Source organism: Acomys russatus, chromosome 30 (genome assembly GCF_903995435.1).
Source record: "Acomys russatus chromosome 30, mAcoRus1.1, whole genome shotgun sequence".
Taxonomy (NCBI): Eukaryota; Metazoa; Chordata; class Mammalia; order Rodentia; family Muridae; genus Acomys; species Acomys russatus.
In genome coordinates, this window is record NC_067166.1 from 19957836 (window position 1) to 20029725 (window position 71890).

A 71890-nucleotide genomic window follows, 5' to 3' on the forward strand; every position below is an offset into this window, starting at 1 on the left:
CAGAGTTTCTGTGTGTAGTCCTGCCTGTCCTGGACTCACTTTGTAGACCAGGCTGGCCTTGAACTCACAGCGATCCACCTGCCTCTGCCTCCTGAGTGCTTCATACTTGGGGGCCTGTTGCCTGGGCCTACAGATGTATACTTTGTTCTCCTTGAACTTGAGAATTAAAAAAGAAAAAAATTCTTACAAATATGTTGAAGCCATGGTAACAAGTAGCCACCACAACCGGTTTGAGTCCTGTTCAACCAATGAACACAGTTTCATGAGGCGACCTCACTGAGGAACAGACACACTCCACTAAGCATGCCTGTGGATGTCACCCAGTCAACAGCGGTTTCATCCGAGCAAGCATACTTCAATGGATGATGCCAACCTACTTAAAATTACGAGAGGCAACCAGTTCCCAAACCCTACACTTCCTCGGAATGCAAATACGACCAGCCATTTGTTCTCCTTGGAAGGACTATGCCCAACTCCCATCTCTCACTTTAATAAGCAGTAGTTGCCTTTTAAAAATTATTTTAGGACGGGCGGTGGTGGCACATGCCTTTAATCCCAGCACTTGGAAGGCAGAGGCTGATGGATTGCTGTAAGTTTGAGTCCAGCCTGGTCTACAAGGTGAGTCCAGGACAACCAAAGCTACACAGAGAAACCCTGTCTCAAAAAACCAACCAAGCAACCAAATAAATAAATAAATAAATAATTTTAGGACGGGTGGTGGTGGTGCATGCCTTTAATCCCAGCACTCAGGAGGCAGAAGCAGGTAGATCACTGTGAGTTCAAGGCCAGCCTGCTCTACAAAGCGAGTCCAAGACAGCTAAACAACAACAACAACAAAATTTTTTTATATTGAAACTGGTCTCTTTACCTTTTGGCAGTTATGGAGAATTTTTTCGAGATTGTTTTTGATACTCTACACCTGCTAGCATGGCCGGTGACCGTCAGGTCTGCAGCTGCACTTCCTGGGCAGGCACCTTGTGCCCAAATTCTGCTTACTTTCAGGTGTGCTGCCAAGGGATGTAGGCTCAGTTACAATCCGATCTCTGCTGACTGCTTGCTGCCAAACTCATTTTGTTATCGTAAGATTTGTAGACAAATAGGCCTTTGTTTAGATTCAGGTTTTGTTTAAAGCTATCAGATTGGGGGGGGGGCGGTGGGAGTTAATAATGTACCATATGGTAAATAATTAGACCAAGGTCCTTTGTGTAAGGTCAGCAGACCTTTGCTTTAGGAGGTGAGCCATTTGGTGGGTTTTGGATGATTAACTTACTTACCCCAGCTTGTGCCTCACTTGTGCTCCTGTCTGTCTCTGCACACACTCTCTCACGAGTCGTCTTTTCTATTGTTTGTGTCTGTGGAGTGTATAAGGGAGTGAGTGCTCTGTGAGGGGTATGCGGGAGGGTAGGCCTGATAACTTTCCAAGCCAAATAATCAGGCCTTGGGGGTTAATGATGAACGTTATTAGGCCTGTCATCAGTTGCTAAGAAAGGGGAGGGGGGGAGGGGACTTGGTCAGTGAAGGCCTCTTTTTATCTGGTAATTTTAGGAAGGAAGCTACCTTTGCTTTATACAATCCAGAAGTCAAGCATCATCAGGTTGAGGGAAGGGGACTTGGTCAGTGAAGGCCTCTTTTTAATCTGGTAATCTAGGAAGGAAGCTACCTTTCCTTTATACAACCCAGAAGTCAAGCATCATCGGATTGACACGTGTATGTGGTACCTTCACGGCCCTAGCTCAGTAGTTCTCAATCCGTGGGTCGCGACCCGGTCAAATAACCCTTTCGCAGGTGTCACCCATCAGAAATCTACATTATATCTCATAACAGAAGCAAAATTACAGGCATGAAGTAGCAATGAAAGTAATTTTATGGTTGGAGGGGGGTCACCACCACAACTTGAGGAGCTGTATTAAAGGGTCTCAGCATAAGGAAGGGGGGGGGGAGAGCCGCTGTTCTGGCTGGTGGGGGCTCCTTCTCATCCATCTAACCCTCATGCTGTAAAGTAACCATGGCATTCTCTTTTCCTTATGGGTCATAGGTTTGTTCATGTCAGCGTGTCTCCTTTCTCCCGGTCTCAAAAAACCAAAATAAATAAATAAAATAAAATAGGCATCTTCTTTCTTTTTGTTTTTTGGTTTGGAGTTTTTTCTTTTGTTGTTATTGTTTTGTTTTGTTTCTCTGTGTAGCCTTAGCTGCCCTGGACTCACAGAGAGATCCGTCTGCCTCTGCCTCCCTGAGTGCTGGCATTACAGGCCTGCACCACCACGCCTGCCTTTTCTTATCTGTTTAGTTTCTTTTCTTTTTTTTTAAAGTTTATTTATGTGCACAATAGGAGATGGGATTTCTATTCTTTAGAAACTGGGAAACTGTTAACATAGATATTTGTACATGTTGCAGACACCAGGGTAATAGAAAGAGCGTGGGCTGGAGGGATGGCTCAGAGGTTAAGAGCACTGCCTGCTCTTCCAAAGGTCCTGAGTTCAATTCCCAGCACCCACATGGTGGCTCACAACCAGATCCGGTGCTCTCTTCTGGTGTGCAGGTGTACATGCAAGCAAAACACTGTGTACTTAATAAATAAATAAATCTTAGAAAGAAAGAGAGAAAGAAAGAGAGAAAGAAAGAAAGAAAGAAAGCGAGTGTTCTCTGTGGGAGAAGCACCAGAAGGACAATTATGTAAAGCTGTGTCTGCTGAAGCTGCTTGGGCTCGTTAGATCCTTGGAGGTCCCTTTCTTCCTCTGAACTCGCAGGGGGACCAAGGCAGCTTTGCTTTTGCTAGAACAGCAGTTGTATCTACCACTAATCTCTTTGCTATGGAACATCATATTCCACAGGGTAGAAGTTTAAAGTTCTCTGAAGAACAATTAATACTTTCAGTAAAAACAAAAAAGAAAAAAAAAATGATTATCTCAAAGTGAAAGGGACTGGCTGCGCCAGATGCACAAAAAGAGAAAAAGAGGGGAAAAAGAAAGAAAGAAAGAATGAATGAAAGACACAGTTGAGACTACACAATGAACTACAGAAGACTTGAGGAAAAATAAGGCTCATTTACTTCTGTGTACTGGAAGCGCTCAAATAATAAAATTTTGCAAAACTTCCACGTCCTTCTTCAGTTAAAGAACAGCTGCTTCTCTGCAATATGGCTTCTGTGAATTTAATATGTAAGGGTTACTTTATACACAGGCAGATAAAATATCCGGCCGAAGGATTACTTCAAATCCCAGAGAGCTGAGCATGGCGATGTACCCTGTAACTCAAGCATTTGGGAAACTGGGTGAGGGGCATCACAAATTTGAGACCAACCTCATCTCAAAACAAAAATCCTTAAAAAAAAATCAATTTATCTACAATGATACAGTTTTTTTTTCTTTTTCTTTTTTTTTTTTTTTGGCTTTTGTTTGTTTGTGTTTTGTTTTTTTGAGACAGGGTTTCTCTGTGTAGCCTTGGCTGTCCTGGACTCACTTTGTAGACCAGGCTGGCCTCAAACTCACAGTGATTTGCTTGCCTCTGACTCCCGAGTACTGGGATTAAAGGCGTGTGCCATTGTACCTGGCTGACTGTATCTTTTTAAAGACAGCTAAAATATAAACCTTGTAATGAGGAAAGAATCTTGAAAAGAACGGTTGGAGGGACTGGCCAGCTTGACTGTGCTCATGGCTCTGGCAGGCCTGGCCTTTCTTCCTCTTTCCCTCTGCCTTGCTAAAAGCCATTAGATTACATTTCTAAAGCTAGCCCCCAAGGTCTATTTGGACACTTCCTTCTCCTGAGGCAGACACCAACATCAAAGTATTGAAGTCCAGCAATTAAAAGCTGCCTTGGGTTCACCTAATCAACATGTCCAATTAAAATTAAACATGCCATCCAAACATGGGGTGTCCCCCTTTTATAATCACCTTTTTCCTATGTGCCATGGCTATCTCTTCTTTATCCTTCATCCTCCTGGACAAACACCCTCTTTCCCTCTTTTTTGCTCCCTTCTCCTTCTCCCTCATCTCCTATCTTCTGTCTTTGTCCGTCTCTTATTCCCTGCCCTTTGTCCCTCTGGGCCAAATAAACATCCTTTGTGCTGAGAACTTGTTCTTGGCATGTCCCCGGGCCGATACTTTTTCTTTCAATGATCACAGTGTACCGAAATGAAACTTCAGAGGCATTCATCATAAGGCCAGTCCATCGGTTTAGCTGACATAGTAAATAATACATACAGCCCAACCCCGCAAGGTTAAATGCCTTAACCAGCTATGTAGTTATAGGTAATACAACAGCCTCGAAATTGTCTGATCCAAATGAAGGGATTTTTTTTTAAACCATTGCTAGCTCTGGATAGCTAACTCCAGCTCTACAGGGGAGCTGGAATAATCTATAGCCAAGGCAGGGTGACTACCTGAAGTTGACTAAGAACACATGTACGCCGACAGACACACACACACACACACACACACACACACACACACACACACACACACACACACACACACCCCTGAGCTTCCTGAGTGCCGGGACTGAAATCACCATCACGCCCAGTGACTTGGAATATCTTTGAGATTGTTTCCTTGATCAGGTCTGGGACTTTGGGGTCATGGATCTGAAACGTGTTCCCCACCCTCCAGCTCTCTCCCTGGCTGTTCTGACAGAGGTCTGAGAAAGAAAGTGATTCAAGACAAAAAGCCAGAATAAACCCAACCGATAGACAAGTAAACTGGGCGCCCTCCATCCACTACTTATCGTAGTGACACTCACTATTGCTGTGATACAACACTGTGACTAGAAACAACTTGAAACAGGGCAGGAACCTGGGGGCAGGAGCTGGTGCAGAGGCCATGGAAAGGGTGCTGCTTACTGGCTTGGTCCCCATGGCTTGCTCAGCCTGCTTTCTTATAGCACCCAGGACCACCAGCCCTGGAATAGCACCAGCCACAATGGGCGGGGCCCTTCCATATCAATCACTAATTAGAAAAATGCCTTACATGCTTGCCTATACACAGCTCTTACAGAGGCATTTTTTTAATTGGGGCTCCCTCCTCTCAGATGACTTTAGCTTGTGTCAAGTTGATAATAAAATTAGCTAGAACACTAATTAAATCTTACCTCTAATCAAAGTCAGCAATAGTTGTAAAGATCATTACAGCTCTTGCTTTGACCAAAGCCCAGAAGGAGGGTCTGAAATGAGGAACGTTTCCACATCCTTGGAAAAAGATTAGTAGTTATTCACACACTCTAGTGGGGGGAAACAAGTAGCCACAAGAACCAGTTTTAAAGACATGCAGTTGTTAGAGGATACTTTAATTCAGTAAGCTCCATGCTCTTGACATCCCATGGGACAGTCTGACTCCAACAAGCATACATCTGAGTGCAAAGTTACCAGTGACCCTTGTCACTGTGTAGCCATGCTCTTCTGATGACACTGGCTTTTTTGTGTTTTGGTTTTGGTTTTTTTTCGAGACAGGGTTTCTCTGTGTAGCCTTGGCTGTCCCAGACTCACTTTGTAGACCAGGCTGGCCTTAAACTCACAGCAATCCACCTGCCTCTGCCTGCTGAGTGCTGGGATTAAAGGCTCACGCCACCACGCCTGGCTATTAACATGGCTGAAAATGTAAAGCCCTTGGTTTAAAAAAACAAGAAAAAACTACCAATAAAGACTTTTCTTTGAAATATTTGATTGTGTACAAAGTACAAGCAAGGAAACAACGGTAAATCACTAACAGCATAACTTCCCAAAAGTAAAAACATGGTGTTATAATTTTGCATACTATAATAAATAAATAAATAAATAAATAGAACTATATTTTCAATGTAGCATCTTGGATAATTGTGAGACTTTTCAGGCTTGTCTCTCCACAGGTCATTTAATGAGTCACTAGTTGATCGTGGAAAATGACATCTTGCAAAGATCTTTTGAATGTTTTAGTTTTTGACAAGAACTTTCTGCTAATGCAGTTGTTACTGGGTGATTGTCACAGTATTTTATAACCTGTGACAAAATTTAGGGAAATTTTCTGATAAATTATTTTGAAACAAATTTTGGCTCATGTAGAGCTGATGGTTCTTATGTGACATTTTTTCTAAAAACATTTAGTCTTTTATATAAATAAGTTTCATATAAACCTAAATTTAATTTTAAGTAAATGTATACAATAGAATTTTAATGTTTCCTTATACATTGCTGAAACTTGTGGAGATTGTACCAGAAACTAGATATGGCTTCCTGATTTGTGCAAAACTCAAAAACATGGCATATGCGTTCTTCCAATGTGTTTTTGTTTTTTGTTTTTTGAGACAAGGTTCTCTGTGTAGCCTTGGCTGTCCTGGACTCACTTTGTAGACCAGACTGGCCTCAAACTCACAGATATCCACCTGCCTCTGTCTCTCTGAGTGCTGGGATTACAGGCGTGCACCACTGGGCTCAGCTACTAACATGTCTTTAACTACATGGAAATATTAATGTTTAAATCATGGTTCTCGCTAATTCGTCCACTTGAAGCTCGCTGTGGCAGTGGTATGCTTTACCACCCAATGCCCATACATTGCTGGTTACTGTCTCAGGCCTCTGGCTATGTGCTTTGCAATGTTGAAGTGGAGAAAGTTAGCTCTTTCAATGACTCATTGGTTTTCTCACAGCGTCCGTGTGGGCACTTGGATTTCACATTCGTGTACTTACAGTCCTGGCAGAGACCAGAGTTAGTGTTTGTGTGGCTGCCACAGGGTCAGGCTCTGGGGACTCACGGGCTGGCCAGCTTCTCACCATGAGTCACAGAGCTGTCTGCACACAGGATCTCCCTCTCCAGAGGCCATGTTTGCCTTGACAATGATTCTGTTTCGGTATTACCATCTCTGGTTCCTGGCTGCAAATCTGGGCCCAGGTCCAAGCCCTGCAGTCTTGGTCAGTAAATACAATCTTCCTATGTTCCTAATGGAAGGAACCTTGACAGCAGAGACTTGCTGACTCTTGGGAAGTCAACAAGTCAGGGGCCTCAGCAAACCCCCTTAGCAGTACCGGGGGAGCCATAGCAATGGGTACAGGTTATTTTGCTGGATGTCCAAGGATGCAGTTAACATTGTAGCTCACCAAGAATCTCTGAGAAATGGTGTGATGGGCAGATTTGTTTGATAAGGACAAGTATCCAAAAAAAAAAAGCATCTTTTTCAGGATGGCCCTAAACTTGCAACTCTCCTGCCTCAGCTTCCTGGGTACTGCGACGCACAGGCATGCCCCATCACACTAGACTCCAAGATGTACTTTTGCGTGAGCTTGTGCCGACCTGAATGAATAACTCCTTCAAGCCACAGTGTCTGCTTTCTTGAACTTTCTAACCACACCGAGGACACTCAAGGCACCCACCCTCTCTTCAGTGTGTTTTCAGGATTCTAAGTGTGGGTGTGGAATGTATTGGGTTATTTTCCAGGGGTACATTTTGAGTATTCTTTGTTATGGAAATTCCAAACGTATACAAAAGTAGAAAAGATAGACAAGCAAACTATGGGGACAAAAGAGGGAAAGGAAGCCCTCCCTCTGGCCGAAGCCTCTCACCAGATAAGTGGTGGCGCGCGCCTTTAATTCCAGCACTCGGGAGGCAGAGGCAGGTGTATCACTGTGAGTTCAAGGCCAGCCTTGGCTACAAAGTGAGTCCAGAACAGCCAAGTCTACACAGAGAAACCCTGTCTCAAAAGAGAGAGAGAGAGAGAGAGAGAGAAGCAAGACTCCAACACAGTTGCCAATATTTGCTGGAGAGGTTGCCAGGGTAGAAATAATGTGTTAAGTTTCAAACCCAGGAAAAGCGGGTGGCAGAGGTGCCCATTTTACATATCAAAGCTGACCTGCTCCCAAGTTTTTCCTCCCAGCGTCCCTCAGTCCCTACCTGTTTCAGGGAATGGCTAGCTTACCTGCCCTCTACAGGCTCACCGCTTTTACAATAGGATTTTGATGATAGGATTTCAATTCAGGATTGTGGTGGGGTTTGAAGTTACTATCTCTTTTTTTTTTTTTTTTTTTTTCTTTTTTTCTTTCAAGGCAGGCTTTCTCTGTGTAGCCTTGGCTGCCCTGGACTCACTTTGTAGACCAGGCTGGCCTCGAACTCACATCGGTCTGCCTGCCTCTGCCTCCCTGAGTGTTGGATCTCATGTACGCACCACCACGCCCGGCTTCAGTCTTTATAGTAAAGATATCCCCACCGTCCCTGTCCCAGTGAGCTAGAGTTTTACACCAATGACTTTAATCCCCTCTGTGTCTCTTGGGAACCACCTAATGTTAAGATAGTAACTTCAAACCCCACCACAATCCTGTATTGAAATCCGATTATCAAAATCCTATTGTAAAGGCGGCGAGATGCCCTGACTTTAGTAACACCATTGTTCAGGTCTTGTGTAAGCAACTATTCCTGGGAGACATGTTTTTTGCAGCAGACTTCCTGGTCTTCTAGCTCTTATAGTCTTTCTGCCCCCCCCTCCCCGCCCCTCACCATGGTCACTGAGACTTAGGCACAGGAGTTATGTGTAACTAACTCTTTTAAGATCGATAGCCTCACTTCTAGGGACTAGAGAGATGGCTCAGCAGTTAAGAAGACCAGCTGCTCTGCTAGAGGACCCGGGTTTGATTATCAGCACCCACATCGTAGCTCACAACCTCTGTAAAAGCAGCTCCAGGGGACCTGGCAACCTTTTCTGCCCGCCCCCCCGCAGGTATCAGGCACATGTGTAGAGCGCAGATGTAATGCATTCAAAACACCATACACATACAATTAAAATAAATAATTTTGTGAGCTGGGAGTAGTGACACACACCAATAATCCCAGTACCCTGGGAGGCAGAGGCAGGTAGATGGCTATCAGTTCCAGGCCAGCCTGGCCTACAAAGCAAGTCTAGGACAGCCAAGGCTACACAGAGAAACTCTGTCTCGAACCCCCCCCCCCCCCCCCTGCCCCCCCCCCCCCCCCCTGCCCCCCCCCCCCCCCCCCCGCCAAAGTGAGAGAATTAAAAAAAATCTTTAATATAGTCTCTAACTCTGCCTTAAAGACTGGGCAGTTCTCAAATTCTTTTTAGTGTTGAAGTAATAAATCCTGATTTGGCCTTTATGGAGATTCCTAAAACTCTAGGGGAACTCCTTGGGGTGCTGAGGGTAATACTGGGGAGCTCTGCCTTCTTTAGCTGTACTCCAAAATGCTGACAGAGTGAATCTGCTTGTGTGTTTTAACTCATCTTCAACCATTGCATGAATAAAAATTTGTTTCCCTCCTTCCCTCTCCCTCCCTCCCTCCCTCCCTCTTTTATTTTCTCCATCTCTCCTTCACCAAAACCAAGAACAACAAATTAGATAGTATTATTTCACCTCAAATTCAAACAGTTCTTATTACTTCTTATAACTATAAGTATCTGTATTTGGGTTTATGTGTTTTTGTGCATGTACAAGAATGTGCACACACAGAGATCAGAGGTCAGCCTTGGTGTCACACTCAGGGGTACTGTCCACCTTGTGTTCAGACCTGGAACTCACCAATTAGGTGCTCCCCACCTAGCCAGGGAGCACCCAGGATCGGGCTGTTTCCCCATTGCGGAGATCTTAAACCTGTGCCATCACACATAGTTACATTTTTTAAAAATGTGGGTTCTGGGGATCAAATGCAGATCTTGTGCTTGCATAGACAAGCACTTTACAGACTGGACTATCTCTCTATCCTCCCCCGACCCCATGTTTTATAATTTTTATTTCTCTAAATAGCACTTAAAAAAAAAAGTCTTACTCTATGGACCAGGCTTGCCTTGAACTCTGTAGGTAGTGGAGGCTTGCCACGAATATGCTCCAGGAACCACCACACCCAGTCTTTTCTGTTGTTGTCTGTTTGATTTGGTTTTTCAAGACAGGGTTTCCCTGTGTAGCCTTGGCTGTCCTAGACTGGCTTTGTAGACCAGGCAGGCTGGCCTCGAACTCACAGCAATCCACCTGCCTCTGCCTCCCAAGTGCTGGGATTAAAGACGTGCGCCACCACATCAGAGGCTGTTTGCTTGTTTTTGAGAGAGTTTTCCCTGTAGTCCTGGCTGTCCTGGACACACTTTGTAGACCAGGTTGGCCTGGAACTCACAGAGATCCACCTGCCTCTGCCTCTGGAGTGCTGAGATTAAAGGCGTGTGCCACCACGCCCGGCCACACCCAGCCTTATCACAGTTTACATTTGATTCACAATCCTATCAAGGCTTACATACTGCAATTAGTCGGAGTGACTCTTTCAACACATAATTGCTCCACACTCATTTCTTTCTTCGCAGTTTATTTGTTGAAGAATCAGGACCATTTGTCCTATACGATTATTGATGGTCTAAATGTTCACTTCTTGAGTCCAGTTATGTCTGAGTGTTGTACCCTACCCCAAGTTCATGTGTTGAAATGTTGTGGTTTGTTTGTTTTTTGACACACTGGGGACCCAACTCAGAGCCTGTGCTTTCTGGACAAGCTCTTTACCACTGAGTTGCACACACTCCCAGCCTCTTAAGTGGATACTCTCACCACTTAAATGACAGAATTGGGAAATGGGGCCTTGAAACATGCTTAGATCATATAGGTAGAGTCCTCATGAGTAGACTGGTCCCTTATAAAAGGGACTCATGAGAGACACTCCCATCTCCTTCCCCAAGGGAGGACACAGTGTAGATAGCTGTACACGAACCAGCCAGCAGATCTTTTCCAGACAGCCTATGTGTGCTAATGTCTTGACCTTGGACTTCTTTTTTTTGGGGGGGGGGGTTCAACACAGGGTTTCTCTGTGTGTCCTTCGCTGTCCTAGAACTCACTCTGTAGACCAGGCTGGCCTCAAACTCACAGTGGTCCGCTTGCCTCTGCCTCCTGAGTGCTGGGATTAAAGGCATGCGTCATCTCGCCCGGCCTTGTCCTTGGACTTCTACGCCTCTAAAACTGAGAAATATTTTCCTCTGTACTTTACTATAAGCTGCACTTTTTACTGGATTTTGCTTAAGAAGTCTGCATGGCTAAGCTAGACCCCTTGTGACAGTGTTATCAGCATGTGCTTGCTCCTTGTGTTTTGTAACGTTTTCCTTTGTTTCTGGAGGATTGGGAGGTTTGTCTTTGATTATTTGCCAGGTGGTGACTTCTAATGTAATCTTGTGATCCTCCAATCTGGACACAATAATGTTGCCTGGGTTTATAAGATGGTTATATTTAGGTTTTACAGAATTATTTATAGCTGGATGATTCCTGAAAAGATAAACTTTCCCTGCACAAAATACAGCGGTCTGAGAAATAGTTTGGATAAAAATGTTAAAACTTGTATGATTCTTTTTCTTTACTTAGCAGTTTTTTAAATAATGAATTATTTTACCAGAACCTTGTGGGTATGAGTGGTAAGAAATTTTTATTTAGTTAGGGTTTAAAAACTTAAGTTTTGGCTGGGTGGCGGTGGCACATGCCTTTAATCCTAGCACTTGGGAGGCAGAGGCTGGTGGATCGCTGTGAGTTCAAGGCCAGCCTGGACTACAAAGTGAGTCTAGGCCAGCTAAGGCTACATAGAGAAACCCAGTCTTGAAAAACCAAAACCAACCAACCAAACAAACAAAAAAACCAAAAAAAAAAAAAAAAAACCCTTAAGTTTTTAGAGCCTGGCATGGTGGCACACACCTTTAATCCCAGCACTAAGGAGGCAGAGGCAGGTGGGTCACTGTGAGTTCGAGGCCGGCCTGGTCTACAAAGCAAGTCCAGGACAGCCAAGGCTACACAGAGAAACCCTGTCTTGAAAAACAAAAACACAACCAAAAATCCAAAACCAACCAAGAAACAAAATACCAACCCACAAAAAAACCTTATTTGGTATATTTTGATGCTTATTAACACTCAAACTGCCCATCTCCAGCAAATTGAAACATCATCAAATTGGTTCCTGGGTCATTTTGATAGGACTTAGCCAGTCATTTATAATTTCTTGCTTTTCGGTATAATGTGACTTTCCAGCCTTAACTGGCACATTTTCTGTTCCAGATATGGAATCAGATGATTCTCCAAGGTGGTGGTAGTGGTAGTGGTGGTGGTGTGTGTGTGTGTGTGTGCTGTGTGGTGTGTGTGTATATGTCTCTGTGTGGTGTGTATGTCTGTGTGTCTGCTGTGTCTGGTGTGTGCTGTGTGGTATGTGTGTGTGTGTGTGTATGTGTGTGTAGTGTTGTATGTGTGTGTGTGTGTGTGTGTGTGTGTGTGTTTGTGTGTATGATGTCTTGAAACTGTAATCAGGTCTCCAGGCTTTTTCAATGAAGAAAGAGAAAACAAATGGCGAATTCAGACTAGTTCTTTTAATTAAGACTCGAGATGACCCAGTTTCTATTTAATAACTGCCGTCTTCCATCATCTGTACCTCTTTTCTCCATGCCAAAAGTGGTTTGTTTCCAAGGATACCAACAGAATAATCAGTCACTTTATCCTACAAAATTACAGCATAAAGTCTATCCCAACAGCACTTTTATTAGAAATAAGGTATTATTTATGCATTTCTCCTTTGTCTTTAGGAGATTTTCTACAAGGATTGTATCATCAAATGATTGGGTTTCAAACTCACTTGAAATAATTTGTGGGTCATTTTTTTTTAAAACTGTGGCTGTGGTTTTTATGAGAATTAACTCTTTAAAGTTTCCTTTTGTTGCATAGACACTTAAAAATACATATGTATCTGCATCCTAGTCAAAAACACAAAATAAGATATGTTTGGAGCAGTGTAACTCTTGCCCGTGTTTCTGCTCTATTCTCTCCCTCGACCATAAGTTTACATTTACTTTTGAGCTAGGTATGGCAGTACACGTTTACACACAGAACTTGTAAAGCTGAGGTGGAAGAATCATGACTGGAGGCTAGCCTGAGCTACATAGGAAAACCATCTCAACTTACTTTTTAATTTTTAATTTTTTGGAGACAAAGTTTCTTTGGGCAGCTCTGGCTGTCCTGGACGCGAATTGTGAACCAGGCTGGCCTCCAACTCACAGAGAGCCACCTGCCTCTGCCTCCGGAGTGCGTGGGTTAAAGACATGGACTATCACACCTGGGCTTTCCATCTCAATTTTGTTAAATTGAGTGTTCCATTGTTTTCTTTCTTTCTTTCTTTCTTTCTTTCTTTCTTTCTTTCTTTCTTTCTTTCTCCCTTCCTCCTCCTCCTCCATCTTCTTCTTCTTCTTTTTTTTTTTTTGGTTTTTCGAGACAGGGTTTCTCTGTGTAGCTTTGGCTGTCCTACACTCACTTTGTAGACCAGGCTGGCCTCGAACTCACAGTGATCTGCCTGCCTCTGCCCCCCAAGTGCTGGGATTAAAGGTGTGCGCCACCACACCCGGCCCTTCTTCTTCTTTTTGTTTGTTTTTAAGAGATAGGGTTTCTCTGTGTAGCCCTGGCTGTCCTGGACTAGCTTTGTAGACCAGGCTGGCTTCAAACGCGTAGAGATCCACCTGCCTCTGCTACCACGCCCGGCCATTGTTTTGTTCCTTTGTTTGTTTTTGTTGATGTTGTTGTTCTTGCATTTATGAAATGTTAAAAGATACACTGTCCACAACTGGCTGGGGTCATGAGCACACAGACTCTGTAATGAATGTGCTGAACTGGCAGAGTCTGGTGTGGGGCAAGAAATGGTGTGGAGGTGCATGCTCATGTCAGGTATTGTGACAGTCATAGCAACCATGCTGCGACAGTCTACTGCCTTCTTGATTGAAAAGACAAGGGACAATATAGGTGGTTGGGAGGATGGAACGTTAATGACAATGAGAGGGTGGGCATAGTGAAGATTGTTTCATTCAATAAATTTTTCAGACCTGCCTTTTTCTGGAAGTAGTAGACGCAGTTTTATAACCAGGATACATGGAGTTTTGTTTTGTTTTGTTTTTTGTTTGTTTGTTTGTTTTTGTTTTTCAAGACAGGGTTTCTCTGTGTAGCCTTGGCTGTCCTGGACTCGATTTGTAGACCAGGCTGGTCTTGTTTTTTGTTTTTTCGAGACAGGGTCTCTCTGTGTTAGCCTTGGCTGTCGTGGTCTCACTTTGTAAATCAGGCTGGCCTCAAACTCACAATGATCCGCCTGCCTCTGCCTCCCGAGTGTTGGGATTAAAGGTATGTGCCACCATGCCCAGCTTTCAGGCTGGCCTTGAACTCATAGATATCCTCCTGCCTCTGCCTCCCGAGTGCTGGGATTAAAGGCATGCATCACCATGCCCAGCAGGGTACATGTTTTATAACCCAGGGTATGTGTTCATTACAAAACTTTGATCCTTTGGAGTAATACAGATAGTGACTACTCTAAAAAAAGGCCCACTGTGTTGTATTTGGTGAAAGTACTTGTGAATAGGGGCTGGAGAGATGATTCAATGGTTATGAGCCCTTACTGCTTGTCGAAAGGAGCTGGGTTCAATTCCCAGCACCCACATGGCAGCTCACAACTGTCTGTAACTCCAAGATCTGACACCCTCTTACAGACATACATGCAGACAAAACACCAATGCACATAAAATTACAATAAATAAATTTAAAAAAAGAAAGTACTTGCAAAGAAACCCATCTCAGTTAAGGTCCTTTCAGCTGAACTGTGGCACACTATGAGGTGCTGTAAAGATACAGATGTCAGACAGATGAGGTCCTACCCCATCAAACAGATGGTTGTGACTTTTATAGCCAATCAGGATGAAGGAGCAGTTTCCCTTAAAATATTATTGTAGCCAAACCGTACAACATTGGGTCCTGAAAACTTAAATAGAGACACTGATTTGGCTCAGGGCTCTCGGGAAGCGTATCAGTCTCTTGGAAAGTTCCTCACTGTTTCAGTACGTGGCTCTTGAATAGGTGTTCACTACATTTGTTCATTTGTCTTGAGGCAAGAGGGAACGTTATCCCTGAGGAGGGGTACCAGTGACTATTGACCGTGTAGGTATCTCGCAGGGACTCAGCCACTCAAGATGGGCCTCAGATGTATCAGTTTTACAAGCAAGATTAAAACAAAAACAAATAAACACAACCTGCTTGGCTTATTCTTTGGCAGAGCTAACCTACGTGGGTCTGAGTGGAACACTTTAAAATAGGGAGAAGACTTTTCCTCTCACAGAGCCATGTCATTTAGAGTGTCATGGGTACATCGATGTCATCTCAAGTCCACACAAAGTGCCCAGAAGAAGCATTATCCAGAGGTGGGACTGGATCCTTCCAGGTGTGTGCCACCGCACCTGGCTACCTGAGGTATTTTCTTAGCCTAATGAAATTGCAATTACAACTAACCAAAAAATATGCCTTATACTAAGTCTAGGTGAGAGCAGAATTCTGTTGAAATTAGAGGTTTGACTGGGGAGCACTCATGTGGTAGATGAGCTTCTCCTGGTTTTAGAATGGCCCTTCAGTAAAGTGTCTGCAAGGGCAACATCTGCATATTCCTCAGAGGAGCCCGGAACGTAGGGTAACAATGTCAGTGTGAACACCTCAAGGTAAGTTAATTAAGACGACTGCTTAATAACGCAAAGGCGGAATATTAACAAGTTAGTGAGGAGGATTCAGCTGTATCTAGATTTAGGCTGTCTTTTTTGTGTGAAAGTGGATGTCTTAGTGGAGCCGTTCACAGCTTGGTCCAAGTAATGTCCAAGAGTGCACACTAGCGCAGGAGGATCCTGAGGGCCTGTCCTCCCCCTGCCAGCCTGGCACATGGATGTCCGTGGGAGGATAGAGAGAATCGCGGCGCAGCTCAGAAGGACCGAACCTGGGCACGCTACACGTGAGTCATTCAACTGGGAAAAGTCCGAGGAGTGCTGTAGGGTCTCCCGAGGTCGTCCTGGGTATGTCCTTGAGATGAAGCAGGAAGTGGACGTCATTTGAGGAGGGAAAGGAAGGGTCTTGTCTTGGGTCTTTTTCATTTGAGAGACAAGGAGGACACTAAAGTTGAACTCTGTGACATGGAGGTATGTGCAGATTCCTGTGGATGGGGTCCAGCTGGATTCATGGGAGGTAGGAGGGGACTCCCCTTGTGTTTAGACCATGTCTCTGAGAAAGTCACTATCATAGCGAAGGTACGCCAACTCCTAGCTGATTGCCTTAGCTGGCTAGCGAAGCCTTATTTGAAAGGACTACCCCTTCCCGGAAGTGACTTGGGGCATCAGCCGAAGGGTCTGTGTCTTTGCCACTTCTCTGAACGTGAAGCTGGGAGACCGGAAACAGTTCTGGGACTCATGGTAAGGGGTGAACGGAGCTGCTGTGTGACGAACAGAACTATAACGCAGAGGGAGCTCCCTAGACCCGGAACCTGGGGGTTGTTGTTATTTCTCATGCCACCATTCCACAGGCAAGAGCCCCTGCTTTTATGAGGATGTAGGTGGGGTTACCAGAAAGAAGGTTGCACTTAGAAAACTGGAGGACTGTTGGGCGTGGCGGCGCATGCCTTTAATGCCAGTACTCGGGAGGCAGAGGCAGATGGATTGCTGTGAGTTCGAGGCCAGCGTGGTCTACAAAATGAGTCCAGGACAACCAAGGCTACACAGAGAGACCCTGTCTCGAAAAACAAAAAAAAACAAAACAACAAAAAAAAATTACTGTTGAAAACAAAGATATATTTATAAGAACAGGTCTACACAAGAATGCATCAAGTATCTTAATTTTTGTTTGCAAAAGTCACATATTTTCAAGGTTTTAGAAGTAGGTCAGGGCCTGGAGAGATGGCTCAGTGGTTAAGAGCGCCACCTGCTCTTGCAAAGGTCCATAGTTCAATTCCCAGCAACCATACAGTGGTTCACAACCGTCTGTAGTGTGATCTGATGCCCTCTTTTGGCCAGCGGGTGTATATGCAGGAAGAACACTCTAGACATAATAATAAATAAATAAATATTTTTAAAATTAGGTAAATTAGCATTTACAAATATCTCAGCAGTATTTTGAAGGTATAGAAGTGAAATATCATTTTTGGTAACATGTCCCTTTGACATTTGAGCCGATCTTACTTGTGAACATGAATATAGTTAAACGGAAGAGGAGGGCATCGCAAACTGGATTGAAGCAGTCTGCATTGTGAGAGTACAGATGACCGGAATGCAAAGGAACTCCTTATCAGATGTGGCCAGCCACCACAGCTTGAGGACAAAAGCCAACTGCCAGATAAGAGGAATACTGGGATTTCAGCATAGTACGAAACTTGATTTTCTCTCTCTTGGTTTTTTTTTTTTTTTTTCCTGTATAGCCAATCTATTTCCATTATCCTTGTTACAAAAGCATCTGAATTGATTTCACATTAAAATGCTCTACAGATAGAAAATTTGCCCTTGTGTCCATTTACGGTGCTGGGATGCCCTGCCGTGAATGTCTTTGAGCAGCTGGATGAAATAAAATATTGTTATTAGTATAGTTACGGTTAGGCTACCCTCTTCCCACCGTGCAAGGGTCTGCTCCACACACACACGTGCACACACACACACACACACACGCGCGTGCACACACACACACACACACACACACACACACACACACACACACACACGCATGCGCGCGCGCGCTCGCACACCCCGATGTTGCTCCCTAGGGCCAGCATTCTGTGTTAGACGGGACTGTGAAGCCTCGCTGGCAGTTAAGCTCATGTGTGATCGTGACAAGATCCTCCTGAAAAAGATAAAGGTAGAAGTGTTGTGAGTTATTTGTGGAGGGAGTTGACCTTCTTCCTGCAGCCTTAGAGCCACTCGGGGACAGTGAAGTCATTGGCAAGGGAGGCCACAAATAGCGACAGATGTGGAGAGGAGGTGTCCTTAGTTTCTAACCCACGCAGCCTTTCAGTTCCCAGTTTCTAGCCTACACCTGTGTTTTATTTTCCTTTTCAAATGTAAGGCAATTTGGTCCAAGGTAATTAGTTAGGTCTAAAACTAAGGATATAGTTACTAGCCTGTGATTCCAGCAGATAGTTAATGGTTCTGAGTCTTTTGGGGGGGGGAGTTTCGAGACAGGGTCTCTCTGTGTAGCCTTGACTATGCTGGACTCGCTTTGTAGACCAGGCTGGCCTCGAACTCCCAGTGATCCGCCTGCCTCTGCCTCCCAAGTGCTGGCTTTAAAGGCATGTGCCACCACTGGCTGGCACTGAGCCTTAGTTTTTTTTTTTTTTTTAAAGATTTATTTTATTATTATGTATACGGTGTTGTCTGCTTGTTTACCTGCAGGCCAGAAGAGGGCACCAGGTTACATTATAGATGGTTGTGAGCTACCATGTGGTTGCTGGGAATTGAACTCAGGACCTTTGGAAGAGCAGGCGGTGCTCTTAACCTCTGAGCCATCTCTCCAGCCCTGAGCCTTAGTTTTATTAGTTAATTTATTTAAATTTGTTTCTCATTTTAAGTGTGTCTTAGGGTGTCTGTTGCTGTGATAAAAACACGGTGACTAAAACAATTTGGGAAGGGAAGGGTTTGCTTCATTCCTGCCTGGAGCTCCGACACTGACTTCCTCTTCACGACGCACTACAACTGGAAGCCGAAACAAAGCCTGGTTTTTTTTTTCCCAGTTGCTTTTGGTCCCCGTGTCTATCACAGCACTGCAACCCTAAGACACAAGGAGGAAAAGCTGAGCGAGCCACGCCGGCGAGAACCTCGTTTGAAACTGTACTTACATCTCTTCTCTGAGCACAGAGGAGATCGGTCCACCCGCACTGCAGCCCTTCAACCTTACTGACCTTGAGAGCCTCAGGTGACTCGACTTTGGTAGGCTGTGGGGTGGACGCCCGTTTGCGGTCTGGAGTCCATCGGCTTATGTGGCCCTGAACATTTTTCTCTTACCCAAGGCTAGCTCTCAGACTTTCTAGCTTCCTTTGCCGCCCCCCCCCCTCCCCCGCCCCAGGGCACAGGTGTTCCAGGAATAAACTTCCTCATGGGCCAAATTCCAATCAGTAGGTGGGGCGGTTAATCCAGCGTCAACTTGATTCGAACAAAACTCCTTGGCTGTGTCTGTTACGGTGCTTCCAGAGGAGAGAAGACCGTCGCCCTGTGTGGGTGGTTACAAATCCCTGGGCTAGGGTCCCAGAATAAACGAAAAGGAGAGGGAAGAAAGGGACAAAGCGGCTAAGAGTTGTCATTGCAGAGACGTGAACCAGCTGCCCTCGCTCCCCACCACCGCAGCCTCAGGCCACCCCTGTCACCATGCCTTCACGTTCGTGATGGACTATATCCTTAAGCTAGAGGAAATGTAAATCCTGCTTCCTGTAAATTGGTTCTTTGGTTATAGCAACAGGAAAAGCAGGAAGTGGGGGGTAAGGATGGCTCGAGCAGATACGAGTCAGCAGATAGGCTGTTCCAGCTGTCCCTCCGTGTATATATTAGCTTGTTCCGGAGTGTTCTGCATGGCTCCATGGCCAAGGGGAAGCCCTGGTGTCCATGCTGTCGCGGAGAAACATCACCGTGGTCCTCACAATTTCCCGCATTTGCTTTCCATCCTCTGATTCCCCTTCATTCTTTCTGCCCGAGGACTGCACCCTTTACAAAGTCCTGCCTTGGCGGAGCTGGGGCATGCCTTTAATCCCAGCCCTGGGGAGGCAGAGGCAGGCGGATTGCAGTGAGTTCAAAGCCAGCCTGGTCTACAAAGCGAGTCCAGGACAGCCAAGGTTACACAGAGAAACCCTGTTTAAATAAATAAATAAATATCAAAACAAAACAAAACGAAACAAAAAAAAAAACCTACCTCCTCCAGGCAACTCAAAATGAGCTCTCTAGCAACGGGTAGCAAGTGGGCGACACAAGGTTCCTGTTTCTTCGTGGCTTGCAGCTTATGGTTAGAGACATACGTAATGCTGAAAGTAAAGTCCCAGACCATGTGACAACTCACTGCCTCATCTTAGAGGCCCCCACAACACTTGGGGAGTTGCCTCTAGTTGTGATGATTTCTTCATGGACCTGCACATAGGCGCGCGCGCGCGCGCGCACACACACAAGCGCGCGCGCGGGCGCAGTTGTTGGGATTTTATGAACTAAGAGTTGGTCTAGCTTGAGTGAAAGTGCTGTGAATACTTGAACTGTTCCATTTGTTGCTGTTGAATAGAATATTGATTATGTTGTTCCTGTATTCTATGTCTGTAATGGCTATAGATATGTATTTGTTTTGATCCCAAGTGTAAGGATGGGAAACAGACTTATGAGAGAGCAGCTGTTTATCCACTAGAAGAGGAACTGCCTCAGGGGCTTGGTCTTTGCCAGCTGAGAAACATCCTAGTATGGACTCTAAACAAAGGGGCTGGCTTTTGGTCTTGGCATTGTTTCCTATTGTTTGGCTGCTCATCGCTTCACTTCGAGACACTTCTAGAGAGAAGCACTCCAGAGAACGCTCCGAGGTTCTGGGTTCTGGCCGCTGCTCCGGGTTCCGGCAGCTTCGGTTGCAGTCACCTTTGCTGAATTGCTGGTTTGCTGTTTAACGGGTGCTGCCAGCTACGCCAGTGGAATTTTTCTCAGGAACTGAGTCTGTAAGACTCTAATTGGGCTGGGTGTGTTGGCTCACGCCTTTAATCACAGCACTTGGGAGGCAGAGGCAGAGGTATACAGATGTCTGTGAGTTCGAGGCCAGCCTGCTCTACAAAGTGAGTCTAGGCTCTAGGCCAACCAGGGCTAACACAGAGAAACCCTGTCTCGAAAAACAAACAAACAGAACAGAACAAAAATCAGCATTGTTTTTTTGCTTGTTGGTGTGTGACATATACATATACAAAAGACCACAAAAATCCGTATTTGTTGGTGCTGTTGACTTATAAGAAAATCGATTCCTATCATCTTTGAATCTACTAATATCTTTGTACTTCCAATATTCTTTCAAAATCACATCCTATGTCCAGCAGACTAACAAGAAGCAGGCTCGTGCCATCTGCACTGTGTATCCCTGAGAAGAGGGCTGCTAAGTGACACGAGACTTCATTTTGCCACATCATCATCTGGCCCTACCCAAGCCACCAGCCTCCATTTCTGGGTTAATATGCTTTTATTTAATAAGTCTGCAATCATCTTGAGGCTAACTACATTGTGTGGTCGTCAGCAGTCTTCTGGATGTCTGTGTTAGAATTAAGTTAGAGTATGAACGATGCTAATTCAAGATGATAAAGGCATAAATAAGTTAGATTTTATTTCTCTTATGTCTATGTAGGGCAGCCGTGCCTAGAAGGGAGGTTCAGCCATAAGAGACTTGTGTCCTCACTGTCTTAACTATCAGGGATTGTGGGTCCTAGGGACTGGATTCAGGCAGTCGTGCTTGATTAATAGCAAGCGTCTCTTTAGCAAACCTGCCCCTGGTTTTGTTTTCAAGGGTACTCTGTAAAGCACTGGGAGCAGATCCATTGGTAGATATCTGTATACATGTCCATAGCAGCACCGTTTGCAGTGGCTGAAAGACAAAGGACGTGTAATCATCTGCCAGTAAATGAGCAGAGAGTGTGTCAGATGCATACAAGGAATTTTAATCTAGTTTTTAAAATGAAATTCTGCTATTCTCAACATAGATGCACCAGAGGACATTACACAGCAATACGGCAGTCATCGAAAAGGAACTAGTGCATAACTTCACTTACGTATGGACCTGGAGGAGTCAGATGCATAGGGACAAGAAATGGAGTGTGTTTGTTGGGGCCAGGAAAGAATAGGAGTTATTGTTTAATGGTCCAGGTTCAGAGAGGCACAAAGTTCTAGAGGTGGATGGTGGCAACACTGTACAGCAGCCACTAAGGCACCTAATGAAAATTTGCATATATTCTACATGTTTTTAAAAAAAACTTTAAGTATTCCAAAAAGTAGGTATTTTTTTTTACACATATGCATTTATATAATTTAGACCTGAAAACAATTGTATTTCGAGGGTTTTTTTTTTCTCCCCCTAGGAATATTGATCTTAGTTTGAAATTCTATTCTGTTCAAATGCCTTTTTTTTTCCCTTTGGTTTTTTGAGACAGGGTTTCTCTGTGTAGCCTTGGCTGTCCTAGACTTGCTTTGTAGACCAGGCTGGCCTCAAACTCACAGCGATCCGCCTGCCTCTGCCTCCCAAGTGCTGGGATTAAAGGTGTGCGCCACCACGCCCGGCTCTCTGTTTAAATGCTTTAAAACACATGCCGATATAGAGGGAATATGTGCAACTCACCCAAACTTCATACCTCTATCTTAAAGGGAAATTTCCTGTAACGAGACTACTGCCTGAGTTATGAAACGTTCTTTGCAATTACTCACCTTATTCCCATGATTTGAAAGGTCGACTATCCACTTTTTCTGTGAACTGACCGAAGGTTTCAGGCTTCGAGAACCTGCTGGCCTAAACTCAACAGAGCGGGCAGCATTGTTTGCGTTTGGCAAACTTCTCTTCTATGTGGGAGTCTGGTCTTTGTTCTGTTTGTTGAGACAGGGTTTCTCTGTGTAACAGAGCCTCGGCTGTCCTGGGCTTGCTTTGTAGTCCAGCCTGGCCTCGAACTCACAAAGATTCGTCTGTCCCTGCCTCTGCGGTGATTCCAGCTATGAGTTTATTGAGCTGGGCTCCTTGGTAGATCCCTTAAGCTTTAAGTCCCTCATCACTTCTGTCTACTCAGAGAAGCCGAGTAGCGCCTGTTCAAGTATTTTTGGAGACTCTGAGACCTTAGATTCAGAAGCCAATGAACCCAGGAGAAACAGGGTGAATCCCAGGCAAGAGACAGGGAAAAGGCCCTCTCTCTGAGAATTCAGCTTGTCGGAGACTGTTGGCATCGTGTGGCCTAGTATCTCTGGCAGATCCGGTACGCTGTCAAACCCAGTCCTGCCACTTACACCGGTGTAACCTCTGGCCTGTGGTTACTTCTCAGTGCCTGTTTTCGTCTTCCGTAGTCTGGGGACAATTATTTAAATTTTACAGGGTTTTGTGGTGCTCAACAAATGAATATCTATAGGGTGGATCATGTACCAAATGCTGTGTGTTTCTGCTACTGTGGCAGCTGTATTAGTAAGAAACAGAAGCACTCTGGCTGGAGAGATGGCTCAGAGGTTAAGAGCACTGGCTGCTCTTCCAAAGGCCCTGAGTTCAATTCCCAGCAACCACTTGGTGGTTCAAAACCATTTGTAATGAGATCTGCACCCTCTTCTGGCCTGTGGGTGTTACATGCAGGCAGAACATTGTATAGATAGTAAATGTATCTTTTTTTAAAGCCAGGCATGGTGATGTACACCTTTAATCCTGGCAGAGGCAGGAGGATTGATGCAAGTTCAAGGCCAGCCTGGTCTACAAAGTCCAGGAGAGCCAAGATTACACAGAGAATCCCGATTTGAAAAACTAAAGACAAAAACAAAAGCAAACAAAAAAAGGGGTGGGGGCAGAGGGCTGGAGAGATGGCTCAGAGGTTAAGAGCACAGACTGCTTTTCTGAAGGTCCTGAGTTCAATTCTCAGCAAGCACATGGTGGCTTGCAACCGTCTATAATGAGATCTGGTGCCCTCTTCTGGTGTGCAGGTGTACATGCAGGCAAAACAGAAGCACTCTAGACCTCTATCAGAGAGGGTGTACATAAGGAATTGTGGTATGGTCACAGTATACAGTCCTCAATAGAGCAGGAGTGTGAGTAATCCAGAGGTATCCACAGGTAGGAACCTTAGAAATGCATGTGATGCGAGCTGGGCGTGGTGGCGCACGCCTTTAATCCCAGCACTCGGGAGGCAGAGGCAGGCGGATCGCTGTGAGTTTGAGGCCAGCCTGGTCTACAAAGTGAGTCCAGGATGGCCAAGGCTACACAGAGAAACCCTGTCTCGAAAAACAACAACAAAATAAGAAATGCATGTGATGTGAACCTATGCTGCTAACACAAGCAGAATGAAACTGGGGGCTGAGAGATACGTAGACAGGAAAGGACAATGAAAAAGAAATGGGCATGCCGGGAGGCAGAAGCAGGAGGATCACTGTGAGTTCGAGGCCAGCCTGGTCTACAAAGTGAGTCCAGGACAGCCAAGGCTACACAGAGAGACCCTGACTGGAAATCCCTTCCCCCCCCTCAAAGAAAAGGAAGTTTGCCAGGCTGTGGTGGCACACATCATTAATCCCAGCACTCGGGAGGCAGAGGCAGGTGGATTGCTGTAAGTTCCAGGCCAGCTTGGTCTACAAAAGGAGTCTAGGACAGTCAAGGCTACACAGAGAAACCCTGTGTCGAACCTCCCCCCCCCCGAAAAAAAGAAAAAATAAAAAAGAAATGGGCATGCATGCTCAGGCAAGGTGTGTGTGTGTGTGTGTGTGTGTGTGTGTGTGTGTATGTTAGGGAGGTGGACTTGGGAAAAAGCTTCACAACTTTTATAAAGATCTTAATCTTAATAAAGTGGTCAAAATAGTGGCTCTGGTCTACACAACAGATTTCCAGCTAACCAGGAGCTACGTAGTGAGACCCTGTCTCAAAACTGAACCAAACCAAACAAATGAAACATAAAGATTAAAAACTAAACTTAATTAATTAAGTGGAAGAATGGGGACTACAGAGCTGGTTCAGTTGTTAAGAGCACTGGCTCCTCTTCCAGAGGATCTGGGTTCGATTCCCAGCAACCACACGGAGGCTCCAACTACCTGTAACTACAGATCCAGGAGCCCCAATGTCCTCTTCTGGCTTCCCCAGGCAGCCCCCCAGGTGCTCTCCCCAGCTTCCCCAGGTGTCCCCAGGCACCAGGCAAAACATCCATCCATGTGAAACAAAACAAAATAAAAAAGGAGAGTGCACATAACACAGGAGATGGTCAGTTTGATTTATTTTCCCGAAGTTTCTATTAGGCTTGTACATGGAGCTCAGGAGTGGACGAATCTGTGGACTGCTTCTGTTCCAAAAGTCACGGCAAACTTCGCCAGCTTCTTAGGCAGCAGCAGCTGCACGGCCTGCTGGATATCTCCTGGGGTGAGGGTACAGCGTTTCCTGTTGTACATCATCTGGCAGGCTTCTGTAGCGATGCGTTCAGAGATGTCGTTGATCAGGATGTTGACGACGTCCACAGTAGGAGATGATATGCCTCTCTTGGGGACGACCTCCTTCAAGACCCTGTTTATGTAGAGTGAGTAATTTCTATGGCCAAAATTGATGCTAGAGCAATTCGACTGCTTTCTAGACATTGGGTTTAGTTGTTTTCTGATGGACTGGGATCTTCTCTTGATGGACTTGGCCATTGTAGATGTTGCTCTCCTTGTCGGGAACGGAGAAAGAAGGGACTGAGGATGGGGGAGGTAGCCCTATTTGTAGTGATGAGTCACAGTCACATTCCCAGTGCTTCTCTCTGATTGGTACTTACTTTTCCTATGTCACAAACACTTAGCAACAGTGCTGGCCTGTTGCTAAGGATAAATTGGCACCCTTCAGGCTTTCCTCAGAGTGGGAGAGTATTGCAAGGCCAACTTTAAGCAGAAAAGAAGCTCAGGTTTTCTGCTCCCCCACCCCCATAGCAATTTGCAGACATCCTGTACAATTTAATCAGAATTAGACAAAGGCTTGTCAAAGCAGGCAGTTGGTACAATAGAAAACAAAACATGTGGTTGTGGTGGAGGTCATTACGCATAAAAACATGTATGAATTCATTTAATAACCAAACAAATAAGCAAGCCATTGCAAATAGAAAGTGATTGCTTGGTAATACAAATAACTATTTGTATCTGGTTTTAAGAATTGGGATCCAGCCTCTAACTGGCTATCCAGTATTAAGAGGTCAACCCTGAAATCATATACTTACAAGCAACACTAAAACGGGACTCAACGGATCCTATTTGTACATTGTGTGACAGTAATACAAAGAGGTCATGAGCTTGATGTGGAGTGAGGTCATACGAGGGCTTGGGGAAAGGAAAGGGAAGGAGGGAAAATACGAAATCATATTTAAGTTAAAACAAAAGCAAACACAAAAACAAAACAAAAAACCAACCAACCAAACAAACAAACAAAAAAAAATCCAACCCAATTTCCCTCTTACTATATATAGACATTAAAAAGAATACTCTCTCTCTCATTTGTGTCTCTCTCTTCGTCTCTCTGTTTGTCTCTGTTCTTCTGTTTTTTCTGTCTGTCTCTGTCTCTCACATACACACAGAAACATAACATTAAAAAAGAAAACATATTTGGGACTTTGACACGCTACTCCCCCCACCCCCCACAACAGGGTTTCTCTGTGTAGCCTTGGCTATCCTGGAACTCGCTCTGTAGACCAGGCTGGCCTTGAACTCACAGAGATCCACCTGCCTCTGCCTCCTGAGTGCTGGGATCAAAGGCGTGCGCCACCACCGCCTGCCATATTTGGCACCGATGATTAGATGATAAAGCCTAATACTTAACTACCACGGTAAAGCAACAAAGCACTTTCCCCAGGGCAAGTCTTCCTTATCACATGTCACATGCGCTGACTCCAAGTGTGAGAATATTAACTACCTAGCTTTTGGTGCTGGGAGATTGTGTTCACATTCTCCCCTCAAAAAGAGAAGCCCAGTTAGTTTTGCTGGTATTGGTTCCTTAGGAGCAAGCATGTACAAATGAAGAATTCAAAACTGCCATCCTTTTTTTTTTTTTTTTTCCAAGACAGGGTTTCTCTGTGTTAGCCTTGACTGTCCTGAACTCGCTTTGTAAACCAGGCTGGCTTCGAACTCACAGCAATCCTCCTGCCTCCTGCCTCTGCCTCCCACGTGCTTGGGATTAAAGGCGTGAGCCACCACTGCCCGAAAACTACCATCTTTTATTGTTTAGATTAGGCGTGAACTGTGTTCATTGACCTTTTATAATGATGATGTCGTCCTTGCAGGTTTTATAGGTTTAAATCCATAGCTGGCTGGTACTTGATACCCTACTTCCTGCCATTAGCTAGAAGACCTTTGGTAGGGTCATTCCTGCCATGTGTCATGCCGGTATTCATTTAGGAAATTTTCATATGCTTTCCTAATCAAATCTACCCCTGAGTTAAAAAAAAAAAAAAAATAGAAGTAACTATGACAATGACTCAAGAGCATTTCAATTATTCACGATGGCCACTGCTATTAATAGTCCCATTAAATGTCCTTCAAAATGAGTTTCTCAACAGGGGAAGGCGAAGAAGGCTGGGTATAGCTTCTAGAAGGCGATTTCTCCTCCATTTTGCCTACTTAAATATAGAAGGAGGGGAGGTGCTGTTATGAGGGATAACCTTAGGCCAGCTCTAAGTTTCTTTTTTTTTTTTTAAATTAAAAGTGTTTATTTGTGTGGGTGTTTGCTGGCATGTGTGTCTGTGCACCACAGGCATGCCCCTGGTGCCCAAGGAGGCCAGAAGAGGAGAAGAGGACACTACATGCCCTGGAACTGGAGTTACAGGTATTTGGAGCTTCCCTGTATGTGCTGGAAATCAAACACATGCCCTCTGGAAAAGCAACCAGTGCTCTAAACTGCTTACCCATCTCTCCAGCCCCTAGCTCTCATTTCTGAAGCTAGCAGGCCTTGTGTGCAAAAGTGCGTGCCGTCTTGCTCACTGTTTGTCTCCACCATGGCCCCGCCCCCTCAAAGAAGCCACTGTTTCCACTCTGCTTGGCGTGATGGATCTTTAGTCGGTGCTTGCTAATTTCACCTACAGACTCCAGATATAATCACTCAGTTTGCTTAATTATAGAACAGCTTTATTTGCTGCTACTTAGAATAACTACTGGGCAGAGCGCATTTATTTCCTCTTCCCCATCAATCTGTGTTGTAGTTTCCACTGGAGTAACACTCCTGGCCTCTTTTCCCCTGTCACTTACTCCCAGGACAAATGCCTTACTTGACTGAGGAGGGGCGGCAGGGTACACAGGCCTGTGTCAGCTCTTCTGCGTTCTCTGACTACGGGCAGCTTGCTCCCATTCCGTTTAGTTCTGTGCTACATCAGGAAACACTTGTCCCATACCTATAGGCTCTTCTTTGCAAGACTGATCCGTGAGAAAGGTGACTTTTTGATCTCTATACGTTTGGGTCATTTGACTCTCTTAGTCGGTCTTTGGGTGGGGAGAAGGAAGGGTGAAATACATTATTCTAGGTAAAATAAAAAAGCTTAAAAGCCTGAAACAATAGGCTATGAGCAAGGAAAGCACTCTTATAAACTTCATGGCTAATTCGGGGCTAACTTAAATTCTCTTTTTACCAGTTAGTAAGACATTTAAACTATGGATGTGTGTACTGTGGGTTTGTCTTCTGCTTCTCTGCACTTCCTGCTCCAGACGGGCTGGAGGAAGGGAAAAACACCTTGCACCAGGATGCCCTTCAGGAACGTTACTGCACTGCTAGCTCAAGCACTGCAGCCATTGGGATCCTTTTGACCACGCACACCCAGACATCACCTTTGCTTGCTTCTTTTCTGCCCCGTTCTCCAGGTCTTAGATGAAGTCTGGTGCTTGGTGCAAGATGCACAGCATACGGACCAGACTGATGGCCAGCATACCAGAGGCTCCTCGTGGCTCCAAAGATGCTTCTTCAAACTCTCTAGCTTTGAGTCCGAAGTCCAGGATGGCTCTCCTCCAGGCTCTCTCTACATGTTCCACTATGCTATCTTTTTCTGGGCGGGGGAGGGGATGACAGGGTTTCTCTGTGTAGCCTTGGCTGTCCTGGGCTTGCTTTGTAGATCAGGCTGGCCTCGAACTCCCAGCGATCCACATGCCTCTGCCTCCCGAGTGCTGGGATTAAAGGCGTGCGCCACCACGCCTGGCTATTATGCTATTCCTATTCGGGGCATGGGTTGTACACCACTGCTATTCTGAGGTTAAAGTACTTCTTAAGTTATAGGATCTAGTAATGGCTCAAGGTCATCAGAAGACAATGAGAGATAAATTCACAATAACAAAACATTAATCTAGCATTAACCTAAAACAGAAACTCGCCCTGCCAGCCGCGGATGTACTGGGGAGTCTGTCTTTAAAAGACACGAACTCCACTGGATTGAGAGTTGTAAGGGCAACGTGGGAAGCATGAAGGGAGGGAAAAGAGCATGAGGTAGTTGGAAGAGGGAGTGGAATGGCAGAGGACGACACAGTTTCTGATCACAGGACTCTGGGGTCTGAGGCAGGGAGAGACACAGCATTTGATGGAAATGCCTTTCCAAGCCTTGCAGATGGAAGGATCTGAACTGCTCTTTCCTGACTTGGCAAAGAACGGAAAAGGACAGAATTGAGCAGAGCCCTCTGTGCTGTGGAGAGCAGTTTAGTCCTTTCATGGTTGGGAGGGTATAAAAAACACACTCCTAGCTCCTGATTGACATTTTCTGCCTGAGGTCAGTTTCTTTCTCCTTCGTCCCCTGGATCCCCACGCGTGGCTCCCCTAACCTCCCCTGGTCTGAGAGAGCAGCTCTTATCTGGGAGTCGCCTGTACCCTGCTTTGGCTAATCTGAAAGCTGGGTCACTGTTCTTAGATGACCTGAGAGCATGTACTCAAGAAATTAGATTAACTTTGTGCAGAGTAAGGACATAATAAAGGGATTAGCTTTGACACTGGGCACAAGGCTGTCAGTCCCTGACGAGGTTCCTTGTGAGTCTGATGTAATTTCATAGAGAACAGAAAAAGGTATTGGGATAAAACACACAAGAAAATTTTAAGTTTTTGAGCTCTGGTTCACATTTTATAGTAAAAAGCACATTTTATAGTAAAAAAAAAAAAGAATCAACTAAAAAGGAATTAAAGCCTCCAAATCAATGTTTATTATAATTGGATGTGAAATGTAATGCGAGCAAAATGGATCTTTTTTCTTTTTACTATATTGAATATCTTAGCTAAAGGAGTGTGGGGTTGTGGGAGGGGGTAGGGGAGGCAGTGGTGGCTCTCACCTTTTTGTTAATTTGTTTGTTTTTAGATACAGTGTTCCTCTATGTAGCCTTGGCTGTCCTGGACTCACTTTGTAGACCAGGCTGGCCTTCAATACACAAGATATCTGCCTGCCTCTGCCTCCCAAGTGCTGGGATTAAAGGTGCCATGGTGGCACATGCAGAGGCAGAGGCAGAGGCAGGGGGATCTCTGTGAGTTCCAGGCCAGCCTGGTCCACATAGGAGGTTACACAGAGAAACCCTCTCTCTCAAAACAAAACAAACAAACAAAAACAAAACAACAAAAAAACCCAAACCCAAATCAAACCAAGCGAACAAAAAGCAACAAAAGCAGTGTCCCAGTTAAGCATGCTGATTAGTATAAAAGTTATCCAAGGTCATGTGCCTCAGATGTCTGAAAGCATGAAATAAATGGAGGTCGGTTAGACACGAAAGCTGGAACTTCCAACCATTGTACGACACGGTCTTCTGTCAGTTGGCTCGAGGGAGGGAGTGGGAGGGCAAGAACGAACAACTACACGAAGGCACGAGATCACAAGATGAAATGAAAAACTCTATTCCAGTAGAAGTACAGGGGGCTCCACACCAGAGGAGGATCTGAATCAGGGCCCAGTGGCTTGATTTGCAACATGTCTGAATGTGTAGCCTAAGGTTTTAAAATTATTTTACAGGCCCCTGAGGGCCACTAAGCATTTGATTACGATTATGTAATTAATTGACGTAAGGGGATGTTTGGAGTCAGTGTTGGCATTCCAGAAAATGAGATCAGAGAGTCCAGCAGAGCAGTTGCCCAGAGGCCTGAGAGCCGGATCGTAAAAGCTTGAGTGGGCGGAGAGGGAGCAGGAGGAGGGAGTTGTCTTCTGTACAAGAGCGGCTGTCAAGAATCGGCTCAGGGTGGGAGGAGAAGAAGCGCGGAGGGAACGTGACTGAGCGCTGATCTTGGCCCAAGGGTTGTTGTGTGCACTGAGGGAGTGGCTCAGTTGTCCTCCAGCAGCCTGTGACACTGAGCACGCAGAGCTCTGGCTAGCACGGGTGAGGAAGCTGGCTTCCCAAGTCTTGTAACTCCATCTGCAGTGCTCTAGCTGAGCCCTCATGTTCTAGGGGTGTGTGTGTGTGTGTGTGTGTGTGTGTGTGTGTGTGTGTGTGTGTGTGTGTGAAAAGCAGGACTTATCAACCAAAATAATGCCACAGTGTTTCAAGCAATCCCAGGAATATTATTCTTCTTGCTTGATATTCCTCAGCATCCCTGAGGCCCTACCACATAGAACAGTGGTTCTCAATCTACGGGTGGAGAGACCCCTTTATGGGTTGCGTATCAGATATCCTGCATAGCAGATATTTGTTGCAGGATATTTGATCACACTGTGAACCTCGGGATTATGTTGTTTACTGGAAAAACCTGTTTCTAGTTGTGATGTGGCTCATCCCTAGCACACATCTCTCCCTTTCTCCCCCCAAGCCGAGACAGGGTCTCTCTGTGTAGCCTTGACTGCCCTGGACTCACTCACTTTGTAGACCAGGCTGGCTTTGAACTCACAGAGATCCGCCTGCCTCTGCCTCCCAAAGTGCTGGGATTATAGGCATGCGCCACGGCGCCCGGCCAGCACACATCTTTAATCCAAGAGCTTTCTGCTTGAATATTGTAAACAGGATCTATAAAGTCAACCACAGGTCAAGAGGTAGAGCAAGCAACCAGGTGACAGGGAGTGAACAAAGGGGGACAATAGTAGGAGGAAGTTAGATGGACAGAGAGAACCACAAGAAGTAGAAGGGAGGGACACTCAGTTTGAGGTTTTTTTTTTCTTTGAGACTGTGTGGGTGTGGGGAAGGAGCTTTCCCTTTGGGGATGTTGTCTGAGGAGGAAGGTCAGCTGGGTTCTTTCTCTGCCTCTCTGAGCTAGCAGGCTTTCAGGCCAGCATCTGCCTCCTGAGTCTTTATTGGTAAAATGGAATGACTGAGGCTTTGTTAAAAAAACAAAAACTCAAACAAATCAAATATATATATTATGATTCATAACAGTAGCACAAGTACAGTTATAAATTAGCGATGCAAATCATGTTATGGTTGGGGGGTCACCGCAGCATGAGGAACTGTATCAAGGGTCACAGTGTTAGGAAGGTTGAGAGCCGCTGCTCTAGCATGGAGAATGGAGGAAGCCTTCCTTAACCAGGGAGAAGATTCTAGCAGCCATCAAGTTAGTTTATTCCAGACAAGTCATAGGAAAGTCCACACCTTTCTCCAGAGGAAAAGGATGACTGATTCTAAATTGGGAGAGACAGATTTACGGAAGGTAGACTACACTCAGAGAATCCTAATACAGTTTTAATCAGTCTGTGTCAATTGTCCTGAGATGCCCTTTTAGGTTGGCTTACACATAAAGAGACAGGAAAGACACATACATGGAACATGACCGAACCAAAGACTGACAATAAGCACAGACAGAAAGTTATGCTGATTGTAGCCCAGTGAAATTAGACAGCAGAGCCTTAAAGAAAAATACCTGGCAACTCATAGGACTAGCCCCATCCTAAGGGCTAAGGTGAAGTCGTGCTTTGCTTACATTCAAAGCGAATTTCAGTGTCCTTAAAAATATAAAAATCTGCCAGGCGTGATGGTGCACGCCTTCAATCCCAGCACTTGGGAGGCAGAGGCAGGCAGATATCTGAGTTCGAGGCCAGTCACCAGCCAACAACTAGAGTGAGTTCCAGGACAGCTAGAGCTACACACAGAAACCCTGGCATGAAACCCTCTCCCAAAAAAGTGTGTGTGTGTGTCTGTGTGTCTGTTTATATGTATAAACCCAGTCTCTCTAGGGCCCACTAAAAGACTCTAGCTCTCGAAGAAACTCAGTCTGAAGGCACTTGCTACAGGATGAGATGCCAATGTTCTCATGGCTGAGTTTTACTTAAGAACCTGCCTCCGACATAGCATAATCCCCCTTGGCCTTCTAGTCGCCCTCATGTGTTTGGAAAAAGCTGTACTGCTGGGACCTCTTATTGACCAGGTGGCTGAGTTTCTTCGGAGTACACGGGAGATGCCGCGTGAATAGGGAAATGATACATGGCCAACATCCACAGAACTCTTGCTCTTAAAACACTACGAACTAAAACATTACTACTGTACCTTGCAATCGTTCGTATTTGCTTCCCAATGAGGCCCCATCTCTTCTCTCTTATCCAAGAAAGCACTGTTTTCTCACCAGCGGGACTTAGGGGACATCTGCTTATGTGACTGTCCAGGACACACGGTATTTTAGTCACTTGTCTGTCTGTCTTTCTTCCTTTCTTTCTTTTTTTTTTCTTTGTTTTTGGTTTTTTGAGACAGGGTCTCTCTGTATAGCCCTGGCTGTCCTGGACTAACTTTGTAGATCAGGCTGGGCTTGAACTCGCAGCAATTCGCCTGCCTCTGCCTCCCTGAGTGTTGGGATTAAAGGTGTGTGCCACCACGCCAGGCCTTGTCTTTCTTTTTTCCTTGTTTTGTTTTGTTTTGTTTTGTTGTGAGTTGCCATGGTCATGGTGTCTCTCCACAGCACTAGAAACCCAAGCTAAGACATAGTGCAGTCAAATGTCACATGAGAAACAGCTGAAGAGGAAAGTTTTCTTTTGGATCTATGTTGTAGGGTCCAGTCTATCATGGTGGGGCCGGCATATGGTGGCAGCTGGAGTGTGAGGTTGCTTGCTAACATCCTGGCTGATCAGGAAGTAGACAGACATTGGCTGGATGTAGGGATTGGCTATCACTATCAATGTCTGCCTACCAGTGCCCCACTTCCTCCAACTAAGTCCCGCCTCCTAAAGTTCCAATAGCTTCTCAAAAACAGTGGCACCTGGTAGGGACCAAGTGTGCAAATGTTTGAGTCTGTGGGGGATATGTTAATATCAAAGCCATCATACCTTGAAATACTATACAATTCTCTGGCTACTGGGTCCTCTTCAAAATGTACTGTTTCACAGCTGTGACAGATAGATGAGGATATGAATGGTATCTCTGAAGTAGTTCTGTGGTTCTCTGGATGGTTCAAGAAGTGTGTTGTCTTCACAGCACTTTATCTGTATGTCTGTCCATCCATCCATCCATCCATCCATCCATCCATCTATCCATCCATCTATTTTTATGTATACAAGTGTTCTGTTTCCACACATACCAGAAGAGGGAATCAGATCCCATTACAGATGGTTATGAGCCACTATGCGGTGTTGGGATTTGAACCCAGAACCTCTGGAAGAGCAGCCAGTGCTCTTAACCGCTGAGCCACCTCTCCAGCCCCACAGCACTTTATCTTTGTTGGTAAATCACTCTGGAGAAATCAAAGCTACAAAAGTAACCTATGCAAGACGTTTCCCCCAGCTCCTTGTTAACACTGTGATGTAAGCAGCTTGGCCTTACCATTTGTGGATGAAATTGAACTTGCAGAAGCTGAACTCCTTGCTTTAAAGAGGCGCGCCCCAGCAGTGCAGGAAAAGTAAACCTGTAACTAGTCTTTCCACTGCCTTCTGGAATCAGAGCACACACTCACCTCTCAGGTGTTAGACACAGTGGTTTTCAGGGGATGGAATGGTGTTCATTGGGGAGGTTTTTTCCTTGGTTTCTGTAGGTTCTTTCTGTATCAGAATTCTATGTGGTATACACCCAGTATTGCACCTGTCTCATGTAGGCTGCTTATTTGTTGTTTTTAAATCTCAACTTCTTTATAATGGTCAAGAATCTGACCAGGACTTGGCCAGAGACTTAGGACTTGGGAATCCAGGGAGCCTGGGAGGGCTGTGCCGGGGAGTGTAATCCTTTAGTGCTGGTGGGAATGTGTGCCCTTCTTCCTTCCTTCCTCCATTCCTCCCTTCCTCCTTTCCTTCCTTCCTTTCTTTCTTAGGTTTTTCAAGAAAGGGTTTCTGTGTAGCCCTGGATGTTCCAGAACTTGCTCTGTAGATCAGGCTGGCCTTGAACTCAGAGATCCACTTGCCGCTGCCTCCCAAGAGCTGGATTAAAGATGTGTGTCTCCATCGAGGCACTCATAAGCTCCCCTTACTTTCTAGTCCAAACCCTCCTTTCTATTATGCATTGTAATGACTCAAGAGTCATAATCATAAAAAGGGATTTTTGTTTGTTTGTTTTATTTTATTTTTGCTTTGCTGTTGTTTGTTTTGGAGACAGGGTATCATTATGTAGTTCTGGATGGCTTAGAATTTATTATGTAGACCAGGCTGACCTCAAACTCACAGAAACTCACTTGTCTCTGCCTCCTGAGTACTGGGAGGTTGAGTCACCCTACCTAATAAGGAAGATTTTAAGACTTAGTTGATTTTAGCACATGTAAAAGAATATTGATTTAGAAACCTGACTTTAGACAAAGGTACAAAAATGACTTAAATGCACCAATCATCAAGAAAAAGATTGACCTACTTGGTGGTCTCAGTCTTATGACAATTGTGTGAGAGAACATATTGTAAGCAAAATTAAATAACAAGCATTAGCTAGGAGAAAATATTTGTATAGAATGTAATATTGGTATAGACTATTAATATATGAAAATATTTGTATAGAATAACAATTGAAAAATGTAAGGAACCTTTGTAGAGTAATGTTTTTGTTTTGCTTTGTTGACATGGTTTCTCTACTTAGTTCCAGCTATCCTGGGAGGTAACGTGAAAAGTGGCAAACTACTGGGAAAAGAGACAAATTCATAGACAAGGGAACCCTCAGAAGCTGATGAAGATAAAACAGTGCCTAGCAATCGTGAAGGAAATAGAAGCTACAGAAATTACTTACTACGCACCAGCTTCTCAAAATCTAGTCACCCTGATGCCACTAGATGTGGCAAAGGGCATAGGGAAGCTCTTTTGTTTTGCTGCCATGGTATAAACTGCTGTGATCACCTTGGGACCAACTTGGGTGATGCTTGTTAAATGTGACTGTGTATACCTTGCAGTCACACATTTGGAGGTCCACACTTGAGAACATAATATACATTTATGGAAAAAGACAAGTTCATAGTTGTTCACAGAAAAACAGAAGACATGACCTCAGTACGAAAGGGACAAATAAACTGGCTCCCCCACCTCTGTTGTAGCCTTAGCTGTCCTGGGATCACTCTGTAGATCAGGCTGGCCTCAAACTCACAGAGATCCACCTGCTTCTGTCTCCCAAGTGCTGGGATTAAAGGTGTGCTGCACTTTGCCCAGATAAACTGGTTTTCTTGATATGGTGAAAAAAAAAATCAGAAGAAGTTATAATAAAGAGTGATCTATCTAGCTGGGCATGGTGGTGCATGCCTTTAATCCCAGCACTTGAGAGGTAGAGGCAGGTGGATGGCTGTGAGTTTGAGGCCCACCTGGTCTACAAAGTGAGTCCAGAACAACCAAGGCTACACAGAGAAACCCTGTCTCGAAAAACCAAAAAAAAAAAAAAAAAAAAAAAAAAAAAAAAAAAAAAAAAAAAAAAAAAAGAAAAGAAAAGAAAAAAAGAGTGATTTATCTATATGAAACCCAAATACTGAGAAAAAAATCAAAATATGCATGGCATATTTAATTTCCCATTGCTCTGATGAAATACCTGACAGAAGCAGCTTAAAGGAGGAAGGGTTTATTTTGGCTTACAGTTTGAAGAGACATAGTCAATCACAGGTTAGAAGACATGGTTGTAGGGCCATGAGGTGGTTGGCCACATCGTGTCCAAAGTCAGAAAGCAAAGAGTAGGCAAGACGTAGGACCAGGGTATAAAACTTCAAAGCCTACCCTAGTGACTCACTTCCTCCCAGGAGGCTTTGCATCCTGAGGCCCTCCAGCAGCAGTGGGTCGTGACCCCTCGGGTCGCCTAAGACTATCTCTATATCAGATATTTATAGTAGCAAAATTATAGTTATGAAGTAACAATGAAAATAATTTTCTGGTTGGGGAGGAGTCACCACAACATGAAAATAAATAAATTGTATTTAAGGGGTCGCAGCTTTAGGAAGGTCAAGAACCCCTGCGTTACAACATTCTAGAACAGCAGCAGCTGGAGGCCGAGTGTTCCAATACATACGCCTGTGGGGGACATTTCACATTTGACAATATGGTGTGGTAGAGCGCATGGAAAAAAAAAAAAAGGAAACTAAAGCGATATTGCTTATGTAGTTGGACATAAATTATACAAGTATAGGAAACACGTGGGAAAGATGACACATACCCAGTAATGATTTCCTCTAGAGGAGGAAGGAGGAAGAGGAAATGTAAGAACGACTCAAGTGGGAACTTGAGGTACAGTCTGTGGTTTTATTTTGTTGTTGTTTTTTGTTTTGATTTAATAAAGTTTTATTTTCCCAAACGTACAGCTGATTCAACCTGCTCATGCATTGTCACCAGCAGCTGGGGCATCTCCACCCTCTGTGTTTCTTGTGTAAATTACTTGGGCTCTGTGCTTTGGAAGCAGCTTGATAAATCTTTTACTAAGTAGCTCCTGAAGGGCTGCCCTGGCCAAGAACCCTTGAATCTTCCGTCTCTCGGAGACCACAGCTGGAGCAACAAGCTTATAGTTGGGAACTTCCTTACAGAGTTTGTCGGATGTGGCTTTGTCAAACAGGACTAGATTGTTGAGGTTGTCACGAACTTTGCCTCTGGACCACTTCTTCTTTTTGGCCTTGCAACCAGACTTATTTACTGGGTCTTTGTCTTTTTTTGGCCAACTCTCCAGCATCTTTCTTCTTCTCTTTGTCCTTGGGCAGCATGGCGACGACCACTGCAGTCTCGCTAAGCTGTCGGAGAAAAAAAGGGCTGCAGTCTGTGTTTTTAATTGTTGTGTTTAATTGCATTTTAAAGTGATTTAAGTCCAAAGACGGCAAAATGTGAGACCCTATGTTCTTCAGTTACCCCTTTTCTTTGAAACATTTACTAATTTAAAAAGGACCCAGACCGCCAGCACTATCAAAAGCAAACCAACATGCTGCCTATTATAAAGTGCTAAGTCACACACAGGAAGGAGGGACTAAGGCGTGGCTCCTGCTCCCCAGGAAAAGGCTGGTGCCAGATGCAGAAGGCATTACAAGGATGAGTGGGAGCAGGCAGTGTGATAGTGTAGCTCTCAGCTTGAGTTTGATGTCCGAGAATGGGGGTGAAGATTTTTAGGGGGACACAGGTTGAGACTGAGGTCAGTTCTAGTCGTTCTTGCCGGGCGTGGTGGCGCTCGCCTTTAATCCCAGCACTCGGGAGGCAGAGGCAGGCGGGTCGCTGTGAGTTTGAGTCCGGCCTGGTCTACAAAGCGAGTCCAGGACAGCCAGGGATACACAAAGAAACCCTGTCTCTAAAAAACAAAAACAAACCAAAAACAGTGTAGTCACCCTTCCTCCTTTTCTTTGTTCTGTGGGAGTCACCAAGGGTGTGATGAAATCCAGTGCCTTGTAAGACTACTCAGACTATAGTGCCACATGCTGACATATCTGTAGGCATCCTCAGAGGCAGACTGAGAAATAACGCTTTTCCAGCCGCCCAGACATCCCTTGACCCTGCCAAATTGGCATGTAAAATGGATCTTTCTCCCTCCTCCTCGTCCTCCTCCTCCTCGTCCTCCTCCTCCTCTCTCATCTCTATCTGCCCATCCCTGCAGCCCCCTATGTGTGAAGGCAGGAAACAAACCGCGCAAGTTGGACATTGCTAAAGTTTCTTTACTCTATCTTTGTCTTTCTTTCTATAAGTGGACGTTGCTCGGGCTGTTGATTAAGTCTTGCTTATGTATGGGACGCAGTGCTGGGCCGGGACTCAGAGAGAAAGGTCAGGATCTTGCCCTTGAAGAGTTATAGGAAACACTGTGAAGGAGACCATGGCACGCTGGTCAGGAAGGTGGACTAGACTTAAAGATGATTCGGGACAGATAAACCCACTAAATACCAAAGGCTTCGAAGGAAATCTCTCGAAACGATACGACGGTGAAGAGGCTATTGGATCAGAGGAAACCGAACAGAGCTGTAGCCGCTACTGGGCGGATCATCCTCGCAGCCAGGCTTGGCTTAAGCTGCCACTGAAGCGTGGCGTTTATCTTTATTACTTCTTAATATTTTTAGAAATGGAGTTTGTACATTTTTTCCCCTCAAAATCCTTATACGAGGATATTTTCTAACATTGGCCTTAAGTCCTGCCTATTAAGAGTTAAGCTCATCCTCTCTGCTGAGAACGCATGGAAGGAGCTTTTAATCTGCCCTCTCCACTGGCCCAAACCCTATTCAGGATTCTGTTCCCGGCCCCTCTGGTCATGGATTCTGCCCCTCTGCCTTTCCTCCTTGTATCTCTCTTCCTGCCCCGTGCTTCCCTTCAGCGCATCGTTCTGATTATACAAACCCCTATTTCTTTGGGATTATTATTTCTTCTCTCAGACACTTGAAGTTGCACATTTTTCCCTTCTTGGAGTTTCTTTTTCCTTTTTTTTTTTTCTTCTTCAAAGTTTGCTTTGCCTACTGGTTCTAAATTTCATTTAAAAAAATTTTTTTTTTTTTTTTTTTTTTTTTTTTTTTACTGTCCAAATCAAGTTTTCAGCCAGATTCAATTTCCTGGGGGAGGAAATTGATATTGCCTGTTCTCATAGCCTGTGTCAGAGCACACATAGGCAGGGTTGTGTCTCTCCCTAAGGTGACTCAGGATGGGGCCTGACATGAGGAGCCTCTGCATGTTGCTGGGCTGTGGAGACAGATTGAGAAGAGGGAACAAGCCCTCCCGGGAGGGTCCACACTGTGCCTGGAGCACTATGCTAAGGTACTTTGGAAGACAGCTATTAAGGAGGTCTCAGGTTATTTTCCCGTCTGTGTTAGAATGGTCGTCAGTCACCTTTCACACGGATGCATTTGGGCCAGGAAAGGGAGCCTGGTAGCTTGTGTCCTGGCATCTATGAGAACACGAGGGAAGAACTTACAACCCTGTTGCTTTGAGTACTTTTCTGAGCTATAATTTCTAGGACTCAGATCTTTAAAATGCATGGATACGGTTGTTCAAGTAAACGGGCGGATGGGAAATGAGTTTACCCTTGGGTTCAGGGGCTGTTTTGAATCTGGACGCAGGTAGTCAGGCAACAGAAAACAAATACAGCAAAGCACTGGGAAGGAGGCATTTCATTTTGGTCTCTGGGGCAACATGTCAGGTCCTGAGGGATGGCTGCTTTCAAGGCTTCCGCACCGGGCAGCCGTAACATGTGGCTTATAGAAGATTCTAGTCAAATATCGATGGGTTCTGAGCAGCTGTTTTTATAGACCCGAAAATGAGTTTTCCCAGGCCGAGGAACTGGAGGAGGCAGAGCAGGTGAGAGCAGGAGCCTCCACGATCCATCACAGCAAACAGCTCGTTAGGAAGCACTGCTCTTCAGCCTGAGGCTGAAGGGAAACCTTGTAACAACCCTAAGGAGCAAGAAGAAGACCAGAGGAAACGTTAAAGATGCTGAAATAAATCCCCGGGACTTGCTTCCAGTGCTCGTCCACATTTCTCAGGGTTTCTCAGCGTAAGGGCAGATGTGGATTCCAACTGTACCTTAGAAACTGTATCTCCTTAGCTTTCTTCTCTGGGCTAGAAACTCTTTTATACCACAATTAATAATCAGCATAGTAGCTACTATTGTTTAAACACTTACCTTATGGTATTCAAACCTCACAGTGACCTAAAACCTAAAATGATATTATTATTATTATTCTCCCCCAATATAATGTTTTTATTAATTGTTTGGGAATTTCATACAAGGCACCCTGATCACACTCACTTCCTACTCCCCCCAGATCCACCCTCCCACGCTTGTGCCGACACCCCCAACATGACTGAGAGAAGTCGGAAAAGGTCTGGTACTCAGCCTAACAAAGCAGGTGGTCTCTTTCAGATCGTAGTTAAAGCATATAGAATCCCAAAGTCCTATATTTGTATTAGGGTAATTGAGGGAGCTTCTGGGCATGCTTGCCCTCTGTGCTCCGAGCATTTCCCAGGGAGCAGTTTGCATGCTCAGACTGGCTTCAGTGGTTGTGGCTTCCGCTGCCCCATCCCTGTTTCTGTTTCTAGTTAAAGTATATTCCAGCAGTCTCCTTGGTGTACAGAGCCCAGTGGAAACCACGTTTCTTAAGGCGTGACCTGTTTTTGTTTGTTTTGCTTTTTTTCTTTTAATTGTTTTTGTTTTTGGTTTTTGAGATGGGGTTTCTCTGTGTAGCCCTGGCTGCGCTGGACTCTCTTTGTAGACCAGGCTGGTCTCGAACTCACAGAGATCTGCCTGCCTCTGTCTCCCCAGTGCTGGGGTTAAAGGTGTGTGCCACCATGCCTGGCACTTTTTTCTTTTTTGACATGGTTTTACCATGTAACTTAAAAAAAAAAAAGATTTATTTATTATTATGTATACAGTGCTCTGCCTGCATGTACACCCATAGGCCAGAAGAGGATATCAGATCACATTATCGATGGCTGTGAGCCACCATGTTGTTGCTGGAAATTGAACTCAAGATCTTTGGAAGAACAGTCAGTGCCCTTAACCTCTGAGCCATCTCTCCAGCCCTATCATATAGGTCTTGGCTGGCCTGGAACTTGCTATGTAGACCAGGCTGGCCTCTAACTGATAGAAATCCACTTGTCTTTGCCTGGCCCATACTGGAATTTAAAGGCGGGAATCACTCTGTCTCCTCCCCTTTTAAAACAGGGACATCAACGATGAAACCCATTTTATACTTTTTCAGTTATTTGTCTGCTTAAGAACTTGGATGTGAGACTCTAGAGAAGATTTCTGATTAGCATGAGATTTGATGTGTTCAAAGTCGCTCTTCTCTGTCGACAGCTACTTTTCAGCTTACCCGGTCGTATGAGCCCTCAAATGCTCTGTTAACACAGACCTCTGCCTTTCCCTGTAGCATGGTGCAGTGGGCCAGTAAGACATGGCCATAGAGGCCTGGCCTCCCAGAATTTATACACTTTTCAGACCCTTCAAAGAGGACACCCATCATTCTCCTTATTCTGACTATTGATTATTATGCATATCTTGGGTCCTCTCATTAAATTGTGCCTGTGAGGATTTTTGCTGCCACTGTGTAGTCACACATGCAGCGGAGTGCTATGTGTATTGTAATATGAATGAGCATATGAATGAGTGAATGAGTGAATGAGTGAATGAATGAATGGATAAATGGATGAATGAATGGAGGCAAGCCAGGTGCCTCTCGTCTCTGCTGATATTAGGTTATGATCCCACTGGAACCCCACATCAAGTCCATATCATTTATACCTGAGTGTATTTGTAGTTCTTGTTCTATTTCACCAGAATGTTCTTTTCTAGAGTTCTTCCATGTTCTTCTTTCAAGTCATTCAAACCAACTAACCTCTTGAGAGGGGCCTTTCTAGACAGTTTTTAATCCAAAATACCACATGCGCGTTCTCCTCCCTCTCTGCTTTGGTTTGTAATGCAGGTATTGAGCTATCATTTGCTTACTGTCTGTTTTACTTACTAAGTTCTAGGAAGTCAAGCGCCTGTGTGCTTTCTTCCTATGGGCTTGAACACCTACAGACGGCAGGAGCTCACTGAGCATGTGCTGGAGGGTGAGCGAGACTGAGACAGGCTCTCCAGCCGTGTGTCTGTATCCGCGATGTCCTTAGGCTTGTGAGGTGCCGCTCTGGTGGAGACATTAAAAGTTCAACAGTCTGATAACATCTATAATGTTGACTTTTCAGAACAGTGGATTGTTTATTGATTTCTTCTTGTTGCTTCTTGAAAAGAAGCATCTAGATCTATATGACTCTCCGTTCAGAGCCCGTTAGCTCTTGGCATTCATAGTGGGCATTCCTTTATTTTGGTTTTTGGTTTTTCGAGACAGGGTTTCTCTGTGTAGTCTTGACTGTCCTGGACTCACTTTGTAGACCAGGCTGGTCTCAAACTCACAGCGATCCACCTGCCTCTGCCTCCCGAGTGCTGGGATTAAAGGCGTGCACCTTTTGTGTGTGTGTGTGTGTGTGTGTGTGGTTTTTTGAGACAGGGTTTCTCTGTCTAACAGTCCTGACTGTCCTGGACTCACTTTTGCAGATGAAGCTGGCCTTGAATTCACAACAATACACTTGCCTCTGCCTCCTGAGTGCTGGGATTAAAGGCATGTGCTACCATACCCGGCTCATAGTTGGTATTCTTATGGTGAATGACATCCCCCTCCCCCTCATTAAAACCTTATTTTATCATCTGCCATCATTGAAGAGTAAGTAGGCCTCACAAAATGTAAAATACTAAAATAGCCTCATACTCCAAACCCTCTATTTTGCTGATATTAAAATATTTAATGGGTTTGGAATCTTTGCTTCTGGCTATCTGGAGTGCAGGTGATTACTTTTGTCTTCTTGCCTAATGTGAAAACCAGGATGAAGAAATTTATAAAATAATGGCCCTCAATATTTTGAATACGAGAAGATGAAAGACAGTGATCATGACGTGAAGAACAAAGTCGGTGTCATGGAAGTTTCAAGGCTGTGGTCCGGGAAGGGGACCCCAAAATAGACCCTGTCAGGCTTCCCAAGTTTAGGTGTTCTAGCTGGAAGACCATAGGTAAGTAGAGCCCAAGGACAGAGTACCAGGGAGGAAAGACCTGTGCAGACAGAGCTCCAGAGGCCTGCCCAGCATCCTTTCTGGCTTTCAGTAGAGTACCCACCCACTCACGTGAGTTTCCCGGAAGAACTATTCAGCTGATCAGGGAGAGCAGGCTCTCAGGCTCTCACTACCCAGAAACAGAGCCCATTCTTACCAGCATGGGTGGAAAACGGCATGATTCCCAGGGTCCAGTGGAAGAAGACGAAGAGTCAAGACAACATCTGCGTTCAGTGATAGGAGATGAAAAAAATGAGTCCACACGCACAGGAGGCAGATCGCTTATGCCTAGAGATGTGACGTCGTGGTGCAGTAGAAACGCAGTGGGAGGAGAAACAGAGTGAGGCAGGGATAATGTCCTGGAGGAAGTGGGTGTGTTTGTGCTCAATTCTGGTGATGATCTCACAGGGATATACTCATATCAACCCTTTCCAGGATGTAATCCTAAATATGTGTGTTTTACTGAACGTTGACTTTACTTCAGCAATGCTGGCAATGAGAAAGAAGCCCAGAATAGGAGCTGTTGAAGTTGATGGTTTCTGGGGGAGGGAGAGACATTTTCCTTTGAGAGTGTGGCCCCTGGTAGACTGCTTATGTTTCCGTGCATGGCCCACACCCATGTGCACTTGGGCAGCGCTAACTAGATTTAGTAGAGTATTGAAAAAAACAGATGACGTAAGGGTGGGAGAGGAGGACACGTTGGAAGTGGGGAAGAACGGAGTAGATATGGATCAAAACAGGTTCTAGACGCATATGAAGTTGTCAGAGGATAAGTAAAATATACTTATTTTATATAAAACAAATGTTCACTAAAATATTTTAAAATATTTTTTCATTCCTGTATGTATGTATGTATGTATGTATGTATGTATGTATGTATGTATATATATATATTTTTTCCCTTCCCCTGGGACAGCCCTGGCTGTCCCTTTGTGCACCAGGCTGGCCTCGAACTCACAAAGATCCACCTGCCTCTGCTTCCCAAGTGCTGGGATTAAAGGAGTGCGCTACCATGCCTGGCTTTATTTGTATTTTTTTTAAGGTTTATGTTGCTTTTACTTGTACATGTGTTTGTATGTCTGTGTGCATGCAGACATGAGTGTGAGTTCCCTCGGAGGGAGAAGAGGGAGTCAGATACTCTGGAGCTGGAGTTTCGGGTGGTTGTGAACCACCTGACATGGATGCTGGAAACTCAGCTCCCACCCTCTGAAAGAGCAGCAAGCGTTCTTAACTGCTTAGCTGGTCCCACACCCCCATTTCTTAAAGTAGTCAACAGAACACAATTCCACACACTCTGAGTGACTCTGGGTCATCATTATGGATAAGAATTATTATTCGACCTCCTTAAACATGAGCTCAGGAGGGACGACAGAGGCCACACCCCTAAACCGAGAAGCTGTTGGGAGTTGATTTCCTTCAGAGGTGTAGTTAACTTTACCATGCTCCAGCTGATGGCCACGCACACGTCTTATGCATGTATGAGCAGCACTAACTGGCCTCAGTGTGTGTGTGTGTGTGTGTGTGTGTGTGTGTGTGTGTGTTGTGAGGGGTTGTTGAGTGCGGGATCCGGATTGAAGATGAGGAGTAAATATGATTGAAAGACACATGAATTCAAGAGTGATGTAACTGACCAACTCTAGACTTGAGATTTTCTTTTTCTTTTTTTTCCTTTTTTTGGTTTTCCGAGACAGGGTCTCTCTGTGTAGCCTTGGCTATCCTGAACTCACTTTGTAGACCAGGCTGGCCTTGAACTCACAGCGATCCGCCTGCCTCTGCCTCCCTGAGTGCTGGGATGACGTGGGGTTTTCATTTGTGCTTTAACTTCTCCTGTCCTTTCTCTGACCGTGGACAATGGCATCTCCTCTATGTTAGAACCTTATGTAAGCACCACTGACCTCAAGCGCATCACCAAGCTCAGCCTGTCACTCACAAGCAGCTGTTGCTTCCCCGACTTCCCTGAGCTTTCATCACAGGCTTCTCATTTTTGGGGAGGCTATCTGAGCTGCCGATCTCCTGCTGTTTGTTCGGGAATGCTGCACTGTGGATCCCACTGCTCAGGGCGACGTGGGTATTAGAGACCACGGCTGTATGGTGTCAGTCACATCGCCCTGTGAGCCTCTAAGCCCCAGAGGGGAAAGGAACCGCAGCAGGATGACTCAGAAAAATGGCCTGTGCTTTGTTGTCAGCCCCAAGTATTAAGGAAGCGACAGCCATTTTTGTTGGCCATCAAGGGAATTAGATAGTCTCAAATTCCTTCTCCTTTCTTATTTCTTGTGCCTACTTTACCATTTATTCCAAATGCAGAAGCAGAAGAGCTTTCTTTGTAGGTTTGTTGACAGCCTTTCACTGATCTTTCTGGGAAGGAGCGAGCTAATGGCATATTTAATGTCGGTATAAGCCATCGATTTAGACTTGTGTTGTTTGCTGGAACAACGTGTCCTGAATAAAACATAAAAAACACAGTAAAATGTAACCTCAGAAAATGAATATTTAAGTGGTCATGAATGAGGAAATAAATACAATCCAATTATCTTCCCCCCCTGGAGCATACAGAAGGTAGAAAGCCTCCTCTGGAAGGCAAGCATTTGACTTTAAGATGTGTTCTGCTTCAGGAAAACTGTTTTTTTAAGAATAAACAGAATATGAAGAATGATTCCTTGGAAGCTGCTTGCCTAAAATTGCTGTGAAAGGTGCAATCATATGATAGTAAAAGTGATTTATCGGTACTTATCAGTGAAATGTTGGTGCTTAGGAATGAATTATGTGAGACAGGTAAATTTGATACTGTTCTCCCGACAAGGAGTGTGCACTGAAGTAACGAGCAGTCTGAGGTCCATGGCTTATTTAACCTTTGATGTTTTTTTCCCCTCCATTGTTGTAGAAAATTATTTTTTTGATATTGTTATTAATTGGCTTTCTAGAACTCTTAACTACCAGAGCTACCAGAGCACTGGCGTTAGCTCCCTATCCCTCAGCTGTGTCAAGTGTTTTTCTTTTCTGCATGAATTTCCAGTGTCCTTCACGCCCCTATGGGCAGAGGGTGTCTTCTCTGCCTTCTGACAGTGGGTTTATCTGAAAGAGAACAGAGCAGACATGACAATGTGTAAGTTCCCAGCCCGGGGGTGAGTCTGGCTCTCTGCCTCTGCCTTTGCCGCAGGAGAACAGGCCTCACCCCACTGAGGTGAGTGGAGCTTGTGGAGTAGAACCATTACCAGAGACATCAGCCGGGTCCTGGTCAACAGCCATTTGTGCAAGGCAAATGAATGCTCAATCTTGGCATTTAAAAAATAATTTTATGTGTGTATGTGTGTGCGGGCGTGTGTATGAGGGTCAACATTAAGTATTAGTCTTGGCTGTATTTTTTGAGACAATCTCTCATTGAAACTGGGATTTATCAATTTGACTGGAGTAGCTGGCCAGTGAGATCCAGGAGTCTGTCTGTCTCCACCTCCCCAGTGCTGGGATTACAGGCACACACTGTTCTACTTGGTACTTGTTTTTTTGGCTTGGGTTCTGGGAGAGTGTTTGAAATTAGACCCTTTTGCTTGCCCATCGTACATTTCATGGACAGACCCATCTTCAAAGCCACGTTTAAAATTGCTTTTGGACTTCAAATATTTTTATTATTTTATTTTATGTGTGTGGGTATAGCTGGGGGTTTGGGCTACTTTATTGGGTTCTTTCTTCTGCCTCCCTACACCACCCCCATCCTTTCCAATCCCCAAACACTAGGTAGGAGAGAAAGAAGAGTGGAGGGGAAAGGGCATGTGGTTCTTGTTAGGTTACTTCCTGCTGATTAGGGAAATCAAGCTCCTTGGGGCAAGTTTTATCTTCACTGTCAGGGTATTTCCCACCAGCAACCAGCATCCAGCATCCAGCATCAGGCATCCAGCATCTGGCATCCAGTATCCAGCATCCAGCATCCAGCAACCAGCAACCAGCAACCAGCAACCAGCAACCAGCAACCAGCAGGCAGCAGGCAGCAGCCAGCAGCCAGCAGCTAGCAGCCAGCAACCAGCAACCAGCAGCCAGCAGCCAGCAGCCAGCAGCCAGCAGCCAGCAGCCAGAAGTCAGCAATCAGCAGCCAGCAGCCAGCAGCCAGCAGCCAGAAGTCAGCAACCAGCAGCCAGCAGCCAGAAGTCAGCAACCAGCAGCCAGCAACCAGCAGCCAGCAGCCAGAAGTCAGCAACCAGTAGCCAGCAACCAGCAGCCAGCAGCCAGCAACCAGCAGCCAGCAGCCAGTAACCAGCAGCCAACAATCAGCAGCCAGCAGCCAGTAACCAGCAACCAGCAGCAGCAGCAGCAGCAGCAGCAGCAGCAGCAGCCGCCGCCACTTCTCTCGGGGCTCTGGCATTTATTTACCCTCTGAAGAGTCCCCAGAATTCCAAATGTAAACTACCTGCAGCTGGCAAAAATCACCCCCCCAGCCCCCACCAGAACATGAGACAAATCATAGTTAGAGGCTGTGGACAACCCTAAAGTAGCCCCATTTCCCACACCTGTGAGGACATATTCTCATAACATTTCAAAACATATTCGCATAACATTTCTCTGTTTCTAAAGAAACCAAAAATTCTCACCACATATGAGAGTTTTGCATACGTGTGTGTGACTGTTCACCATGTGCATGCATACACTTGTGGAAGTTAGGATAGGGTGCCGGATCTCTTGGAACTGAAGTTACAGGTAGTTATGAATGACCATGTGGATGCTGGGAATCAAACCTGGGTCCTCTGGAAGAGTAAGCAGTGCTCTTAACCGCTGAGCCATCTCTTTAGCACTGGCAATGGTCACCATCATTATCGATAATATTTATTTATTACTATATTATTTATTTCTTTTTGAGACATGGTTGTACCTTGTAGCCTTGACTAGCCTGGATTTTGCTGTGTAGATGAGGCTGGCCTCAAACTTGTAAGAGATCCACCTGCCTTTGCCTCCCAAGTCCTGGGACTAAACACGTACACTATTACACCCAGATACTGAAAGAATTTCCAATGTGAAAATTCTTGAAGCAGAAGCTAAAACCTGGTGCCTATGGCTGGACTGGGTTATTAAACAGAATTGAGGCCATAGTTAGTTTAAAATGACCTCTTTTTTTTTTTGCAAACACGTTCATTTCAAAATAAGTAAATGGCTGTGTTTCATGTAGTCAGTTAGGAAGACATTTTGATATCTGTGCGCCAGACGGTTGATGATGGCTGCTTGGAACACTGGGTTTAGAAGGGTTCTGAGTTCAAACCTGGGCTCTGTTGCAAAGAAGGCTATCATATTCCTGATGATGAGGAGTGGGGTAGATCTCAGTGGAGATGCAGAAAGGGGTCCACCCCAGAGGAGGCGCAAAGGATGCACATCTGTTGTCTCTATGGACACTTTCGGCGATCATCACTATCACCCAGGGCAGCATCTGGCACAGGAGAGGGCTCAGAGGGTGGGCTGCCTGGAGGGAAACCTGGTTCTGCTTATTAGTACTTTTTTTTTTTTTTAACACTGGATGAACTATTTTAACCTCTTGATAATTCCTTACTTTACCAGCAAATTGAAAGTAATAATAGTACCTGCTTTGTAGAATTGTTATAAGGAAGATATGCAAAATGTTCTCATATACTAATATATAAAATGCTCAGAATAATCTCTTGTTTATTATAAGCATCAATTTTTATTCTAATTAGTAGTAATGTTTCTGGGGTGAATTTTTTCATCTGTTTTTTGTTGGCAGTTTGCTTATGTGCATAGGGAATAATATGCTTGTATCTGAGCCTGCTAACCGTGAAATTGGTGAGCTTAGCTATCCTCAGTAAGAGAACCATATTCAAGATATTATTATGTTCTATTTAGTATGTACCTGAATTAGAGAGAATTAATTTTTTTAAATGTATTTTAGCATTGTAAATTACAAACTGTAAAGCAGCCATCCCTGTAACAGACTTAAAAATAGTCAGGGGGAATGGTTATGAAGTGTTACAAGATTATTAGAAGAAAGTAAATATTAAAAGAAGAGCTGTGGTGTCGACAAGATGTCTCCGTGGGTAAAGGTGACTCCTATTAAGACTGATGACCCAACCTTAACCCCTGGGGTCCACACAGAAGAGGAGAACCCAGCACTATTGTCCTCCCTTCCACAGACTGTTCTACAGAGGGAAACATCCATACTGTCTACCCCTTTGCTGTTAGATGCATGTTTGGGTGACGACCTGCTTCCTGCTGGCATTGGTGATCTAGCCACATCAGAATTCAGCAGAGAAACAGTCGGAAGACCCTCACTACTGTCCAAGGGACCGCCCATGATGATGATAGAAAGAAAAAGTAAAATCACTGGAGGTGAAACTTTCCACAGCAGCAAGCAGAGCATCCAAGATACAGGGAGTAATTCAACTACATGGGCACCAAAGCAGCAGGACGCGGCTGTTGCTGGCAGAGACGGGCCCGACTGGCAAAGGGTTATCAATGGAAGGTTCATGGGTTTTGAGGACTTGTGGATCTCTGAAGCATAAACGAGGATTTCCTTGCACCGAATAGCATCTCCCTTCTATCTCTTGTCATAAGTTTAAAAACCTCACAGCTAGAACTGAGCGTGGTGGTGCACACCTTTAATGCCAGCAGTCAGGAGACAGAGGCAGGCGGATCGCTGTGAGTTCCCTCTGGTCTGCAAAGCAAGTCCAGGACAGCCAAGTCTACACAGAGAAACTCTGTCTTGAAAAACAAAACAAAACAAACAAACAAACAAAAGCCCAACCAACCAACCAAACAACCCCCCCCAAACAAAGAAACAAAGAAACAAAGAAACAAAACAACAACAAAAACAAACAAAACCAAAAACCTCACAGCTCGTACAATGTCACCATTTGGGGTCCACTTTTAACTTTTGATGCAATACAAAGCCAGAACAACAACAAACCCAAACCAAACCAGAAACATGCTGTCATTATAAAGGAGCGAGGCTAGTTTGAAGCGTTGATGTTTATCTCTGTGGTCTAGTCTTACCAGGCTGATACATTTCAAAGGGAATGAGTTCTGACAATTATAGAAACCTTATTTAGGTATATGCCACATTTAAATGAACTTTGTATGGCAGATGCTAGAAGCAAGGACATGAACTTGAATTCTGTTCTCTGGAAGAGGTTTTCAAAAATAAAGAGCACAATTCGATTTGTTTATGTACATTTACTGCAGAGAAAGAGCCAAGCAGACATCAATAGCGTAGGGGGTGGGATGGGGATGGGAGAGTGAGGGAGTGGCATGGGGGGGGAGGTAGGTATTAAATTGGAACTTTGCTTAAAATGAATCTGTGTGCTTGGTTTTGGATCACTTCCTGAAGTCAATGCCGGTTGACCTGAAAGGACCTCTGTGAGATCTAAAATGATGTCTGCCTGTGGAAGTAGCCTGTAGGAAGACTATATCTGGGTTTTAAATTCCTGTCTAAAATAGACTTCTCTTTCAAAATAGAGACTGTTATCTTTCAGGAACCAGAATCACAGGCGAGTATGCAATTGTGCTTCTATTTCCTGCTGGAAGGTTTAGAGACCAGTATTAAGGGGATTTACATCCAGTGTGAGAAACTTAGCTTTGCAGCACTGGGGAGCTTGTCAGAAACAGGGACTTTTTTCTTTTTTTTAATCTTAATTTTATTTCATGTGCATTGGTGTGAGGGTGTCAGATTCCTTAGAACTGCAATTACAGACAGTTGTGAGCTGCCATATGTGTGCTGGGAATCAAACTTGCGTCTTTTGGAAGAGCAGACTGTTCTCTTAAGCACTGAGCCATCTCTCCAGCCTGAAACAGGGACATGGTGGTACACGCCTTTAGTTCCAGCCCTTGGGAGGCAGAGGCAGGCAGATCGCTGTGAGTTCCAGGCCAACCTGGTCTACAGAGTGGATTCCAGGACAGCCAGGGTGACACAAGAGAAAGCCTGTCTTGAAAAAACAAAAACCAACCAACCAACCAACCAACCAACCAACCAACCAAAGCCCCAAAACCAAACGAACAAAAATACATAATCTCAGCCTTGATCTCAGCTCTCGAGTCAGGATCGTCATTTGGATCATCCCATGGGAGTCTATGGATGCATGCAAGTGTGAGCAGCTCAGCTCTGGGCAGTGGGCAGTCTAATGAGCTGAGGGGAACTTGTACTAAGCACCAGGTGGACTGGTGGTCATCAACATCAGTACAAGTCAGATATCACGGGAATAAATGGCATGCTGACTTTTTAACAATGTTATCTGACAGTTTTAAAATACAAGAAAGAAGCAAGAACTGTGAGTGTTGATGCTCCTGTGTTATATCATAAATAAAAAGAATTGAGGATGGAAAGATGCCTCAGCAGTTAGGAGTATTGGCTGCTCTTCCAGAAGGCCAGGGTTCATTTTCCAGCATGGCTCACAACAGTATGTAACTAGTCCCAGGAGATTTAGTGCCTTCTCTGGCTTTTTGTGGACAGGAGGCACACATGTGACTTACAAAAATGTGTTCAGGGCCATGTGGAATGGTGTACATCTTTAATCCCAGCACTTGGGAGGCTGAGGCAGGCAGATCTCTGTGAGTTTGAGGCCAGCCTGTTCTACAAAGCAAGTCCAGGACAGCCAAGGCTACATAGAGGGAAAAAAACCCAAAACCAACCAACCAACCAACCAAAAAACCACGTTTAGGCAAAACTCATAAACATGAAATAAAAACAAGTTTGTTTTTTTTTAAAGGGGTTTGACTGTGTCTGCCTTTCCAGTCAGATGCACATGGAGGTTCGTAACAGTTTAGTGACACCAGGACTAGATTTTCATGGGAGAAAATTGCCCCTAACTTCACAACATTCATTTTTTTAGTCCTCTATGGAAAGTGAGACTGGGAAGCATCCAGGAAAAGCAAGTCATGTCTGCTGGATGAAGTCTGCAGTCACTGGCAAAAGCCATGTAGCTGGTCTCACTGCACCCACCTCATTGCCTTTTGCACTTTCTTGGTCACAGCGGACATCCTAGCACATTTACCTTCTCTTCCCTGGGCTTAGAAGACCAGTGGAGTCAATGCTCTTTCTTATGGTTCGTCACCAAGTACCAGTACCTGATAGATGCTTGCCCTTTCCTTGGAGGCAGAGTAGTCAGTGAGGGTTGATAACAACCTCTGGTTAAATGCCGGGGCGGATAAGTACACTTTCAACTCCACAGACCCCCCAAAAATGATTTTTATCAGCAGTCTGTTCACAAAACAAACCAAGAGTCTGTGATTTAAGCAGTTTCTAGATCTTTAAATAAATAAAATTTCCCCCTGATAGAACATTTTGGTAGGTTGTCTTAATTAAACACAGCTTCCTAACTTCCTGGATGGCGGCTTCTTCTTCTTCTTCTTCCTCTTCTTCTTCTTCTTCTTCTTCTTCTTCTTCTACTACTACTACTACTCTTTTTCTTCTTCTTTCTATTTACCAAAGGTCTCTTTCTAAAATGTGATATAATATATGTGTATTTTTGTAACCTCTTCCTCTCCCCAGCACCAGCAAACCTCAACAACATATGAAACCTGGGTGCTGTGATTAACTTTTCAATTTCGTGTTGTTGGGGGAAATGGAAGTAAAAGGGTTATATCAGATTCCATCTAAAACCATTCTGTTCTGAATGAGGCAAGGCTGGTGAGCAAGAGTTGTTTCCTTGGCGTGCTTTATCGGCATTTGCTGAGGCAGCTCGCTCTAGCCACCACCACAGGGGACGTGTAAGGGGAGCCCCATAGTCAGGCTCCTCTGGGAAAAAAGTCCATTAACAGAGCAGAGATGTGAACCCAGCAATCAATTGTAGAGGCATTTGTGCCAGAGCCGTGAAATGATACCAATAACTCCTTGGTAACACACTAAGGGGGCAAGCCTTTTTTTTTTTTTTTTTTTTTTAACTTTTTGGAGGTATTAGAACTATTTTAAATTGAGTCTTAGCAGACACAACATGCCATGTGTTGGCCATTAACTCACTGCTTTTCGTTCATCTCAGTTCTTTTTTTTTTTTTTTTTTTTCCGAGACAGGGTTTCCCTGTGTAGCTTTGACTGTCCTGGACTTGCTTTGTAGACCAGGCTGGCCTCGAACTCACAGCGATCCGCCTGCCTCTGCCTCCTGAGTGCTGGGATTAAAGGCATGCGCCACCACCGCCCGGCTCATCTCAGATTTTATTTTGAATGCTCACTGCCTTTATTTCAACCCTTAGAGCTCAACAGGTTCCCACCCACTCCTCTTCCTCCCCTGCTCCCAACCCCAGTCTGGTGACACCCTCCCCCCTCATGGCAGCTTCGGGGAATACTGGAGGGAAGGAGAGGGGACACAGGAAGGCCACAGTCCCTCATGCCCCACACTTAACTACCTTCCTCACTGTTGCTCGGCATATCCTTTGTGAGTATCTGACCCCAGACTTATAAAGATTTCTGTGTCTCACCCTGGGCCTGCTGTGTACTTTATGGATGAGGAAACTAAAGGCCTGGGAGCCTAAGTACCTTTCCGGATTACCACAGGTCTATGCAGTTGGTGGGCCTTTGGCCTGTCTCCTAAGACCATGCAGTTCCCACTGCTGTGTCACCTCTGCTTTTCTTTCGTCTTGTGTGGAGAAGCAGAGCTGGCAACATCTGTATTATTTGGGTTTTCTTTCTTGTTTTTCTGAGACAGTGTCTTGCAAGGTATCCCAGGCTGGCCTTAAACCTGCGATCTTCCTGCCTCAGCCTCCTAAGTCTGTAGTCAGTCATCCCTTGCTTGATATTTTTATCTTTAAAACCATGTTTCTTGGAGCAGTTAACATTTGAACAATAAAGGGATTGTGTGTGTGTGTGTGTGTGTGTGTGTGTGTGTGTGTGTGAGAGAGAGAGAGAGAGAGAGAGAGAGAGAGAGAGAGAGAGAGAGAGAGAGAGAGAGAGAGAGAGAGAGAGAGAATGCCCCAAAGCATGTCTTCTCTCGTTGGCTCTTGTCACTTGTGGTGTCTCTAGCTGGCTGGGAGAGATAATGGAGGCATGGTGTGTGTCCACAATTGATAAACAGACCTGAAAGGCTTGTTCTTGCTTTTGTGTTTGTCTTGTCATTTTGTTCATGGATTTGAAATTGTTTTAGAATGAAAAGGGGCCAGTGAGAGGAAATAGCTTGCCAGCTCCTTCCTCCTTCCGCCTTCCCATTGGCTTGGGAGTGGCTACCGGAGGAGCAACATCTTGGTCTTTCTTAGAGGTCAAAACCACCTGCTGAGGACTTTCAAGTCTCCCTGGCAGCCCCGGGACTCCGCTCCTCTCGGATCCTATACAGCACAGAAATAAACAGCTGTCTTGTTTGGCGACAACAATGGAATCATGTGGAGTTATGAATGCGGCTGCTGGAGGAGCCAGCCTCCCTGGGGCCAATCCCAGCTCCACTCGTTTAAGCCTCTGTTGCAGTTTTCCCATCCATAGGGTTTCTGTGAACACTGAGGAGACACATCTTATCAAGCCTTTAGATAATTTCCGGCTTGCAGTGGGTACTCAATAAATGTAACCATTATAATAAATGTAACCATTACAACAGGTGCTTAGCATACATTTACATATAATTATTAAACACCAAAGAAATAGTGATGACTAAACTCCAATGTGGCTCTTAGGGACACTAGACAGTATGTGTGAGTAGAGAAGTCAGAGGAAGGGAGTGAGTTTCTTATGGGTTTGAGATCAGAAAAGCAATTTTGGTGTCAAAGAAGAGTCTCTTCTACATCTACACCTATTTTTGTAATAACCTGTGCAAAGGCCACCAGAAGGACCATCTATTCATTTACTTCTAGACCCTGTGCTAGCAAAAGCCAAGACGAGCCTCTGGAGCTATTGCTGAGTGTTGGGGTTCTGTTGCAGCATCCAGAGAGGAGCACGTGAGAGGCTGCTGCCCTGAGAGACGGGATGGGGCTTCTCACTCTGCCTCCTCCCAACAGCATGGTTTCCCTGCCTGTAGTTTCTCCATCTGCAGGAGACAGATTGGTTTCAAGGTCTGGACTCTCATGTCAGCATTTCCTGGGGTTCTTTGAATTTAAACAGTTACTCATGACTGCTCCAGTATTTATGGATATGTCTGTTGATCTGACTGGAGGTGTCTGTCTTACTGCACAGATCCTGGTTCAACCATTCATTCATCAATCCATTCATCCGTCTGCCTTCCTGTATGGACACTGGTTTAACCAATCGTTTGCTCAGTATCCATGTACCAGAGTTATGGCGGTCACTAGGTATACAGTGCTAAGCCAGACAATCATTGTCTCTGTCTCTTGGCACCCAGACTCTCTTGAACTAGACAGTAAACACACATATAATATGTACTCAGGAAACAGTCTCAGCCCTGAACCTCAGTTGGTAGGCTCTTGGCAGATTCATGAGCTTGTGCATTTAGACACTCATCTGCGAACAGGAAAGAAACAGCCTCTCAAAGAGAAGGGGGTGAGGCAGGGAGTCCAAGTCTATACAAAGTGAGCGCTGCAGAGAGGCCTTGTTCATTTATAAGACAGAATGTGGAGTTCATGCTTTATATTCCTAGCATGAATGTCACAACTTTAGCCTTTTCTCCAAAATATAAAACAAAAGTGGAAACCAAATCAGATATAATAATGGAGGAAACAAACATGTTATTGTTAAAAAATAAAAGTAAAGAAGTAATGGAAATTCAGCACAAAGATGGGGAAAATGCTCCTTTTACCAATCCCAATATGGTGTCTACATCCATTCCTGTGTCTCCATTTCTGTTGCTCTTTCAATACAGTCTGTATCCCTACCCGTATCCTTCCATTTCCATATCTATATCTGTCTCCCAGGACACACATAGCTTGGGGTGTTTTGCAATTCACCGTTTTCCTTGTGAAGCAAATCCCAGGCATCTTCTGTCTTGGCTGTAAGTATTTCGGGATACATGCATCTTTTCCTGAGGGGTGTTGATCCTGCACCCCATAGGGTGGTGCTCCACGGAGGATAGTCGGGCAAGCAGCTCCTAACCTGTCAGCTTTCAGCACAGCGGTGACAATGGCCTGCCATTGTTTTAGGTCTGAACCCTGTGCACCTGAGACAGGCCCAACGCTTCCACGTTTCGGCTAACAAGATGTACTGGGGCTTTAAAGGGTGTTCGTTAGTGATTTGGAGTGGGTGCGCTCTATCATCAAGCTAGGCAAGATAAGACTAAAAATCTGATGACTCTGCTAGCGATACTGAATTTTTTAAGGAAGCACTTCCCCTACATAATATAAATTAATATTTCTTCAAAAAAAAAAAAAAAAAAACAAAAAACCCAAAAAACTAAACTAAGTATGCTCTTAAATTCCAGAGAAGATTGCATATTGATGGTACTGCTTTCACTTAGCCTGTGAGCTCTTGGGGTTTTTGCAAATTAATGCATTCTTCTTTGTGTATAAAGGGGGACGCGGGTTTCAGGCCTCAAGTCATATTGTTAAGAATGAACAAAGAGCTAGCTTTGCGATCTAGGGAAAGATAGACAGCAGTGCCTATATCTCTTCCCCAGCAGGGGAAATCAAGCCAGACTCCTTGTTATTCGCGACTATCAGAGCAAGCTGAGTTTGTGGCTGAGGTCTGAAAAGCTCACCCACAATGTCTGGAGGGAGGGGAGCAGACACATTGGATCTTGCAAATAACCTTTCCTCGTCTAGATCACTCTGATGCACACAGTGCCGTGACAAGCAGGTGCGGCCGCTGCAGGGGATGAAACTGGTCATTTTTTGTTTGGCATTGAATGGCTTTCTATATGGCAGCCACACTTTAGCAGGGGTAGAAAAGAATTTTTTTTTTAAAGCTTGAAAAAAATTCCACAATGCATCTAGTAATAATTTGATCATTTATTTCTCCAGTGCTTTGGAGGGTCTTAGGAGCCTTTAACTGTTCTTTTGTTTTGTTTTGTTTTGTTTTTGTTTTTGTTTTTTTGAGACAGGGTTTCTCTGTGTAGTCTTGGGTGTCCTAGATTCACTTTGTAGACCAGGCTGGCCTTGAAACTCACAGCGATCCACCTGCCTCTGCCTCCCAAGTGCTGGGATTAAAGGCGTGTGCCACCATGCCAGGCCACTTTAATGGTTCGTAGATAACAGCTACCATTAAACTTGGCATTATCTCCACAGTCACTTTTTACAAAACTGAGATGAAGAGCCATCGGGTGACTGGAAACTGTCTCTCTTTTAAGATCAATTTTTATTTTATGTATCTGAGCGTTTAATCTGTATGTATACATGTGCCCGATAGAAGGTACCCGGTAGCCCAGAACTGAAGTTACAGACGCTTGTGTAGGTGCTGGCTCCTCTGCAAGAGCAGCAGGTGCTCCTAACCTCCGAGCCATCATTTTTCCATCCCCTTACAAACTGTCTGTTAAACCCACACGCCAGAAATTTCTGTTGCCATCTGTAGCCTTGCGCACAGCACTGAACAGTCAAAACGAACAATTTGCTTTTGGTTTGTGGGGTGGCCTTTTCTGAATCACGGTACATCTCTTAGGTGGTAAATTTGAAGAGGAAATGTTCAACCCGTCATCTGAAGCTCACTCTCCCTGTTCCGCTAAGGATTGTCTTTTGGTCCGGCGGGGGAGGGGGGCGGGGGAGGGGAAGGGCGCAGGGGGGGGGGGTGCGGCAGAAACTAACCTCACACATTGCTGTGTGCATTAAAGGGTTACAGGGCTATGACACCCGCACCGCGGAACGATATTCCTGAAACCTTATCACACTGCACCTTTAGGCCCAGTTTCAACCTGGAAATAGTCCCAGGAAGCCGGTTTCCTCTTTCCCACAGTGCCCTCTGTCTTGGTGATTCTCAAATGGTGGGTATCAGAGTGGTCTGGAAGGACACCAACTGCGCCTGCAGGGGAGACGAATGAAGTGTCTCCCTTGTAAGCGTTACTATTTTTCAAGTAAATGAGGTTGCTATTGGGCTTCATTAAAATAAAAATTAATTTAAATGCAAAGCTGAATGCTTAGTCGCTTTTTGCTGTGATGTATTTTTTTTTTTGGTTTTGGTTTTGGGTTTTTTTTTTTTTTTTTTTTTTGTTTTTTTTTTTTTTTTTTTTTTTTTGGTTTTTCGAGACAGGGTTTCTCTGTGTAGCCTTGGCCATCCTGGACTCACTTTGTAGACCAGGCTGGCCTCGAACTCACAGTGATCCACCTGCCTCTGCCTCCCGAGTGCTGGAGTTAGTTTTTTTTTTTTTTTTTTTTTTTTTTTTTTTTTTGTAATCAGCGATTCTGAAAACGGCTGCCGCTGTCACACAGGGAGCAGTAGAAGCATTTACCATGAAAATATCTTCTTGCATATAAGGTGGGGACAACTGTTGACTTCCTGAGAGGAGATGCCCGTGGGCAGGGTGCTAGTTCTTTTAGTCATGTTACCTAAAGCTACGGAATTTCTCCATAGACAGGACTTCTCTGTGTAGCCATGGCTGTCCTGGACTCACGTTGTAGACCAGGCTGGCTTCGAACTCACAGCGATCTGCCTGCCTCTGCCTCACAAGTGTTGGGATTAAAAGCATGCACCACCACACCTGGCGGATTCACATCTTTTTGAGCTACAGCACAAGGGTTCTCAGAAATCAGCTGGCCAGGAACATTTTGTAGATGAAGCTCGGAGAAGGGAAGGGATTTGCCCCAGGCCACAGGCTTAGCGGCAACAGCTGGAGCCCGGACAGAAATCCTTACAGAGCCTTGAACAGCCGCTCTGCTAAGGATTCACGCCGTTGAGGACCCACTCTGCTGAGTGTCCACTCTGGTGAGTCCTCACCCTGCTCAGTTCCTACTCCGCTGAGTGCCCACTCAGCTGAGTGCTCACCCCTTCCTTGCTGAGGACTTTAAATGGCACCACATCTGTAGCTCTTCCTTAAAATGCCCTGGGTACCTGAATTAATTGTCGTAGCCTCTCCTTTCACAGATGAAGGAAGGTAATCAGCAACTTGCCCAAAGCCACAGGGCTAGTGTATATGAACCATTCTCCCAGAATTCCTCCAAAACTAATTAATTAATTAATTTGAGACAGGGTCTCGTGCAGCCCAAGCTCCCCTTGAACTCACTATGCAGGCGAGGATGGCCTTGTACTCTGGATCCTTCTACCATCTCTCGAGTTGGAGGTGTGTGTCGTTACATTTTGTTAACCCATGTCCTTAGCTACTATTTCCTACAAACTTAGGGACCCAAGGATACAATTTAATGCCTGTTTTCCCCACTATTCCCGCTTAAAATAGACCATAAACATTCCACATTTTCTACCTCACCTTTTAAAGTTAGTTATGTATTTATATATACTCTGTTAGGTGTAGCTTTTCCATCCAGTCTTGCTAGCAGAAATGCTAAATTTTGCAGAAAAATCTTGACTTATTTCCTTAGGCTGAATTCCAGGAAGAAGAATGGCATGGCCGAGTGGCACGCACATTAAAAGCAGTTCTACATCTGAGTGAGTACTTGTCTACCGGACCGTGAGAACAGAGCGCCTCTCCATTGGGTGGACTCAGCAATAGAGATTTATTCTGTTCACACTTCTAGGGCCTGGAAAGTCCAAGGTCAAACCTCCTACCATATTTGGTTTCTAGTGAGTCCTCACTTCCAGGCTTGCAGTGGTCTTGGTGTTCTCACGTGCCCTTCCTCTGTGTGTGCTGATGGAGATCTTTGGTGTCTCTTCCTCTTAGGAGGACAGGAGTCTTTACAGATTAGCGCCTCACCCCTGAAACCTCCATTGTCCTAACTGCCGGTTAATGGTGCTGTCCCTTAACAACTTACGTGGGCCTTGGGGCTCCAGCATGTCAATGCTGAGGGGAAGGGCCTGAAATTTAGTTGCCAGTACTGTGTATTGAAAGGCTGAAGTGTGTGTATGTGTGTGTGTGTGTGTGTGTGTGTGTGTGTGTGTGTGTGTGCGCCTGTGCCTCCCATTGATACGGAAAGGCTTTTTCTTTTTTCTTTTTGTTTTTCGAGACAGGGTTTCTTTGTGTAGCCTTGGCCATCCTGGACTCACTTTGTAGACCAGGCTGGCCTTGAACTCACAGCGATCCGCCTACCTCTGCCTCCCGAGTGCTGGGATTAAAGGCGTGCGCCACCACGCCCGGCTCTAGAAAGGCCTTTTCTTATACTTTCAATAGCACCAGTGATTGTCATTTAAAATATTTGTTGATTTTAGGCCCTAAAATAGTATATAGTGATTCTACTTGAAATAAATTTTCACACATATACATTTTTTCCTTTTGTGGGTTTCCTATTTATTTCCCTTGTTGTCATTAACCGTGTATATGAGCATATATACTATATCAAATATAGTTTTTTTGTGGGCCATTTTTACTGTAAAACTTTTACTCATCTTCATTTTATTGTACTTTATTTATGTGATGATACACTTTTAATATAGGTTTTGATTGTCAGCACTTATCTCACCTTCTTTATTTCATACAGGAAACAAAAAATTTGTTGACTAATATCTGTAAATCCTAGTAGTCAGGCTAAGATAGGAGGAGTGGGATGTGGTAAGCCTGGGCTACATAGTTAGTTTTAGGTTAACCTGGGCTACATAGTGAGTTCCAGGTTAACCTGGGACACAGGGTGAGAAACTACTGCAAAACAAGACAGAAGAAAAGAAGAGAGACATGTATTGCAATAAGCTTCTTAGAGAAGTGGGGCGCTGTCTAGCCAGCTGGGAGGGGGCTCGGGGACTGAGTCATTCTCTTAGGGTAACTTACTTTCTCGTTGTTGTGATAAAATCTCTTGGCAAATGCAACTTAAGTGGGGAAGGGTTCACGTTGATTCGTGGTTTGACAGTATAGACCATCATGGCTGCCATGATGTAGGCGATAACAGCTGCTCATGTTTTACAGCCAGGAAGCAGAGAGAGAGAGAGAGAGAGAGGAACTGTGGCGTTCTGCTTACTTTCTTTTTGGTTCCTTTTCCTCCCGTGTCAGACCCCAAGACATGAGATAATAGTATCCCTGTGATGGCTAATATTGGTTGTCAACTTGAGACACTTGGGAATGAGGGAATCTCAATTGATCAAGTGCCCCCATCTGATCGGCCTATGGTTATGTCTGTGGGGGGCATTTTCTTGATTGTTAACTGATGTAGGAAAGCCCAGACCACTCTGGAGGGTGCCATCCCTGGGTCTGTATAAGAAAGGTAACTGGGCATGCACCTGAGAAGCAACATCTTGCCTGGTCTCTCTGCTGGTTCTCGGCTCCCTCAGATGCTGGGTTGTAACCTGTAAGGCAAATAAACCTGCTGCCCAGCTAGTCACTCATTTTTTGATGACTTCTCTTTTTAACACAAATAGACACTTTTTGTATGTCTGGTACGTGTGTGTATACGTTTTCATGTGAATATGTGTGTGGAGGACAGAGGTTGATGTCAAATATCTTCCTCAATTGCTTTCCATCTTGTGTGTTGTGACAGGGTCTCTTGGTGAACCTGGAGTTCCTTGAATCAGCTAGAGATGCTAACCAGAAAGTCCTAGGGGGTCCTCCTGTGTCTATCCAACATTGGGGGCATGTGCCATTATGCCCAAATTTTTATTTTTATTTTTTAAAGATTTTTGAGACCCAGTTTCTCTTGGCTATCCTGGACTCACAGCCTCGAACTCACAGCGATCCACCTGCCTCTGCCTCCCAAGTGCTGGGATTAAAAGCATGTGCCTTCATACCTGGCTCCAGATTTTTTTTTTAGATTTATTTATTTATATCTACAGTGTTCTGATTGCATGCCAGAAGAGGCCATCGGGTCTCATTATAGATGGTTGTGAGCCACAATGTGGTTCCTGGGAATTGAACTCAGGACCTCTGGAAGAGCAGACAAGTGCTCTTAACCTCTGAGCTATCTCTCCAGGCTCCAGATTTTTTTTTTATAAATAATTTTTTATTGATTATTATAGAAATTTCACATCATGAACCACCAAGCACACTCACTTCCCAGCTTTCCAAGCTCCCCTTGCCTGACAACAAAACAAAACAAAACAAAACAAAACCAAAATAAAACCTAAAGCAAAACCAAGTCTAATCTGTGTTGTCCACATTCTCACTGGAGCATGGTCAAACTCCCAGTGGCCAGCCCCTTAAAGAAAACTGAGTTCTTCCCCACCTGCACCCCCACCCAAAGCCATCAGCTGTGGAGAGCCTCACGTCAGCATCCTTATCACAGTTTTCAAGAGTTCTGTTCAGTGTGTGCTCAGATTTGTATACGGCTGCTGGGGATTCGAACTTAGGTTGTCATGCATGCCTCACTGACAAGCATTGATAGAGCCATTTCCCTAGAACTTAAATTTTATTTTTCACAGCGGATTTAAGTCCATAGAGGAAAGTGTGTGGAAAGCACGCAGGGTTCCCCTGAACCTCTTGTTATGCGCTCACAGTCTCCCACGGTCACATCCCAGAGCTCCTCGTGGTACATTTGTCACAAGCAATAAATCAACATGGCTATATTATTATTAACCAAAATCTGTAGGTTATCTCGAGGCTCACCTAGTATGTACATCCTGTGGGTTTAGACAAATGGATAAGCTATGTGCAGCTACTGGTCTAGCACCCCATCAACTACATTCACCAGCCTAGTGATTCAGAGTCCGGGATTTCTCAGGGATCTTTTTGTTGCTTTTGAGCCATAGTCTCCCTACGTAGCTTGGGCTAGCCTCGAACTCACAGAGATCTGCCTGCCTCTGTCTCCAGAGTGCTGGAACTAAAGCCAACAAGCAAGGTCATCCATAGTCTGTCTCTTAAGTTGTCACAGGCTTGGTCGTATCTCTAGGGCTGAACAAGTCACTGGACTGGAGTAAATTCAGAAGAGTCCTGTGTACTCACCACACCTCCCACCCTGAATTCATGGGGTGTTGTGTTCATGGAAATGTTTTCTCTGTTGTTGTTTATTGACAGTCTACAAAGCGAACTGTTATCAGTGCGAAGTTACAAAATAAATCCACGCTAATGAAAAAAAAAATGCTGGAGGCAAACTGTGTGCTTAGCCATAAATCAAGAGCTGACAGCCTCAGGTACAGGGCCCCCGAAGGCGCCTGTGCTCTGTATGAAAAGACCAAGCTGGCAAGGGCTTTGAGGTGTAATTTTCACTGCCGTGACAGAAAACAAAACAAAACACTTGCTGGAAACAACATGAAAAAAGGTTTATGTTGGTCCCATCATGGGGTAGAAGGCTTGACAACGTTGACAGCCAGTGTGGCTCAGCCTGTGTCAGCTGGGAGCATACAGTAGAGCGCCTCCCATTGTGGTTGGGCGCAGATTGGAACTGGAGGTGGGTATAGCATTCAACTCCGTCCACCCTTCCCCATACCCCGTGGAAGTACGCCACACCCAAGATCGCACAGCCTTCTAAAATAGCACCAGTTGTTCAAACACATACACCTGTTTGTGTATGTTCCGGGTCTAACCATGCTAAGGTGTCATAGGAGGACACTGTCCCTTACAGATGAGAAGGCTGAGTTGCTGGCAAGTTAGGGAGCCTGAACAGCCACAGCCAGGGTGACAACTGACAGCTTGAATGGCCGCACACATCGCTCTTTAAGTAGCATGGTTTCCTTAGTATGTGATGTCCTGGGAATGGCTTGTTTGGATACTTAGGCTGAAGAGAAAGCCTGGGAGAAAGAAAGGCTAGCCATCTAAGGAGGCAGGTAGAGTGGAATGATTACAACAGGCCCCGTCCTCCACTCCCTTCCTCAGGGGCAACTTGCCAAGAGCCCTACTGGGAGCTCAGAAGATGGACAATGCCAAATCCCATTAATACTTCATTCTTCCCCATTCTTGCCTATGATAAAGTTTAATTCATAAATTAGGCGCACTAAGAAGCTGATAGCAGCTACTAAGAATGATCATAGCAGCACGCTGTACTCGAACGTTCTGTAAACGAGCTGGGAGTGGTGGCACACGCCTTCAATCCCAGCACTCTGGAGGCAGAGGCAGGCGGATCGTTGTGAGTTCGAGGCCAGCCTGGTCTACAAAGCGAGTCTAGGGCAGCCGAGGCTACACAGAGAGACCTTGTCTCGGAAAAAAAAAGTTACGTAAATATGATCTCTCTAAAAAATATCTCACTGTACTATACTCGGCCATATTTTTTCCTGAAATAAAACCCTTTCACAGGGTGTGGTGGTGCAGCACGCCTTTAATCCCAGCATTCAGGAGGCAGAGGCAGGTGGATCACTGTGAGTTTGAGGCCAGCTTGGTCTACAAAGTGAGTCTAGGACAGCCAAGGCTAACACAGAGAGACTCTGTCTCAAAAACAAAACAAAATAACACAAAACAAAACAACTCCCAAACAACAACAAGAAAAAAACAAACCCTTTCACCTCTTCCATATTTGAGAACACTTTGCAGCTTCTCTCTGGTATAGCTAAACTGTTAGAATCACTGCTCTTGTGTGTGAACAGGGTAACATTAAATAAAAACAGGATTAGTTGAACACAAGCACCGTACACCGGGGCCATTGTTGTGAGAACCAAGATAGCCACCTAGCTACTGTAAAGGCCGAAAAAAGGCGTGATCCACCTGCCAGGTGAGACAGAGCCAGTGGCACAGGATTTTGTCTGCCTACTCAGAACAGACTGCAATTTAAGACCAGGAGTAACTTATTTCTGGAACTTCCCATGTGGTATTAATAAATGCAAAGTCTTGGTATGGCACCCTGGGGACAGAAAAGCCTGTGCCCACCCGGAGGGGCAGAAGGAATAACACTTCTCAGGCTGCCTGCTGCTGAGACGCGGCATCCCACGGTGGGTCATTTCTCAGTCTCTGCTTTATACACGATTACACAGATGGGGATTTTTTTCCCTTTCCATTTCAATTCTTCTAAATTATTCACTTGAGTTGAGTTAGCTACTTTTTAAAAAAGGTATTGTGAAATCTGTATGCAAGTGAGTACTTTCCCTGGGGGTTAAAAAAAAAAAAAAGATAGAAATGGTAAATGAAGACTAGACGTGAGAATTTTATTTGTTTGGGCGCATTCACCCTGAAGGAACTGGGTCAGCCTGTTTCAAAGGAATCTGCAGTGTCCTTGGGATAGAGATGAATGCTCCTTGCAGGACAGCACTGAAAGCTGCATCTTAGATGGGTTTGTGTAGTTCTCTAAGCAGTGTGTCCAGCTTGGTCCTGGTGGGGCATCTCGCTTTCGGAAACCATGCTCACTCACATACAGGCATCACAAAACATAGTAAGGTTAGTGTCAAACGAAGGGAAGCAGGCTCTTCCTGGTTTTATGCTTTCCCAAGACATAGCAAACAGATACTCCTTTTTCCCCTTCAAGTTACATAAACAAAAGAGAGGAGGCTTTGATGAGACTACAATGTTTCCACTCTACCCAGAGCATCTGTGTTTGCTAGATTGGCAGGATGGAAATGTCAAGCCAGGAGAAACATCAGTTTCATGTCCCACAAAATGGCGCCTGGTGTGCACACAGCACTCCTCCAACAAAGTGAAGCAAATGCATCCTAAAGGAGGTTGGGCCCTCCTATTAGTATGAAACCATTACTCCACACTGTCCGCCTGGCAGCACGTCCATGCCTCATTACGAGCTGGATGCTTAAAACGCTACCGAGGAGGATTTCATCTCGCCCTGCTTGTGCGATACTTGGCTTGCAAGAAATATTAATGAGGCAGTCTCATAAATCTTTATTTGCCGGGTCTAGAGACTCCCCCAAGTTTGCATTTTGCAAACCATGATTGCATTATTTCCTGGCACATGGATATGAATTTCCCAGTGCCTGGGCAGGCCGCTTCGTTAGAGCCACTTCTGTTCAGGGATGCTGAGGAGGGGCAGCCGCTGAGGAAGACTTAGTTGAGATTCAACTGGGCGCAGTCTTTGCAATAACACAGGACTTAAACCCACACAAAAGCATCATTACATTGCACGTGTCTTTTCTGCTTTGAAGACATTTCCTTCAGCTGTCTTGGACTCGCATTCGTTGGAATCTTATGAAGGGTTTTGTTACCTGTCTAGCTGAACTACGGAAAAGGAAGAGTAAGTCTCTCATGTCATCCTAACGCCACTGTGAGGACTGCATGTGTCTTTCATTTGCAGCGAGTTCACGTTTTACAGCAGCAATCACATCTGTGTGTTCTCGGCTCTCAGCCGCTGATGGATGAGTTAGCCTTGTTGGGGTGGGGGTGGGGACTGGAGGGGCAGATGAGAGCTTAATTTTGACTTTAGAAAACTGACTTTTCTTGGCATGCTTCGTCAGTTTTGGAAATAACGTTCATCACAAGGATTTGCCAACCGAGGGAACATCGACCTTCCAGAAACTCACAGGGTAAAGGGACCTTTTTCCTGAGACAGTGCCGTCATCTCTAGTAAGTCTGTGAAGGTTCCTGCAACATACAGACATTTAAAAAAATGGGATGATGATTTGAGTTTTTGTAACCTGTGATTATTTAAGGTTTTATTGCTATGAAGAGACACCATGACCATAGCAACTCTTATAAAGAAAAACACTTATCTGGGGCTGGCTTACAGTGTGAGAGGTTTAGTGCACTGTTGCCATGGCAGGAAGCATGGCGGCATGCAGGCAGACGTGGTGCTGGAGAAGGAGCTGAGAGTCCTACATCTGGATCCGCAGGCCGGAGAAGAAGACTGTGATTCACACTGGATGTAGCTTCAGTGTAGGTGACCTCAAAGCCCGCTCCCACAGTGACACACTTCCTCCAACAAGGCCACACCCGCTCCAACAAGGCCACACCCACTCCAATAAGGTCAGGTTTCCTAATTGTGCCACTCCCTATGGCCAAGTATTCACGCATATGAGTCTATGGGGGCCCTACCTATTCAAACCACCACATTATGTAATGAAAAACAAAACACCAAAACCCAAAAACTCCTCATCATTCTCATCTGAGACTTATTTCTCAGGACAAGACTAAAGGAGGTATCAAAGTAGAGTGAATAGAGATGTGAACAGGTTATAGACGGAACATGATTGCTACTCAGGTAAGGCAAGGCTGTTCTGCCTGTTTCCCTGATGGCTTCAAAGGTCTGTCACTCTCTTCATTGCTGCATCTTTTCTGCCTTTTCTTCTTACTAGCTGCACAGAACATACCTACTTGCCTGCTTTACACAGAGCTTAACTCCAGGTATTCCACTTTAAGAAAAAGGATCTGGCTGGGCGGCGGCGGCGGCGGCGGCGGCGGCGGCGGCGGCGGCGGCGGCGGCGGCGCACGCCTATAATCCTGCACTCGGGAGGCAGAGGCAGGCAGATTGCTGTGAGTTCGAGGCCAGCCTGGTCTACACAGAGAGTCCAGGACAGCCAGGGCTACACAGAGAGACTCTGTCTCGAAAACAAACAAACAAACAAACAAACAAACAAAAACAAACAAAAAACAAAAAGAAAGAAAAAGGATCTGAGCCAGATATGGTGGTACACACCTTTAATCCCAGCACTCGGGAGGCAGAGGCAGGTGGATCGCTGTGAGTTCGAGGCCAGCCTGGTCTACAAAGTGAGTCCCGGACAGTCAAGGTTACACAGAGAAACCCTGTCTCAAAAAACCATTAAAAAACAAAAACAAAACAACAACAACAAAAAAACTCAGCTTCCAAAGAGTTGAAATATTTGAAGAATGAAAGGTCTCACAATTTGTGGGAAGTTTCCCAAAAGCAAACTCGTTCAACGACCCACACTAGAAAAACTAGACAGGGACCCACCAAGGAGCAACCAACCAACCAAAACCCAGAACAGATCATAGGCGTGAATCTTCCTGACCACGAATTGGACAATGTTTAACAGCCTGTGACAGGGATGGACAGGCATGTAAACTCATGTGTGTGGGCTTGGTCTGCAGGTTTCTTTTTTCTTTCTTTCTTTCTTTCTTTCTTTTTTTTTTTTTTTGGTTTTTTGAGACAGGGTTTTACTATGTAGCCCTGGCTGTCCTGAAACTTACTCTGTAGACCAGGCTGGCCTCAAACTCACAGCAATCTACCTGCCTCTGCCTCCCGAATGCTGGGATTACAGGTGTGTATCACCACTGCCCTGCAGTGTATGTGTGTGAGTGTGTGTGTTTGTGTGTGTGTGTGTGTGTGTGTGTGTGTGTGTGAGAGAGAGAGAGAGAGAGAGAGAGAGAGAGAGAGAGAGAGACAGAGACAGAGAGAGACAGAGACAGAGACAGAGACACAGAGACAGAGAGACTTAGTCACACCATCATGTGGGTGGTAAATGGGAACACAGCTATAAGCCCACCTCTTTCCCCCTGGACCATTCTGTCAGGCCTGAGTGACAGTTCCTAAGAACATATGGACCTTGTGGGCCGCTGGCACTCATACTCCCTTCTGGAGTTTCTGCTAGATTGAGAAGACCAGGTATGAAAGCCACTCTATCCTAACCCCAGGACAGAGTCCTTTCCTTGGCTTTTTTCTCTTGAGCACCCCACATGCATCAGAAGACACTGTTGTGTGTCACCTCAAAGGGCAGCAATTAGGAAGCAGGAGTTCAGGGGTCTTTTCTCTAGTCACTACAGGTTTGATCCTGTAGGTATGAAGCCTTGTCACGCATCTTTTAGCATCCTTGGTGTGTGAGGCCAAAGGAGTCCGGAAAGGAGAGGGAAGCAGAGAACTGCAAACCCTTAAGCACATCTGTTCCCATGACTTGCTTATGCCTGGCTGCCAGGTAGCAAGCACAATGCCTGCTTAGACTGGAAAAATTGAGTCAGATTAATTTTCTCGTGCATTTTGATTACTAAACTCTTGCCGTGAGTGCTCTATTTTCAGAGCGTATTATTTGTGGGTTGGTTATTATTTTCCAGAGCTGAAAACAAAGAGGGAATAACTGTGTGAAATGCTTTGGACTAAACCTTGTAATTACTTTGTTGTTGAGTGGTATTTTTTTGAAAAAGCCTAAATATGGCCAAATGTATATGATCATAGCCAATTTTTAAACCTACTATAGGACTGGAATCAGGGATGGATTCCAGCTTACATATTTCCATGGTATTTATAATTTAAGCCATATGATGGACAGGGGTGTCTTATTTAGCAAATACTGTCCTGGGGAGAGATGCAAAGATGTGTTCCTAGTGGCACTGGAACATAGATCATTGCATATTCATATTATCTCTGTCTCTCTGTCTCTGTCTCTCCTGTTCCTTAAGTGATTCTAGATAGACTGGTTAATGTCTTGCGTCATATCTTGAAAAAAATATTTTATTTTATGTGTATGAGTGCTTTGCCTGCAGGCCTGTGTGTGAACCATGTGCATGTTTGGTACCTGAGAAGAGCTGAGGGAGGGTGTTGGAGCCCTTGGAACTGGAATTATGAATGGTTGAGTGCACCACATGGGTGCTGGGAGCTGAATTTGTAAGGGTCATAGAATCAATGGAGAAAGACCCCAGACTCAAATAGGATGCAAAGGCGAAGAGCATTTATTCTGCAGAAACAACCAGCATGCAGGGGTGGACCATTCATTCAAAACGGCCACCTGGAAAGGAGCTCAAAGGCTCCTTATAAAGCCAGTTAGGGGATTTCCAATTGTGGTTACGTGACCTTTATTGGGATTGGCTAGACGCATGGCAAGAGGGCCGTACATGTGTGTTCTTGATTGGTCCTGTCCTCCAGGGCAGGGACAGTTACCTCATATCTGTTTGTCTCATCCCTGGTTTAGCTCTAGGCAGATGTCAGGGCAGTTGCTGATTGGCTGCCCTTTTCCTGCAGTTTTTCTGAGAAATCCAGCCCACTTTTCTGGGACAGTGAAACTTACAACCTAACACGGCCGTTCGGTTTAAAGTGGGGTAAGTAGCCGGATGGCGGCGGTGGTGCACGCCTTTAATCCTAGCACTGGGGAGGCAGAAGCAGGCGGATCGCTGTAAGTTCGAGGCCAGCCTGGTCTACGAAGGGAGTCCAAGATAGCCAAGGCTACAGAGAGAAACCTTGTCTTGGAAAAACAAAAACAAAAACAGAAGCAAAAATAAAGTAGAGTTTGTCTCCTGAATTTCAGTCCTCTGCAAATGAAACAAGTGCTCATAACTCCTGAGCCATCCCCTCTCCAGCCCCTTTCTCTTTTGAAAAGAACTCCATTTTCCTTATCGGCCTGAATGTGACTATCTGACTGTCTTCAGGAGCCCAGCACACAGCGGATAGACAGTAGAGGAATGTAAGGACGGCTTCTCCAGTGAACCTGAGAGGCAGCTCTCGGTTCTTCTGAGGGTGGGGGTTGGTGTTCCCAGGCTAATACTATTTTCTAGTATGCTTGTGTGGTGTCTGGTAAAACTCCTCTTCAAAAGGTGGCTTCCTGGAGGACTGACTTCACGCTGGTCTTGTCAACTTCCTTTTCAGCCACTCACTGGACAACAAGAATGATTTCTTTCTTGTCAGGTGGGAGGCAGCACTAGAGGAGCGAGGAGCAGAGGAGGGTGGGTGGGGATGGGCAGAGAGGCAGGGCTCCATACAGCTTTGAGATGACTTCACGAGGGGCCAGTGGCCTGGTTGTGAGCTTCAGAAACCCACAGTAGTGGGGGTCCTGTGCTTATGTTGCTTTTTACTCAAAAACACATCCCTCCTTTTTATTTTTAGAAATAACCCCGCTGACGTGCTTAAAGTGCTGTATTTTTAGCTCTTAACATTTGGAAAATAGAGAAAAGCAGAAAATAATCTGACTCTAGCAACCTTATAAATCAAAGGCCCCGTCTTGCGTGTGGAGGCCACTGGCAGGGAGGAGACATGGACAGGGTGAGGGGGCAGCATTTGAAAAATGAGAGAGTCAGAGCAGGAGCTAGCTGGGGGTTTGTAAAGCCAGGGAATTGAGAGAACATTAAACAGGAAGTAGGGGTTGGTCCATGTGAACCCCACTTGCCTTGCCCACCTGTGCATCTCTAAGACACGTTTCCATCCAAGCTGGGGGTTTGGTTGGAATAAACAGTAAATCCTTCTGATAGTCTGGAATTTTCTCAGGCAGGTGCTTCATGGGAGGGGAGCATCCAAAGGCTGTGCAACCTTGAACTGTTTAAGACCTGCAGGTTTCGCAGGGCAGTGGTGGTGCACGCCTTTAATCCTGGCACTTGGGAGGCAGAGGCAGGTGGGTCGTTGTGAGTTCAAGGCTAGCTTGGTCTGCAAAGCAAGTCCAGGACAGCCCAGGCTACACAGAGAAATCCTGTCTTGAAAAAACAACAAAACAAAACAAGACCTGCAGGTTTCCTTCATGCTGTGGCAGTCCAGGGTTTAGACAGAGTTAATCAGTGAGGGCTCGGAGGAGCCTGGCTGACGTTTGCTCAGAGAGCTTCTTTGTTTGCCTTCCTGGCTCCGCACGCACAGGCTGGGTGGGTTAATCTTTGCGTGTCTCGGGTGCTCCTCTCTGCTGCAGAGGATCCTGGTCTTGCTGCATCTCGCTGGGAACCAATGACGGAATGTGCCTGGTACACAGGGAACATTCAACAGAGCAGTTTGGTTTTTTAAAAATGCTATCCCCTGTGCCTCTGCCTGCTCCCCGCCCCCCACCCCCACCCCACCACCTCAACTCACCTAATCTTGCAACCTAGTCTTCATGTGTAGGGACAGGCTACACAATGCTTCTGGTTTACAAGTGTGCTTTCTTCAGACGAGTGACCTCTTATTAGTAGTGGATGTAGGTCAAGTTGAGCATTCAGGAAAGTCTTTTTAAGAGGTACCCACCAGGGTGGTGGTCTGTTAAGAGGGGGCACTAACTGTAAGGGGACACGAACACAGTGAGATCCTTTAGAGGCCTGCAGAGCTGGACCATGCAGCTCCAGCCTGGACCCCGTGACGCATGCACTGTCAC

The 71890-nt window shown here is 45.1% G+C and overlaps 1 protein-coding gene and 1 pseudogene across 1 annotated transcript; both read right to left on the reverse strand.

Moving 5' to 3' along the window:
- Nucleotides 1-24600: 24600 nt before the first annotated feature.
- On the reverse strand, nucleotides 24601-25291 carry LOC127212357 (histone H2B variant L1-like). Its single transcript, XM_051172463.1, has 2 exons — nucleotides 25194-25291; nucleotides 24601-25087 (listed from the first exon to the last, which is right to left on the reverse strand). Exon 2 carries the CDS (start codon nucleotides 25069-25071, stop codon nucleotides 24700-24702), a length of 372 nt encoding a protein of 123 aa, XP_051028420.1. The 5' UTR covers nucleotides 25072-25087; nucleotides 25194-25291; the 3' UTR covers nucleotides 24601-24699.
- Nucleotides 25292-37011: 11720 nt separating this feature from the next.
- LOC127212356 (40S ribosomal protein S25-like) lies at nucleotides 37012-37390 on the reverse strand (annotated as a pseudogene).
- Nucleotides 37391-71890: the final 34500 nt, after the last annotated feature.

Coding starts and splice junctions, on each gene's coding strand:
- LOC127212357 (XM_051172463.1), bottom strand. CDS start 25,071: ATGGCCAAGTCCATCAAGAGAAGATCCCAGTCCATCAGAAAACAACTA.